At 41.9% G+C, this 72089-nt stretch overlaps 3 protein-coding genes across 3 annotated transcripts in view; all 3 read left to right on the top strand.

Moving 5' to 3' along the window:
• Positions 1-2796: 2796 nt before the first annotated feature.
• On the top strand, positions 2797-42070 carry LOC117370788 (mucin-2-like). Its single transcript, XM_055221774.1, has 11 exons — positions 2797-2816; positions 3601-3691; positions 22009-22145; positions 24739-24830; positions 31462-33575; positions 33774-33866; positions 35012-35357; positions 36292-37689; positions 37765-37859; positions 39968-40128; positions 41863-42070. The coding sequence occupies exons 1-11, from the start codon at positions 2797-2799 to the stop codon at positions 42068-42070; spliced, it is 4755 nt and encodes a 1584-aa protein (XP_055077749.1).
• Positions 42071-44132: 2062 nt separating this feature from the next.
• Positions 44133-56230, top strand: LOC117370790 (mucin-2-like; the record flags this gene model as incomplete). Its single annotated transcript, XM_055221775.1, has 18 exons — positions 44133-44732; positions 44771-44892; positions 44936-45095; positions 45545-45813; positions 46360-46545; positions 46631-47258; positions 47310-48776; positions 48966-49097; positions 49992-50049; positions 51112-51176; positions 51392-51513; positions 51980-52217; positions 52337-52412; positions 52462-52559; positions 54440-54564; positions 55042-55152; positions 55717-55929; positions 56221-56230. Coding segments are annotated over 18 exons (4680 nt in total), but the record flags the coding sequence as incomplete, so codon positions are not given.
• Positions 56231-64552: 8322 nt separating this feature from the next.
• Positions 64553-72089, top strand: part of LOC129456244 (integumentary mucin C.1-like) — a 14897-nt gene continuing 7360 nt past the window's right edge. The window contains exon 1 of the mRNA XM_055221776.1: positions 64553-64713. Coding sequence (XP_055077751.1) covers positions 64553-64713 — 161 coding nt within the window. The remainder of the gene's footprint in view (positions 64714-72089) is intronic.

Here is a 72089-nt window from a genome sequence, read left to right on the forward strand (position 1 = left end):
ACTGCCCCCATGATAAGTAGTACAGAGGTACAGATCAAGATAATTTGGAAATACTGTCCCATGATGACGAACAACTCCTAGTTAGGTTGACAGCATTAAAAACAAGGATCCAAAATAGATTCACTAGGAGAGCAACTTATATGGAAATAAACAGAACTAAACAAAAAGAGGATGAAGATTTTGAGGAGTTTAAACACAGATTTACAAAGGTGTTTAAAGTACATAGTGGACTTGAAGATGAAGCTGGCAATGAAAATTGTGCATACAGACAGCAATTAAGAATGCTTTGCACGCTAATTGTACCACAAGAATTCGTAATTGGATTGACAAGCATTATATAAATTTTGCTACAGGGGCACTAGACCAATATGTGGATCATGCAATGCAGATAAAGTGATAAAAAACCACAGGAAGGAAAAATACTAGTTGATTTACAAGCTGCATTAGGGTGCGGACGCACCTTACCAAAAGTTACTCTACTTTTTAGTTTGGTTTTACTTTAGTTTGTTTATTATTGTGTCTTGCATACAAAGAATGCCGAGCCCTTAAATTCCACAGCTTATAAGACACCATTAATAAAAATACAATAGTCCAGACGTGTGATACAACAAACAAAAACAAAAAGAAAACAAAACAAACAAAATCTACTAGTTAATGGGGTACAAATTTCTTTCTTGTGTGATACTGGTGTGTGCAAAACCACCATGAAAACTAAAGTCCCACATATGACACACAGTGGGGAGAGCAGCAAATGGGGAAATTACACATGTTTCACTGACAAAACCTGTCATGATACAAGATCCGAAGGGAAAAACAATAAAACTAGCTGTATTGTATTTCCCTGACAGCCCGTTAAATTTGTTGGGTCGTGATGAAGTTCAGACCAACAACTTATATGTTATTCACCCAGATGATGAGGAAGAACTGTTTCCCTGACATGCATTAGAACTTACACAAGAGGAAGACGCCATATTAAGTGACGTACCACAGTGTTTGTGGTGAAAAGGGCCATCTGATGTAGGTCTGATTAAAGGGGTAATACTGGTAACAATTAGACACAAATCTGAATACAGACCTTGTGTGAAACAGTATAAATTAAAACCTGATGCTATAGAGGGGATTAGACCAGAAATAGAAAGCTTAAAACAAGCAGGGGTAATAGTGGAGTGTGATGATTCACCTTGTAATAGTCCAATATTTCCTGTGAAGAAACAAGCACCATCTACAGGATGGAGAATGGTACAGGACCTACAAGCTGTAAATAATGCAGTAATTCAGTGAGCACCGTGTGCGCCAGATCCACACACACTACTGAATTCACTCAGATCAGATGCTGAGGTATTTACAGTTGTAGACATTAGTAATGCTTTCTTCTCTGTGCCTATACATAAAGATAGTCAATTCTGGTTTGCATTTACTTTTGAGGGACAATATACTCACAGGCAATGTCGGCTAACCTAGCAAAATTTAACCCACCTAAAGGAAGCCAAGTACTTCTGTACGTGGATGACATACTTTTGGCTTCCCCAGATAGAAAATCATGTGAAATAGATTCAATTGCTCTACTAAAATTCCTAGCAGAAAATGGCCATAAAGTGAGTAAAAATAAGCTTCAACTTTGAAAAAATACAGTGAAGTATTTAGGACATAGTTTAAGTGCTGGAGGCCGTACAATAATAGCAGGACGTAAAGAGGCTATACTTAAAGCACCAAAACCTCAAACAAAGAAACAAACAAACTAATTACTGTAGACAGTGGATAGCTAATTATGCTGAAATCACCCATCCATTGAGTAAAATGATGTATGATGTGACAATAAATATGCATGACAAACTACAATGGACAGAGGAGAGTGAAAAAGCATTTACAGAAGTAAAACAGGCCTTAGTTTCTAGTGCTGTGTTAGCACTTCCTGACTATGACAAACCTTTTGTGCAAATGGTAGACGTCATTTTATGACGTCAGTTTTAACACAAAAACATGGGGATAAGCTCAGACCAGTGGCATTTTACTCCTCCAAATTAGACACTAGTGATACTTTTACCTATTTTACCAAAAAATCTTTTAAAATATGCAGCAATTTTGACACATGGTGTCTCACATGTATCAACAGTGGGGATGGTAAAGCATATAGGTCAAATATATCGGCAGGTAGGCAGGCAGAGCTCCTAACCTTAGCCAAAACCGAATCCAATCTACTGGTAACAATAAATAACATAAAGAAAAATTTGACTAATAATGGTCAAGAATGTTGGATGTTTTTGCTGAGAGCTCATGTATCAGGGATAGATCCTATTTACAAATTAATTATATGTGAAATGTTACAAACCTCTGAACCGGTTCTGAGTCCCAGGCTGCAAGGTAGCGGAATAAAAATTAAAGCAACAGTAACTTTTACTAAAGAACAAGTGTTCAATATGGCAACTGGTGTAACTGATTTTGGAAACAATTGGCTAAGAATGATAGAACAGGCATCAAAGTACTTTAATACGTTAAGACTGTATTGCTTGTACGGGACCCAGACCGCTTTTGAGAATGGTACCAACACCTCCTGAGTTAACAGTGCAATGTGTGGAGGATATCTTAACTAAAACAGCACCAGAGGCAGAGTGCGCAGAGTGGGATTAGTTTACCCACTAACTAAACCTGAAAAACACAAACCAATATTTGAGGCCAAATTGCCAAAAGGAAATTACACCTGTATCCAACGCTCAAATTCGGTAACGAATGTTTTAGGTAATATTGATGGAAATCTATGTGAAAAAAAATCTGACTACAAATAAAGCACTACCCAGAATGCACAGTGACATCTACTGGTACTGTGGAGGGAAAATACTTATACTTACTTAAAATAGAGCAAATATGCCAAATGAATTTACTGGAGTATGCGCTCTAGTTAATCTGATAATACCTATAGAAGTAATGTCAATAGAACAAGAACAATTAGTAGCATTGACTAAGCAAAAACCAATTGAAATTGAAAACCATACCAAAAGACCTAGAAGAGAATACAAGGGACGTTGGGGAGAAAATGACCTGACGTATATTGATGCAATTGGAGTGCCCAGAGGGGTCCTGACGAATATAAAAAAATAAATAAATAATATTAGTTAATCAAATTGCCACAGGATTTGAAAATATTCCTTTAATAGCCGCTATAATTCCAATCACTCCCAATAAAAACGTAGACAGAATCAACTACATCCACTACAAAAATTGGGAAACTACACACAGGAGGGGTTTGAAGCAGTGCACGAGCAATTAAGCGCCACCTCACTTATGCCGCATAGCTGTTGACACGCTCCTGGCAGAACGGGGTGGAGTTTGTTCTGTTATTGGGGCCAGCTGTTGCGTGGTCATCCCTAACAATACAGCTGCAGACGGAAGCCTGACTAGAGCTATAGGCAGCCTGCGTGCGATGAATAGACGCTTAAAGGAGCAGTCTGGGTTGAGTACCCCCTTCTGGGATGACTGGCTAAGGGGGTTTGGGCGCTGCAGAGCACTGGTCTCATCGGTTCTAGTATCAATCGCTGTGTTTGTAGCTATTTTAACCTTGTGTGGATGCTGTTGTATTCCTTGTCTTCGTTCCCTGATCAATAGGTTAATAACCGCTGCCATCTCACCCGCACCTGAGGACAAAGGGGTGCAGATGTACCTATTGGAGGGCAGTGATGACGAGGACCCTGAAGGAGTACTTCCAAATCACAGTTCGATAAACAGGAGGGAATGATGGATTCAAAATATATATTCAAGTTATATGATGTTATCTCACTGTTCATTTTAAAGGTGAACCTATCAATTTTTTTTCTCATTTTACTATTTGAAAGCAGTGATTGGTCGGATCACAGAGCAGCACAAAAATGCATTTTCAGTTTATAATGCATGCAATTTCATGTATGCATTTATCTTGATATTAAGGAACATATTTTCTTTACATTTACATTTTACATTTACTTTTTTGCTGTTTCCCTTGAGGTTACTGACAGAGCCATAAAATAATATTGCTTTATTCATTTAATCATTAAATAATACACACTGTGTTAGGTCTTGGTTCAATAGGCTCTGTGCAATCATTTCAATATGTTTTAATAAACATTGAACCAGTCCGGCCCTCGGCTGCTACATCTACAACCCCAGCCCCAACTGCCCGATGGTCTTTCTGTACAAACAGTGTCTCCAGTTGTAAAAGTGATGGCTGATTCTTTTGAATCTAAATGATCAGACAATAATCTTCTCTAAACAGCAGCTCTTTGAATAAAGTCATTTTTGTGATATTTTGTGCGTTGTATCGTTTGAGCAGATGCAGTTGAGCATCACCTTCAGAGAGTCAGTGAAAATTATGTTGCAGTTTTCAGTTTTCCAGATTTAAACGGCAACTCGCTACTTTTTATTAAATTAGAAGTTAAATGTAATTTTGTTTTAACTTTCATCACAATCAAATTCTCTTAATCAACATACATTAAATACTTTTTTTCCCTTACATCTTTATTATGTCTACACGGTTTAAAGGATCCTACATTACGCAAAATTAACTCTGAGCTTTACGATGTTGTTATCTCATTAAAAACAGACCTGGAGCTGTGTTTTTTTTCATTCACACATGTTTGAGTAACGCTGCATATCTACATCATCAAAGCTCAAAATGCTCTGTTCCACCTTTTGATGTCATCAAGAAGTAGTTTTAAAGTCTCCACCTGAATTTAACTGAGCATACAGGTCTGAGTCTATAGGTACGAGTCAGGTCTAGGTTCAGCTGACACCTGAATAGACTGAATGACCAGGTTATTCCATCAGTGGATTTTTGGGCATATTCCAAGACGACAATGTCAGGATTCATCGAGCTCAAACTGTGACAGAGGATCAGGAGCAGAGACGTCATTTTCACACATGGATCGTCCACCACAGAGTCCAGACCTTAACCCCAGTGAGAATCTTTGTGCTGGAGAAGCTTTGAGCAGCGTCAGACTCCACCATCATCAATGAAACAGGTGAAACATTAATGCAACAACTGGATGGAAATAAATCTGTGACGCTGAAGAAGCGAAATCGAAACAATGACACAGAGAATGTGACGTGATAAAAGATAAAGGAACAACCAAATATTAGAGTGGGACCTTTCATTTTTGATGGTGACTTTTTTGTATCTTAGCCTCAGTTGAACTTGAACAAGTTATTCTAAAATACCAGAATCAGAATAAGTATAGTTTGTTTCCTATATTAAAAATATATTTTTATTTTGCCTTTTGTTCAGTTGAGGTTGCCACAGAAAGTATCTTCAGGAGAACTTTCAGTGAGGGGAAAACAATAGATGCACCGTCGCTTCAAAACACACAGGAGCACTTCCTGTATCTCACTCTTCTCAGCCTAAATATGCAATGTGTTAAACATTTGTGAATGAAACAAAACACAACTCCAGGTCCGTTTGTGATGAGAAAACAACATTTTACCATGGATTAAAAATGTTCATAACATAAGACATAAGACAGCAGCCTCTTTGGTGTTTGTTCTGACTTTTTATGATTGTCTCCACTCTACAGTCACTTTTGCTTCTCCATTCAATACAAATCCATTGAGTTAACAGCAAAACTATTTGAAAAGTGTTTTTATTTGTGCATGATGCAGCCTTGATCGCTCACGCCTTTGTTTGTTAAGTCCCTATACCTTTGTACAGGTAGAATGACGCTAATGCTCCCTTTGTAGATGACGTAACAAAGAACACCCAGACAATGTGAAAACGATGATAAAAGATTTAAACCTAGAATAAGAAATACACACCCAAATATTTAAAAGATAAAACCTGCTCTTTTTGTCAACCCTCAGTGACGACAGGATCCTGAGTCTGCAGGATCATGTGACCTGTACCACAGCGTTTGGCTTTAGTCGTGCCGTTGACCTTCACATGTTGTGATCTGTTTATTATGAGGGAGTAAAACTATTTCACAAGTGCAGGGCTTACCTTCAATCAAATAGTTTTTGGCCAATAAAATTGGGATCCGCAGAACTATAATCTGCAAATAAAACCCTTGCATAAGTCCTGGGAGATTCCAAATGTTTACAGACTGTACACAAACTGCAATGGGTCAAAATAAGGAGACACTTCTGATTTTTGTCTGTTGAACATCTTTTCAAAACATTTCATAACACGTGTTAGGGCGACAGGTCTATAGTTTTCATCTGAGGCTGGGCATGTCTTTGGAATTGGTACAATTATAGTACAATCTTCAACAGAAGACTGAAAGAACGCTAGACGCTGTGCTAAAAGTAGAATGTATGCATCGCAAATCAATATTAAAACCTCAGTGTTCAAAATGATCACAATCAAATGTTAAAACAGCATCACAATCATTTTGCTCATGAATCTAAAAAGTCATTAAGATCATTAGTGCATTTGATTCTTATCAACTGTAACATCATGGAGGAGTCACCTGAGTGAACGAGCAGCTCATGAAGAACAAATGGAACAATGTGTCTCTTTTCCAGAGTATTTAGTTAAATGTCTCAATACTGGTAAGGTTAATAATTACCCCCACCCGGGTTACACCTGCATGATTCACTGAAAATAAAAAGTTAAAACCATACTTTATGAGCACATCATACTTTATGAGCACATCATACTTTATGAGCACATCATACTTTATGAGCATATCATACTTTATGAGCACATCATACTTTATGAGCACATCATACTTTATGAGCACATCATACTTTATGAGCACATCATACTTTATGAGCACATCATACTTTATGAGCATATCATACTTTATGAGCACATCATACTTTATGAGCACATCATACTTTATGAGCACATCATACTTTATGAGCACATCATACTTTACTTCATGAGCAGGAGGAGGCCCCTGCTCCAGGTCCAGTAAGAGTCAGATTTAAGTCAGAGTAAGAATGTGTGTTTATATTCCAGTGCATTAAAGAAAAAAACAAAACAAAAAAAGCATTAATTGTAGTCTATTTATTGGCAAAAAATGTACATGTTGTGGCTTTAAAGAGCCGTAGAAAAGAGCCGAGTTGGTCGTGAGTCACATCACTGACTCGAGCTCCACTGACCATGGGTCTGGGTGACGTCCACACGGGACAGTGGGTCACATTTTAAGTCCAGAAAAAATATACATGTCATTTACTCTTCACATTCAACTAAATAAAAAAATAGTAATTTGGTGCACACATTTGGTTTGTTTTATGGGTCCAGGTTACAGAGGACGGGTAAATAAAACTGTCCACTGTTCACTCTGAAGTTCTTTTACATTTGAGACGTGTTTATGGACTGACACAGAGCGTCCGAAACAGCATCAAGTATAAAAAAACAACTTTACGATGAAAGTATTGGCATTAAATCTGATATTAAATTTACAATAAATTATGACTGAAATGAATTAAAAGTATAAACACTACTTTTGACTTAATAATATATGACTTAGTACCATTGTCTGCCTCTTGAGAGCTGAGTTCTTCTCTCGCCTCCGTCTGCAGCTGTTTCCCACAGTGGCTGTGGTTTGGGTCTTTTGAGTTGAGTATGTTTGAGTATTGTATGTTTGAGTGTTGTATGTTTGAGTATTGTATGTTTGAGTATTGTTACGTGATGTGGCTCTCGCGCGTCACACGGGCGTGTCCAGTGTCTTCATCTGTGCGTGAGCAGGTTCTGTTTCATCACTTCATGCTTTTCATTTGTGACACCAGAGATATAAATGAAAACAAACAAAACAACAAAACATTACAGCAACACAAGGCATTTATTTTAACTAAGGATTAGGTCGATTTCAGACGACAGAGATGAAACACGCCCTGAGACACAACCAGCAGCTACGGAGTTAATCCTACAGAAACAGCATGAAAAAACAAAAAATATAAAAATAGCTTTGCTTGGAAATTTTTCCTGTTTTTCAAGATTGTGTTTGACTCATCGTTAAATCAGGGTAACCTCAACAAATGTGTCAAAGTCAGAAAGGATTGATGCAAATCAATCAAATCATCACGTTTGGTCGACTGACACAGAAAAGGTTCAAGATAGGAGCTTACATACGTGTGTGTGTGTGTGTGTGTGTATATATATACATATATATATATATATACATACATACACACACATACAGTATATAAACAAATGAAGCAGTTCCTCACCACATTTAAGGCAGGACTCAATATGATTTTGGAATTGGCATTTCAATCATGACCTCGCCCAACAAGAAAATGCATCAAATGTTTTTATTTATTTATTCATTTTATATAAATTCAAATATAAAAATCCCACATCAAAATGTAACGTGATCAAAAACCTCTTACCTGACCTGGAGCGGGGCCTCCTCCTGCTGGTAAAGGATGACATGTGACTTTTGTGTTGTTATTTTTGTGTTGCAGTTGTTTGTATGATTTGCTGTGCTGTTATAATTTGTGCTTCATTTGGGTTTTGTATTATTTTCAGCTGGTTTAATTGTTTAATTTGTCCTGCATTTTGCAAAAGATTTTTAATGCTATTTAACTTTTCCTATTCATTCCTACAGACCTGTAGTATTTTAAGGATTGTGATTAAATAAATCAAATACATTCTGTTTATTTGTAAAACTCTCTCTAATGTCCTCGGCTTGTGCCTCGGGTGATGTCATTGTAAAACCTACGCCACGTTTCCTAAAATCACGTCACAAATACTCAGGGGTTTTTGAGCATTATAAAAAATACATTTAAAAGGTTTTACTTTGCTACGGAGCTTAGACGACTGAGAGTTTATCTCACATTTATGCAGTTTGAATGTGACTTTTACATTTGTCATTTTCAGCTGTGGTAAGTCCAGAATGTCAAGAGAGGTCAGAGGTCAAGACTGAAGCTGAAGGTGAAGCTGAAACTGCTGCAGAGTAAATGTCACTGAAAAGGCATTTTCAGAAACAAAGTGGTGTCTGAGCCCAGTTTGTAAAATGAACCAATGTGAGGGTCGATATTAACGACACATAGTTTTGCTGTTGCTTTATTGTAGTTAAAATAAATAAATAAATAGTTTGTTGTATTGTGTAAAATAACATATTATTGATAAGTTTTATTTCTGTCTGTGTGGGTTTTACCTTCCTCCGAGAATGCCACAGGTGAACATAAAAATCTGTAAGAAATATTTTATCTGGATCATGTTCATGTCATCTGAGATTTTTGTGTTTGGTTTTTTTAATCATCTGCCAAAAGTCTAATTAATAAAAGTAATGTCTCCCTCTGTTGGTCAGAAGCAGCAGAAAACAGAGGCCAGAAGGTCAAATCTGAGCTTCTGTTGATGATGGAATGTTAACCACTCTGCTATTCACTTTTATCAGTCAAAAAGAACAAAACGTGATCAAACATTTGAAGGTAAAATCATGTTTGTGACATTCGAGTCAGAGTCAGAGACGATGCTTTTGTTTATCATGAATATCCAAATGTTTAGTGGAATAATACTGTGGTAAAAAGTAAAAGTCAAATCTGTAAAATGGACAAAACGTTACTGACAGATTTAACTTTAGCTTTTACTCTGGATCAGACGCTGTGGTAAATCAAAATCACAACAAGAAGGTCTAAAAAAGAGAGGAGAAGAAAAAAGAAATCTAAAAGACACTTCACTTTAAGGAACATTTTACTCTTCTTTTTTTTAACACAGACTGATGTTTTTCATATATTAATTTCACAAATATTAAATATTGTGTAGAACTGTTGTGTTTGTACTGTATTTGATTCTGTAATGACATTCTGATGTAACATGTGCAGAACCAAAGAATCAAACGAGGAAATGTATTTAAGATAAACTCTAAACGTTTCAGTCATAGTTATTTTAAAGGCCCAGTCTGGCACTTTTTCTGGTCTGTTCTAATGTTTCCTCGTCACACACAGACCTGGAGTTGTGTTTTGTTTCATTCTCACGTTTAACACACAAACCTGCAGATTTAGGCTGAGTTCTTCTCTCAAACTGAAAACACTCTGTTCCACCTTGTGATGTCATCATGTGGTGATACAGGAAGTGCTCCACTCTGTTTTTAAACTCCACCTTCACTAGAATCATTTGGATCATTTCAGTCCTGGATTTACCTGGATTTGAAGTTACAGCTATTGTTTTAGCCTCATTTAAACGTGACTCGTCGATGCCTCCGCAGACACACGCTCTGTTCAATTGAAGAAAAGATAAAACCAAGACATAAAAAATAAAAGCAACAACTTAAGGCTATTCTATTGTGTTTGAGAGTAAATCAGTTCAGGCCACAAGTAGCTGCGAACTATTAATGACATCACAAGGTGGAACAGAGCATTTTGAGCTTTGGAGATGTAAACAGGCTAATAATAAAGTGTTAAACATGTGAATGAAACAAAACACAACTCCAGGAGGACACAGTGTTAGAACATGGATTAAACCTCACGTGAGTCAATTTGGCGAAACATAGGACCTTTAAAAAGCAGAACATGATCCTTCTAATCCCGGAGCTCGGAGCCGTGAGCCTCTGAGTGAGACTCGTGTGTTTAATTTGGCATCGCTCCAGAGGAGTGGAGCTCCGGAAAATTTACAAAAGAAAAGCGCTTAGTAATGTTTTCATACACTGCAAAATAAATATCCCAACCAGTTAAAGTTATTTCGATCTTTTGGATGTGAAACCTGTTCATCTTCTCACTTGGCCTTTGTTCGCCTGTGATTGACAGATACTTTTATTCCTCAGGGAAATTACAGTTCAGCCTGTTAGTCACATTCAATATCATACGAACATAAAAGAATCAGAATTAAAGGAGTGATGAGGAGGAAGAGGCGCTGGTCCTGCTCCTCCTCCTCCGGTGTTCAGCCTGATGGAGCGTGGCCTCAGAGAGAACAACAGTTTGACCAATGACAAACTTAAAGAGTCTAAATCTGAATTGTTTTGGCTATTTTAGATTTACTTATTCATGGTCAGCGTCACACAAACTGGTTTCCTAGTTTAAGATTTGTTTTGTCATCTCTAAGTCCATTAAGTAAATAAAAGTAAATTACTCAGAAGTACTCAGATCAAGATTCATATTTGGAATGGAAAGTCATATTTCAATTCAACACTGCTCAACACCGCGTTATCCGCCTGAACGTGTCTGATAATGTGGAAAAATGTGTCTAAAATAAGACGAGGTTCTGAGCGGTTTTAAAACAGATGTTTTTCACATTTTTTATCGTCTGAGCCAAACTTTTTTACACAAAGTCATTTAGGCTCAGTCTCATGTTAAACCTGAAAACTCCTCCGCCCAGGCGCCTCCTCTTATTTTATTTATTTTATTTGATTATTTTATTTTATTTATTTTTTTATTTTTTTTTTAAAGAAAAGTCTATTTGGAAAATGAATGAGAGTTTCCTTTTGTTTTCAGCTCTGTTGTCATAGAACAGGACTTTGTGAGCTCAAGGTGTGTTTCATGTTTGTCACCATGAAGAAGCAGGAAAAGTGTTTGACGTGAAGTGAAGTGACGTGGTTAAAGAAGAGTGAGATGGTTAAAGAAGAGTGAGATGGTTAAAGATGAGTGACGTGGTATAAGAGGAGTGACATAGTTAAAGGGGTGACATGGTTAAAGAAGAGTGAGTTGGGTAAAACCCCTTATCATTCCGCGTGATTTTGGTGAAATTGCCTTTGTTCTGACCTCTCCAAATTAAAATAATCACCACTATTGAACTCTCAGTAGTAAATGCACAAGTTTGGGTCTTTGTAAAGGAAACACCCTATAGTTTTACCCACAGGTGTCAGAATCACTGTGAGTTTGTCTGCTGAGCATTTATACTCATCCTCGCCTAAATTTTGTTGTGAAAATGAAGGTGTATAAAGCTGCAGTAGGAGCTGGGGACAAAAATACACCATACCTCAACTGACAAGACTGTTGACCACTTACATTTCAAATTTGAGGTCAATACCTATAAAAATGAGAGTTTTACAATCATTTTATCATCAGTAAGTTCAGGCCTTTCCACACCTATCGAATGAAGACATTTGGAGAACGTTTGGAAAAAGTGCAATAACTTTTGAATGTTTCAACCACAGAGTGAGGCTCAACTGAAAACTCACAGAGAGGAATCTGTATCTGCAGCTGCTCTATTACTGTACATTTATATATCAAAACACAATATAAAATGTATATTTGTATATAAAATACAGTCAAAACAAGTGCTATGGGTCAAAATAAATATATATTTAGAAACCACACACTGCAAACAGTGAACAAACACACACACACTTCAAAATGTAAACACACACACTGGAAACTAAGAACACACTGTACATGATTGTACAGTGTCCCGCTCGGACCAACTTCTGCCATTGTGTCTTTAGGCAAGACACTTCACCCAAGTGGTGTGTGTGTGATGATTGGTGGTGGTCGGGGGGCGCAGATTGGCATTAGCTAATGCTAATGATTACACATGGTACACATTTGACCCACAATTAATAAACCACACTTACCGATCAGGAACAGCATCCAGTCCATCAGCACATCAGGTCCTCTGCTCCTCAGTCCATCATGAGATCTTCACTCTGTTCTACGAACCGCTCCAGGTCCGAGATGCCTCTGGTTTAACTTGTACAAACATCCACAGTGTCCCACTGTCCTTCCTTTATTTTGTCCGTTTCCTCATGTTTAAAACGCAAAACTGCTGCGTAAAATTACGCAACACGCGCGCGTAATTTTACGCACGGATCTTTGTATCCAGTCTCCTCCTTTTACACGCGCAGCAAACTCCGTCTGTTTACAGTAAACCACTGCATGTCACACATCAGCGTGTTCCGCTGCTCATGGGCTTTAAGAGGAAAACATCACTAAACGTGTGTAATTTAACAGCCTGATTCTACAAGGGGGAGAGTGGGGCGTATTCTTCCAGTCATCTGTAGCTCTCACTCACTGTCCACCTTATTGGCCAACTTTGGTGTCAATCACAAGATAACAAGTTTGTTTTGCACGGAGAAACAAAGTTAACACTGTCAGAAGTTTATTATGCTTGAAATCGACAAAAGAAATGCAAAGAAGTGACAGAACAGATTTCACTTTCCTGCAGCAGATTGGACATGGAGGATCTAACTTCCTTTGTGGACATAATTTCTTGACTGGATTATATTCTCTGGACGTTTACGGAACGAATGAGACCAACTTTGTGTGAATATGTTGATGTTTGACAGAACCAGAGCGCTCAATGGTAAGTGAAGTCCAAATCCACATTTCTGACTTCTCTGTTAAAACGTCTTTCCTGTCAGCACGGTGGTGATTCGAGGTGTAAATGGTTTACATATTCAGAAAGATGAATGTCGTAGCTTTCATTTGATGTGTAGATTGTTTGTGTGGGTGACGCAGAAATACACGTATTTCTGTAAAGTTGTAACGTAAAGGCGCGGGCCGTCGGAACGCTAAGTGATTAAAGAGGAGTGATGTGATATAAGAGGAGTGACGTGGTTAAAGAGGTGACATGTTTAAAAAGGAGTGAGTTGGTTAAAGTGGAGTGTTGTGTTAAAGAGGAGTGATGTGGTTCAAAATGAGTGACATGGTTGAAGAGTTACGTGGTTAGAGTGACATGGTTAAAGAGGAGTGACACAGTTAAAGAGGAGTGACACAGTTAAAGAGGAGTGACACAGTTAAAGAGGAGTGACACGGTTAGTGTGTCCAGAGACTTAACCTGCAGATAGAGACAAAGACAGGTGTGTCCAGTCTCAGTTTATGGACAGACCTCATGTGAAAGAACCTCCAGAATTCACCTACTGAGCTGCAGAGGCTGCACTAGCTCTGAGTCTTGACTGCTGAGTGTTAAGATCAGAGAAAGTCCTTTTGGGTTTCAGTCTTATGTTTAAATAATCTGAAACTTCTGTACATCTCACACTGCCCCACACTGCTAATGAGTCTCTTATCCCCTCGAACATTAGCTGTGACTTTCTTCACTTCTTCGATTACAAAATCACAACCATTAGAGACAAAATCAACAAAGCTACTCCTAAAATCAGCTCTGAGCTAATCCAGTCTGTGCCAATATCCCACATGGATCCTCTAATAATATTAGATAAATTTACTCCTGTTGATGAGGTGGAGATTACCTCAGTCACCATGTTGTCAAAACCATCAGCCTGTTTGCTCGACCCTATTCCAATCAGACTCCTCAAAGAAGCCCTCCCCCTAATAATAGATTCCATCCATAACATAATAAATATGTCGTTAGAAAATGGCTACGTTCCTCAGTCCTTTAAGTATGCTGTGATTAAACCCCTTTTGAAAAAACCTAACCTAAATCCTGATGAACTAGTCAACTATAGACCTATCTCTAATCTTCCCTTCCTCTCAAAAATTCTAGAACGAGTTGTGGTGAAACAGCTCTGCCGCCACCTGCAGGACAATAATATATTTGAAAAATGTCAATCTGGATTCAGAGCTCACCACAGCACAGAGACTGCACTGCTTACAGTAACAAATGACTTACTACTAGCTGCTGATAACGGGCTGGCTTCAGTCCTGGTCCTACTGGACCTCAGTGCAGCGTTTGACACCATTGATCACAACATTCTACTGCAGAGGTTAGAATGTGACATTGGAATCAGAGGGACCGCCCTCAAATGGTTTAAATCCTATCTATCAGATAGGTACCAGTTTGTTAGTATAAACCAGAGCACCTCTCCCTGTTCTAAAGTAGCCTGTGGTGTTCCACAAGGATCTGTGCTTGGTCCAATCCTATTTACTCTGTATATGTTGCCATTGGGTAACATTATCAGAAAACATGGCATTAATTTTCACTGCTACGCTGATGACACTCAGCTGTACTTATCAATGAAACCAAATCAGACTGATCAAATAGATAAACTCAGTGCCTGTGTGAAGGACATCAAAACCTGGATGACCTTGAATTACCTGCTCTTAAATCCTGAAAAAACAGAGGTCATTGTCGTTGGTCCCAAAGGTCAAAGAGATTCTCTGTCGGACCAGATAATCTCACTCGACAATGTGAGTTTAGCTTCTAGCCCTACTGTAAAAAATCTTGGAGTCCTATTTGATCAAAATCTCTCATTCACAGCCCATATAAACCTAGCTTGTAAAACCGCATACTTTCACCTGCGAAATATAACTAAAATTAGAAATATTTTACCTAAAAACGATGCTGAAAAACTCATCCATGCATTTGTTACTTCCAGACTTGATTACTGTAATTCTCTGCTCGCCGCCTGCCCCAAAAGTACTATAAAGTACTATAAAGTACTATAAAGTACTATAAAGTACTATAAAGTACTATAAGGAGCCTCCAGTTGGTCCAAAATGCAGCGGCCAGAGTCCTAACAGGAACTAAAAGAAGAGACCACATCAGTTCTGTACTAAAATATCTGCACTGGCTTCCTGTCGAGCTTAGAATCAAATTCAAAGTCCTCCTCCTGACATACAAAGCCCTAAACGGTATGGCCCCATCCTATCTGCAAGATGCTATTGTCCCGTACCAGCCAAACAGAGCACTCCGCTCTCAGAATGCAGGACTATTAGTGGTTCCTAGAGTGTCCAAAAGTACAGTGGGAGGGAGAGCATTCAGTTACCAAGCTCCTGTGCTATGGAATCAACTCCCTGCTGATGTTAAACAGGCCCCCACAGTCTCTGTATTTAAGACCAGGCTTAAAACCTTCCTCTTCGGTATAGACCAGGTTACATAGTGAGGGAGTTAGGGTTATTAAAACCCGGGATAAGACAGGCTGCAGTAGGAGTAACTAGCTGGGGGAAGTATGGCAACCTGAGCACTATCCTCTACTTTGTCCTATTTTCTCATCAGCAATGCTATTCACATGTTGTCCCCTGTCCCACTCCCCCTGTGGAGTGTAACTCTGTCAGATGCCCCGATGACAGTGGACCCTCTCCTCCTCCTCGTCTGGCCGATTTTTCTTGTTTTGTCTGATTTTTCCTGTTGTTTTGTTTTTGTGTGTTGTTTGTTTTTGTGTGTTGTTTGTTTTTGTGTGTTGTGTGTTTTTGTGTGTTGTTTGTTTTTGTGTGTTGTTTTGTTTTTGTGTGTTGTTTTGTTTTTGTGTGTTGTGTGTTTTTGTGTGTTGTTTTGTTTTTGTGTGTTGTTTGTTTTTGTGTGTTGTTGTGTTTTTGTGTGTTGTTTGTTTTTGTGTGTTGTTTGTTTTTGTGTGTTGTTTGTTTTTGTGTGTTGTGTGTTTTTGTGTGTTGTTTTGTTTGTGTGTGTCGTTGTGTTTTTGTGTGTTGTGTGTTTTTGTGTGTTGTTGTGTTTTTGTGTGTTGTTTTGTTTTTGTGCATTGTTTTTGTGTGTTTTGTTTTTGTGTGTTGTTTTGTTTTTGTGTGTTGTGTTTTTGTGTGTTGTTTGTTTTTGTGTGTTGTTTTGTTTTTGTGTGTTGTGTGTTTTTGTGTGTTGTGTGTTTTTGTGTGTTGTTTGTTTTTGTGTGTTGTTTGTTTTTGTGTGTTGTGTGTTTTTGTGTGTTGTTTTGTTTGTGTGTGTCGTTGTGTTTTTGTGTGTTGTTTGTTTTTGTGTGTTGTTGTGTTTTTGTGTGTTGTGTGTTTTTGTGTGTTGTTGTGTTTTTGTGTGTTGTTTGTTTTTGTGTGTTGTTGTGTTTTTGTGTGTTGTTGTGTTTTTGTGTGTTGTTGTGTTTTTGTGTGTTGTGTGTTTTTGTGTGTTGTTTTGTTTTTGTGTGTTGTGTGTTTTTGTGTGTTGTTGTGTTTTTGTGTGTTGTGTGTTTTTGTGTGTTGTTTTGTTTTTGTGTGTTGTTGTGTTTTTGTGTGTTGTTTGTTTTTGTGTGTTGTTGTGTTTTTGTGTGTTGTGTTTTTGTGTGTTGTTTTGTTTTTGTGTGTTGTTTGTTTTTGTGTGTTGTTGTGTTTTTGTGTGTTGTTGTGTTTTTGTGTGTTGTGTGTTTTTGTGTGTTGTTTTGTTTTTGTGTGTTGTTTTGTTTTTGTGTGTTGTTGTGTTTTTGTGTGTTGTTTGTTTTTGTGTGTTGTTGTGTTTTTGTGTGTTGTTTGTTTTTGTGTGTTGTTGTGTTTTTGTGTGTTGTGTGTTTTTGTGTGTTGTGTGTTTTTGTGTGTTGTGTGTTTTTGTGTGTTGTGTGTTTTTGTGTGTTGTTGTGTTTTTGTGTGTTGTGTGTTTTTGTGTGTTGTTTGTTTTTGTGTGTTGTTTGTTTTTGTGTGTTGTTGTGTTTTTGTGTGTTGTTGTGTTTTTGTGTGTTGTTGTGTTTTTGTGTGTTGTTGTGTTTTTGTGTGTTGTGTGTTTTTGTGTGTTTGGTTGATCCCCGGGTCACCAGGCCTTTCTGTGTGGAGTTTTTCATGTTTCTCCTCGTGTCTGGATGGGTTTCCTCCGGGTACTCCGGTTTCCCCCATCAACCAAAACATGAACGCCCTTCGAGAGACTGTTGTTGTGATTTTGGGCGTTACAAAAATAAATGAATTGAATTGAATCTAAAATGCTGTATCTAAAATGTGAAACCCAAAAGGGAAAGTGCATTGACAGATGACATTGCTGTAAGATTGTTTATTTATTTTTTACCTGTAGATGCATCTGAGTTTTTGCTAATTCAGACACAGCTGGACGCCTCGAGACATCGTGTCTTGAAAAACTTACTCCAACTTCTTCTTGAGTTTAATGGTGGGCGGAGTATTAATGCCACCTTCAGCATTGTTTTATTATTTGTGCTCTGTACGTAATATATAATAATATATAATAAAAATAATGAAAATAGGCTGAAAAATAGTTTTGATACTACAATCATAACTATACTAAATAAACATACCCGCACTTACTAAATATATGTATATTTTTTATATATTTATTATTTGTATGTGATTGTGAAATAGGTGTGATGTATGTGTGTGATGTATGTGTGTGTGATGTATGTGTGTGTGATGTATGTGTGTGTGATGTATGTGTGTGTGATGTATGTGTGTGTGATGTATGTGTGTGTGATGTATGTGTGTGTGATGTATGTGTGTGTGATGTATGTGTGTGTGATGTATGTGTGTGTGATGTATGTGTGTGTGATGTATGTGTGTGTGATGTATGTGTGTGTGATGTATGTGTGTGTGATGTATGTGTGTGTGATGTATGTGTGTGTGATGTATGTGTGTGTGATGTATGTGTGAGGGGGGTTTGTTTTCTTAGCACCTTAAACTGCTCGATGCTTTAAAATTTTCATTGTACATGTGGCATGTTGCAATGACAATAAAGATCTATTCTATTCTATTCTATTCTATTCTATTCTATTCTATTCTATTCTATTCTATTCTATTCTATTCTATTCTATTAATGGCAGTGAATATTCACAGATATTCCCAGTGCCTTCCAAATCTTCACCAGATACATGTTAGATGGCACAGATTGGCAGCCTTACTTTGGTCTTTCTGTCCCAGGGCAGCTGAGGCTAGTTTCCCCTGAGTGTGGAGTAAATGTAATGTCAAACACTCTGTCTTAAATACATTATTATACATTATATACATACATTATATACATTAAAGCCTGTACATTATTGTTGTTAGTGTTTAACACGTCACAATGTGATGGATGTGATTAATGAGCAGAGCACAGGGATGTGACGTGTGTCGCAGAGGTTCACCTACAGGGGGCAGTAGACGTTTTCAAATGTAACTGAGATTTTTGGACAAAGGTGAGTACTTTTCAAAGTACTTTTCCATCAGCATGCTTTTACTCCTCCTTGAGTAATATTGGTATTAAAGTAACAGTACTCTCACTGATGATGATGATAGTACATTTTATTTATAATGCACTTTACATTTTGAAGACAATTCTCAAAGTGCATTTTCTGCATTTTTTCACGTTTTGTCCTTCACATTCACTTCAAATTATAAATTGACTTTACAGTTACTCTTACTTGAGTAATACTTTTTCCAAATACTTTTTTACTCTTTGATTTCTTCGACCACTAATTTGTACTGCTTAAGTAATATTATTTTGAAGTAACAGTACTCTTACTTGAGTATAATTTTTGGCTACTCTACACATTTCTGGTGTTGATCTGACTTTAGATTGTAGGACATTTAAGAAATAGTTGGACCAGGTGAGATTTTCATGATTTGTTTAAATCCTGTTCAGAAAACACATCAGCTCCTCGACTTTCTCAGGTGCCTCAAAAAAGCAGGTGTGGCCCCTCGGCCTTTTACAGGTGAGGACAGACAAGAAAGGCCTACAGAGAGGAAAGGCCTACAGAGAGGAAAGGCCTACAGAGAGGAAAGGCCTACAGAGAGGAAAGGCGTTTGAGAGGAAAGGCCTACAGAGAGGAAAGGTCTGCAGAGAGGAAAGGCCTGCTGAGGGCAGTGAGGCCTGCTGAGGACAGTGAGGCCTGCTGAGGACAGTGAGGCCTGCTGAGGACAGTGAGGCCTGCTGAGGACAGTGAGGCCTGCTGAGGGCAGTGAGGCCTGCTGAGGACAGTGAGGCCTGCTGAGGACAGTGAGGCCTGCTGAGGACATCTGTGACTGTAGTCTGCCCATAGACTATCATACATACAGTCTATCCCCATAGACTATTACACACAGTCTGTAGGTTTGCCTACGTCAGTAGGTGCAGGACACAAGCCGACAGCCTCATGGACGACTCTACCCATCCAGCACACAGATGTTTTATAGCTCTCCCATCAGGCAGAAGGCAGTGCCCCCTACAGGCCAGGACCACCAGACCCCAGTACAGTTTTTACCTTGAATCTGTTAAAACAGATCAACTCTGTCATAAAGCCCTGACACTAACACGTCACAAAAAGCTCTAACTTAAAGCATTTTAGAAAATGGAAGTGGCAGGGGGTTGTCTGCCCTAATTGTGATAAATTATATATATTATATTTATATATATATATATATATATATATATATATATATATATATATATATATATATATATATATATATATATATATATATATATATATATATATATATATATATATATATATATATATATATATATATATATATATATATATATATTTTTATGCTGCTGATAACCTGGACATTTGGACAGAGTTTTGATTCTGATTCTGAAGATATGCCATGACGTTCTTAAAAAGTGGAATGATGTAGAGACACAGTCAGTGCCTTGTTTATCCTGACTGACCCATCAGACCCGGAGTCACTCCAGACACGGCCCTTTCACTCCAGAGAGTGGTGCATTCTGGTCTCATTATTAATCATTTAAAGACACCATTTTCTACAAAACATCACATTTAAATCACAACTAACTAAATAAGAACAAATAAGAATTTACAAAGACTGTATCACAGGATTTGAACACTATTAGCTTCATCTGCCCCCAATCTGTATTAAACATTATTGGCGTATAGAAGGTGATGTCGTCTGAAACCCAGCAGTGCATGAGTGTGATGATGTAACGATCTGTGTGCGACTTTTCTGCAGCTTAAACCTGGAACATTCTTCCTGAAGATGTGAGACAGACCTCGACTTTGACAATGTTTAAATCCAGACTCAGACGGTTCTGTTCATCTGCTGTGAGTGAAAGGGGTTTATTCTGCCTCTTCTTTTATAATGTTCATTTTATGATGATTTATAATTATTTAGTTTTTGATTCGTTGTATTGTGATCTAAATGTCTTTTTTTGTAAAGCACTTTCAATAACTTTGTGTATAAATTGTTGTACAAATAAACTTGCCTTGTGCGTGTGTGAGTATTTTTTAGACCTGCTGAAAAGGCTGTTTGTTTTTAACACATTCATTATTTGAGCACAAAAAAATATACAATAAATAAATAATTCAAAATCACCACATTTGCAGTTTTATTAAAACCACAAATCTGCACAAAATACTTTTACTTTTTACTCTTAAAGTATGTTTTTGTTTTTCTGTTTTGTTTTTTTATTGGTTACTTACTAATACTTTTACTTCAATAGATTTTTTTTTTTCATGTGATACTAGTATTATTTTTTGCTCCGATATTTGTACAATATTCAGCACTTCTTCCCTCACTCCTCCAGACCAACAAACCTCATGAAACATGTCACTCTGAAGGGGATAAAACACACAAGCCCAAGACACACAAGACACATGAGCGTGTTGTTTAGTATGAACCTGCGTCAAAGGCACGAAACTGATTATTCATTTGATGAGATGTTAACAGGAGGATTATCTGGGTTTAGTTTGCACACAGGCTCATGCACACACATTTATTCATTTATAACACAAACATTATAAAAACACATTTTTTCAGTGCAGTAAAAACAGCCAAGATGAAAATGTTTTCTCTTTGGATAAAACATATGTTCTGTGACTTTTAATGACTTTTGCTAATTGTGAAGTCTGTTTGTTGTATTTTATAAAGAGAAAATCCCTCTTTCTAAAGTGACTGACACGGTGTATTTTGGGGTGTGTCCTCTTGTTGCACAGACTCGAGGAGTTCAGTGCTTTGTGCTGAGGATCAGCTGAGAATAGCACACAGCTATGTGAGGTGTGTCGTTCTCCAATGGTGGGAACACAAAGATGCGAGTGCTGATTACGTAGAGAGGCTAAAGGACGAACCCTAACAACCTGTCACCAAGTTATGTAAAAGAGTGAATTAAATATCTGTATTCAGTCAATCATCATTTACAATCTGCATCAACCCTCGTACTATCGACTCGCGGGGTCCGTGATCGTCGTAAATGGTATAATTTAGTCTATTTGCACATAATATTTTCTAGTAAAGATTGCATTCTTTATAATAAAAACAAGACGCCCGTGCAGCGGCTTCAGTCTTGAACCAAAACCATACAGTATGTTTTTAAAGCATATACTACCACTTTCACAGAACATCTAGATGTTGGAGCTCTTGATTTCAAGTTGGTTTCTCCGATAACCCGATCAGTTAAACTTGTGTCAGCTGCGAAGAACTCTGGGTAATAAAACACAGTCAAGGGCAGGCTTCAAACTTGATTCAAATCCTTGTCTTCAATTTGCAAGTCCAATGCTTTAACCAGCTACGCCATCAAAGTTACGAGAAAGGTCATCATTGACCATTGACCAAAATAAAGCAGCAGATTAACTAGTGACCATCAGCCAACTCAAACTGCTCTTATTTGGTCAAGTGTGTTAAGGTGCAGTATTTTTTTAGGGGGGTTGCTATGACTGCCATCATGCAGATGATGAGAGAGCCACCGTTCAGGATGAAACATCCAAGATCCATAAGTACATCAAGGACAAGAACCCAACAGGTGACATGCTCAGCGAATGTGGAGCGCAGAGGAAGAGGTGCTGGAAAAACCTTCATGGGAGGAAAAGCCTCTGCGTGGGATTTACCAACAGAACATAACTGAAGTGGCTGATATCAAGAAAACCTTCCAATGGTGTGAGAGATCTGGTCTGAAGACAGAGGCTCATCCTGGCTGCACAGGAGCAGGCCTTGAGCACTAGAGCGATAAAATTACTACTTGCCTAACCATAATCTAAGCATGCAGATCTTAGTCCCCACAATATGATGAATATCTGCCAGCACCCACTTACCCTAATGCACCGATCCAGGCCCTCCGCTCACAGCCGGCCCTGCCACCGTGTTATAGTTTTGACAAACCCAATTGAGAGCGTGAAAGTTTTGTGTTTTCTTCAACTCAAAGACTACACATACCTGTCACTCACCTGTCACAGAGAAAACTTTCATTCACACAAAGGAATTCGTATTTGCAAAATAAACTTTTTAAGGAGAACTGTTTGAGGACTGGCATTCTCTGAATTTCTCTGAAATGGTTCATCTGTTTAAAGCAAAATACAAGAGTTAGCGGCAGCCTTTATGAATTATTTATAGAACTATTTAGAACACAGTGACAGGCTCCTGACAGTCTTAGTGTACACAAACACAGTCATGCCTGTCCCTGTTAGAGTCTGGTAGATTACAACCAGCTCATAATTCAATTTAGAATAGAATAGAATAGAATAGAATAGAATGCATTTATTGTCACTATACACATGTACAACACCACACACATGCACAGTGAGATTAAAAACAACTCACCCTCCAATACAGACACATGGGACACTACAACACAATATAACTAAGATAGTGCCCGACATTAAGACATTTAAAACATTTAAAACACCCCAGACTACACCTCTCAACAAAGTTTACAAGTAAATACTGCAGAGTCACATACTGCACTGACCAAGTATTGCACTATATTAGCTATTGCACTAATAAATATTGCACTGTGTTAAATATTGCACTACATTAAATATTGCACTGTATTAGATATTGCACTCAGACATATTGCACTGTATTAAATATTGCACTATATTAAATATTGCACAAGTCGGAGGTCAGACAATATCGTGCTGAGTCTTCTGGACCCTCTGGAGATGAACCAAAGCAAACAGAACGCATCTTTCCTGAGCGATATATAAGGGCTGGATATTCACATGTTTTTTATACTGGTGTATAATTGTTTGAACAAATGAATGTGGCACCTTCAGGCATCTGGAAATTGCACTCAAAGAACTAGATATGAGCAAGTCCACAATTCTCTTCCTGGTATCTTGGCTGATTTTGTTTGATTTGGGAGCTTGAGGGTTCTACAGAGGTATCTTGGCTCGAACATTCTCCACTACCTTTGGAGGTGTTTCCCACCTTGACTTTGGGGTTTCTAGTCCGTTCTCTGCACAGATGTTTGTGTACACTATGGCTCCTCTTGGTTATGTCGCTCCATGTTTGCTTTCCCTGCAGCGTCTTGCACCCTGCAGTTATGTACTGGTCTCAGGGGCCTTTTAACACAGCCTACACTTGTCTGGTGTGGTAGATCTGAGCCTCCATTGCTCTAGTGCTGAAGGCCTGCTCCTGTGCAGCCAGGATGAGCCTCTGTCTCAAGTCTTTGGTAGGATTTCTTGATATCAGCCACTTCAGTTATGTCTTACTAGTTGGAGGTATTTGGCCGTGGCTGTTTCCTTTTGTTGCAATTTGCTTGTGGAATATCAAGGTAACTGTCCTCAGTGTCCTTCTGGGAGTGAGACCCCTTCTGTGTGGACGACCTTCCCTCTCATTTTCACCATTCGGCTGCACTTATCCCGATTGACATTCCAATGTCTGTGCTGTAGATCCTGGTGGTGTGGATCAGTGAGTCGATGTCTCATTCTGAACGTACAGGTTGATTGAGGAGGTGACTGATGGTAGCCCCGTTCCTGAGTTGCCAGTGTTGCTGATGATTTGGCTGAGGGGGTTCAGACCTCTATAGAACAGCAGTGAGGACAGTCTCCTTGGTATATGTCACATTTGATGGTCACTTGTGCAAGTGTCTTGCCATTGGCCTCAAAGGTGGTTTTCCACAACCTCATCGAGTGTGAAATGAAGGCTCTTAAAGTTCTGTTGATGTTGTTGATGTGTGGCATTGAGTCATAGGCTTTCTTGTAATCAATCCAGGCAGTGTACAGTTTAGTCTTACGGGTTCTGCAGTCTCGGGCGACTGTTCGGTCTGCCAGGAGTCAATGCCCTTCTGTGCTGTGCTCATGTATTTATCCATGTGTCACTTATCTGAGCCGTGATGACGCCTGACATGAGCTTCCATGTTGTGGAGAGACAAGTTATTGGCTGATAGTTGGATGGGACTGTCCCCTTTGAGGGATCCTTCTGGATCAGGATCGTACGCCTTTGTGTTAGCCATTCAAGGTGAGTCTCATCCATTAGCAGCTGGTTCATTTGTGCTGCCAGACGCTCATGGAGAGCAGTGAGCTTCTTTAGGCGTGGATCATGTCAGGGCCTGTTGTGGTCCAGCTTTTTATATCTGAGACTCTTTCTTGGACGTCTGCCACTGTGATGGTGACTGGATTCTGTTTATGGTCTTCTTCTGTGGTCTTTTCTCAGAACCACCAGCCTCATGTGCATTGCTGTTGCCTGTATGCCTTTCCAGTACTGTGTAGTTTTCAGCCTTTCTGCTCTGGTGTTATTACCCTGCCGTGAGTGTACCATGATGTTTAAAGGTGCACTGTGTAACATTTCTGGTGAATGGTCTATCATCTGCTTGTCACCATGGAGATGGCATTGCTTTAGCTCAAATATTCCACAGTATGGTGGTTATTGGCACTCTGGCCATTATTTAATTATGAGTGTTTTTATTGCCCAAAAATACCTTGAAAAACATGTATACTGTGAGTAGAGTCACCTCTCCACAGATCTGAGCTGTAACTTGATTTGGTGGTGTCGCTTGGTTGTCATCACGGAGATGGCAATGTTCAATGCCGTACTGTACAACATCCAGACAAAGCAATAACATTTCCATGGAGACAGGCTGGTAGACGTTTTACAGACGCCTTCATCCTGCAGATCACAGGCTTTATGTTTTTTACAATTATAGGGAGAGTTCATATTTATCATAGTTTTATTTCAGTTATGTGCCAATTTGAGAAAAAAAATGCAAAAGTATATAAATACCAGGAGTGCTGCGTTCTAAAGTGGAACACCTTTACCCATGTCTCACTCTCAAAGTTCCATCCAAAAGGCAGAAATAATTTATGTGTAAAGAAGCATTTTTCTGACAGATTAAATTTTCTAAATCTTCTGTATTAAGCAAAACTGACTCTGTGAGGTTTAATCCATGTTCTAATGTTGTTTCCTCCTCAAAAACAGACCTGGAGTTGTGTTTTGTTTCATTCACACATGTTTGAGTCACACTTTATTATTAGTCTGTTACATCTCCAAAGCTCAAAACGCTCTGCTCCACCTTGTGATGTCATCAAGTGGTAGTTTTCAACAGCTCCTTTTACCTTTAGTTCAGTCGAGATTGGCAATTCCTGAGCTGAAATGATCCAAATGATTCTAGCGGAGGTAAAAAACAAAGTGGATTACCTGTGTTACCTCACGATGACATCACAAGGTGGAACAGAGTGTTTTCAGTTTGAGAGAAGAACTCAGCCTAAATCTGCAGAGTTTGTGTTAAACATGTGAAAATGAAACAAAACTCCAGGTTTGTTGTTTGTGATGAGGAAAAAGCTTTAGAACATAGATCAGAAAATAGTGCAATATGAGCCCTTTAACTACATAAAGTGTTTATTTTTATTTGTCTTGTAACTATTGTGCAATTTAGAAAAGGCCCTGTGGTTTCTAGGCAACAGGAATGACCTCTGTGTATGTCTCATGTGCTGCCCAAGTCCAACCAGGAAGTCAAATTATAAACTCCAAAAAAATGTAAATAAAAATACAAAAAAGGCCAGAATTTTAGTAAAACCTTAAATATAATTATGTTAACTCTGGAACACCCTCCCTCTCGACCTCCTCCTCACAAATCTGAACTCAAAACCCAAACCCCCCCTGGACCGGTCACTGCACCACCAGAGTAGAGCTGTTCTTCTGTAACTGTATGTTTTTACCGTATATTTAACGCTTTTGTGCTTGTTTATTGTTGTAAAGTGACTTTGAGTGTCCAGAAAGGCGCCTGATAAAGAAAATGTATTATTAATAACTTGTCATACATAAATAAATAAATTCTATTGGCCTTTGATTTCATGGGTCATAAATCCCGTCTCATGTGACCATCAATCATGTCATTCTTGTAAAATCTATTGTTGTATTTGAATACTGGGCGGTTCACTGAGCACATAATCCGAGCTGTACATCCAGTTGGACCAGTCCGATGCAGAAATCCTGAACCAATTTCAACATAATTATTGTATTTGGTATCAACAACAATTAAAAAACTAAATAAACGGAAACAGGCCTTGGCATTTGCTAATTTTGATGGAAATTTTGTATTAGGTAAATGACCAAGCTAATGTACCATTAATGTACCGCAAAGCCATGGACAAATGAACCAAATACACCACACGTCTCAGAACTCAGTGGTTTTGGGCACTTTTTTTAACAAATCAGAATTTTGTGTCTAGGTTATAAAATGCTCTACAATACATGTCAATACATGATTTGAAAGTACAAGAACTGCAGCCACAAAAATGAGAAAAACTACATTATATCTGAAGGAGCGCTGCGAGAAACACACGTTCAAATCATTTCATTTTGATAACAAAGATTTTGTCACTTGTAGATTTACTTTCAGTGGGAAGTACCCACAACTTTTACTCAAGTACTGTTACTTCAATAAAAATATTACTCAAGTATGAGTAGAAATTGGCTGAAATGCTCTGAAAAATATGATTTCTTTAAAAAGTGACTCAAGTAAATGTAACAGTCAACAGAGTACTTTCAGTTGAGTACTACCCACCTCTGACTTTCTAAAAAAGATCATTTATGAAGTAATTTGAGTGAGACATGATAATAGTCCAGTACGTGACAGAAGGTCATTACATCATAAATGAAACCTGCCCTTCACAGACGCTCACAGATCCCATTTCATGTTAATGTAAAACCACAACTGCACATTTAAACAGTTAACTGACATGTATTACTATAAATCAGTAAACAATTAAACTGGCACATCCTCCAAATAAATCTATTCATGGTCCAAGGTCTTTGACTTTTGGATGGAGCTGAAACATCTTGATCTGTCCTGCGTCCAGATGACCACCTAATGTCTTTTCTACCTTTGTACATATAAAGTGGCCTATGAAAAGAACAATGCACTTACAAACTGACAAAGACTCACTTTTTCACACCTTCCTTACTATTTTTACAAGTACTGTGTAATCTACTTATTTACTATATAATTACTACAATTACTGGGTAGTTATACTTGAGCATGATGCCACTTTATCATTCTCAGAATAGTGAAATGAGTCTAAGCACTAAACATGTAGGCACAGACTAAAACAAATGTGTGCTTCAAAAACAAAGCACATGTCCACATTTGACCCTCTGAAGGCTTCAGAAGGATCTTTAAGTCGTGCTTTAAGTCTGTGGCAGACATACTGTGTTAATGTTTATTCTCTGGCTTTTAACACCGCGTGAGTTGTGTGGTCGTCTGTGTTTTTTTAATTTATTTTTATGTGTTTTATTGATTTTATCAAACTTTAATCAAATCAAATCAAATCAAACTTTATTTATAGAGCACTTTTCATACAAAAAAAAGTAACACAAAGTGCTTTACAAAGCATTAAAATCAGTCCCACCCACCAAACCCACCCAACCACCCCACAGCCCAACAACCCAACCCCAACACATCAATAAACACAACCAGACAACCCCCCACCCCAACGCACACTCCCACCCCCCACCTCAACACACACTCCCACCCCCCACCTCAACGCACACTCCCACCCCCCACCTCAACGCACACTCCCACCCCCCACCTCAACGCACACTCCCACCCCCCACCTCAACGCACACTCCCACCCCCCACCCCAACGCACACTCCCACCCCCCACCTCAACACACACTCCCACCCCCCACCTCAACACACACTCCCACCCCCCACCTCAACACACACTCCCACCCCCCACCCCAACACACACTCCCACCCCCCACCTCAACACATGTTAAAATACCTCGGTTTCATTTAAAATATGTTTAATGCAATAGGCTGGATAAAGATGAACCAGATGAGAGAGAGAACCACCAGAGGAACCATCTGCACCAGGAGCAGGGATTTTATGTACAGTTAGTTATTAGTCAAATTAAATGAGCACCTATTTATTTTTGATTGTTGTTCCTTTTTATTTTATGTCACTTTGTCTCTGTGCAGCACTTTGGAAACAATTTGTTTATGAAATGTGCTTTATAAATAAAGTGGATTGGATTGGGAATGTTAAAATGTGAATGTGAAAGATTCAACAAAAGACCTTTTCTTATAGCCTGGTTCATAATAAAGACAATGCAAACTGCTTTTACATAACTGCTGCACTCTGTCCTGCTGGGGATGCCTCAGAGTCATCGAGTATTAATCAGAGGTTAGCTGTTAATATTCTGAGATGAAAAATGATCACAATCTTTTGTATGCAAAATCTACTTGGGCGGACCATTTCAAAGTACTTAGGAGTGCCGTGACACTGAGCCAAGAATGATAGATGCTGGAGTTTTTCTCTAGTAGTCTCAACATAGCTGATGTGTGTATCACACTGTGCGTCATTTACACTTTATCTAATAATACGTAAAGATGACAAAGGCTTGGAATTGAACCACTTCCATTTGCACCGGGGCCATATTTGGATTTCTCCTGCAGCATTTACAACAATTCAATCTTTCATCTGATCTTGGTACGTAAAGTCAGTGATCATTTTTAGTCTTTTGCTGTTTTTGTTAGCTTTTTTGTCTTTCTTTTTTATGATTTAATAATTGTATTTCAAATTTGACACATGGGAGTTTGGATTGGATTTACTAAAATAAGTTTAGTTTTTATGTTATGCTAAAATTAAGATACAAACAACTGCTACAAAGTCATTTTAAGAAATAGGAATTTGTGGAGTCAGTTCCAAAGAGTTAATGAGAAATGTATTTATTTATTTATTTATTTATTTATTTATAGTATTATATTCATCACAAACTTGCCATATTAATATGGCTTGAAGTCCATTCATCTGACAACAGTCATGTCTTGGGTGTTGAATAATAGCACCATTTTCTGAGGCTGTTGTGAAGAAAAATAAAAAATAAAAAAACTAAACAGAAAATACATTGAACTTTGTGCCAGTTTTTGTTTCGTGTGGATAGGCCATAAACCAGATCAACACACCTGCATCTGACAGTAAATCCCAAGGTTTCTCTGCCAGGATAAAATAATACGAAGGGAAAGTTCTTTTTTTTTTTTCACAACAGCTTCAAACTGTGGTGGCATTAAAGGGCTTTACTTTGCTAAATAGAAAAAAAAAAAGTTTTTATATTTATCAAAATAACAAAGATTATGCATATTTGTGGTCATTTTGAGCCTAATTTGGATTGGATCTTGATTTATGCAGGATGGGTTTGTCATGTATTTTAAACAGGTGACTTGTAGACTGCCTGTTTCACCAACTATGGCTGTTGTACTGTGATGCGTAGTTCACCAAATCAGCAAGGGTTCATGTGGATTCATGCAATAACAAGTCTAATGACCTGAAAACTGCTCCAGACCATGTCTAGGTTTGGACATATTTTAACGTCATATTGTAGATTTTCTTGAGTTTTCAGACCTTATAAGGACTTACTTTAACTTTTGAGTTGATTTGGCTGAGGGGGTTCAGTGAGGACAATGCGTCTCCTTGGTATATGCTGCATTAATTGCAGTGTATATATAGTGTATTCATATATATATATATATATATATATATATATATATATATATATATATGCACAGTTAATGCAGAAGTTTACATGCACTATATAAAAAGACACGTACACTTTTTTTACCCTCACTGTCTGACCTGGATTACCAAAATTATTTCTGCCTTTCTTCAAAGTCAGAAGTTTACATACATTTATTCAGTATTTGGTTCCATTGCTTTTAAAGTGTGTGATTTGTGTTAAATGTTTTGAATATCTTTTCACAAACTTCTCACAATAGTTGGCTGGAGTTTTGTCCCATTTGTCCAAACTGGTGTAACTGTAGTTTGTGTCTGTCTAACTTGCACAGGCCTTTTCAGGTCTGTTCAAACACTTTCAATAAGACTGAGATCAGGGCTTTGTGATGGACATTCCAAAACATTGACTTTGTTATCCTTGAGCCTCTTTGTTATCCTTAAGCCTCTTTGTTATCAGTGTGGCCGTATGCTTCAGGTCATTGGCCATTTGAAGACCCATTGATGTGTTGAGATGTTGCTTCAGTTTTTCCACATAATGTTCTTTCCTCCTGATGCATCTGTTTTGTGAAGTGCACCAGTCCCTCCTGCAGCAAAACATCCCCACGACACGATGCAGACACCCCCGTGTTTCACAGTTTTGTTAGACCACAGGACATGTCTCCAGAAATTAATGTCTTTGTCCCTGTGCATTTACAAACTGTCCTCTGTGTTTTTTCTGTTTCTTTTGGAGTCATGTCTTCTTCCTGCAGAGTGTCCTTTCAGTCCATGTCCTCAGTCCTCGTTTCACTGTGGATAATGACAGGCAGGTCTCAGTTCTCTTCCTGATATTTTGGCTGATTCTTTTGACTTTCCCATGATGTTATACATAGAAGCAGTGTGTTTCAGATAAGCTTCAGATACATACACAGGTGTTCCTCTAATTAACTCAAATGTTGTGAATAGACCAATCAGAAACTTCCAAGGACATGACATCATCATCTGGCTTTTCCCAAACTGTTTAAAGTTACAGTAATCGTACTGTATGTAAACTTCTGACTTTGAAGAAAGTAACGAAAAATTGTCTAAAAAAATCCGTCTCTCATTATTCTGGCATTTATAAAGTAGAAATCATTTTGATAATCCTAACTGATCTAAAACAGGAAACGTTCAGTCTAGTTGCACGACAGACTCAGAACAAAAGCAAGTCTTTTAATACAATGGATGTAAATATCTGATTTCAACTGTGCATATATGACAAGAAGAATGAATGGCATAAAATTGATTTCACTCTGTATTGGCTGTAAAGTGGTATTATTTGAGGTAATGTATGAAATCAATATGTCTCTGGAAAGAGAACACCTTTAGAGGAAAAATATAAAATAATAATTGATTGATAAATAATTAACAAATCATTTGTTGTTAGTAATATTGGTGTTTGTCATTTTAGGTGACGAATTGGGCAACATGGGGAAACAAGCCACGACAGTGAAATTATTACTAATATTAATGATTATTACAACAGCATCTTCAATAACACCTGCACAAACTACGACAACTGCAGTAGTACCAACTACAGGTACAAAAACTACAGCAGCAACGACAGCCACTACAACTGTAGCCGCAACTACTACAATTGTACCAACAACTATAACAACTACAGCTGCAACTGCTACAACTGCAGCTTCAACTACTACAACTGTAGCAACAACTACTGCAACTATACCAACAACTATTAGAACTGCAGCCCCAACTACTACAACTGTACCCACAACTACTACATCTGTACCAACAACTACAACTGTGCCAACAACCACTACAACTGCAGCCTCAACTACAACAACTGTAACTCCAATAACTACAACTCTACAAACGACTGCAACTGTACCAAAAACAACTACAACAACAGCCCCAACTACTACAAATGTACTTACAACTACGACAACTGTAGCCCCAACTGCTGCAACTGTACAGACAACTCCAACGGTAGCCCTAACAACTACAACTGTACCAACAACAACTACAACTGCAGCCCCAACTACTACAAATGTACCTACAACTACGACAACTGTAGCCACAACTACTACAAATGTACCAACAACTACTAAAACTGTGGCCCCAACTACTACAACTGTACCAACAACTACTACAACTGTACCAACAACTATTACAACTGTAGCCCTAACTACTACAATTGTACCAACAACTACTACAAATGTACCAACAACAACTACAATTGTAGCCCTGTCTAGTACAACTGTACCAACAACTACAACTGCAGCCCCAACTACTACAACTGTACCAACTACTACTACAACTGTAGCCCCAACTACAACTGTACCAACAACAACTACAACTGTAGCCCCGTCTAGTACAACTGTACCAACATCTACTACAACTATAGCTCCAACTACTACAAATGTACCAACAACCACTACTACTGCAACCGAAACTACTACAACTGAATGTACAACTATGACAAATAAAGCCTTAACGACTACAACTATACCAACAACAACTACAACTGCAGCCACAACTACAACAACTGTACCTACAACAACTTCAACTCCAGCCGCAACTACTACAACTGTACCAACAACTACTACAACTGTAGCCCTAACTACTACAATTGGACCAACAACTACTACAACTGTACCAACAGCAACGACAATTGTAGCCCGGTCTAGTACAACTGTACCAACAACTACAACTGCAGCCCCAACTACTACAACTGTACCTACAACTATGACAACTGTAGCCCAAACTATTATAACTGTATCCCCATCTAATACAACTGTACCAACAACAACTACAACTGCAGCCCCAACTACTACAACTGCAGCCTCAACTACAACAAACATACCTACAACAACTTCAACTCCAGCCCCAACTACTACAACTGTACCAACTACTACTACAACTGTAGCCCCAACTACAACTGTACCAACAACTACAACTGTAGCCCCGTCTAGTACAACTGTACCAACGACTGCAACTGTAGCCCCATCTACTACAACTGCAGCCTCAACTACAACAAATATACCTACAACAACTTCAACTCCAGCCCCAACTACTACAACTGTACCAACTACTACTACAACTGTAGCCCCAACTACAACTGTACCAACAACAACTACAACTGTAGCCCCATCTAGTACAACTGTACCAACAACAACTACAACTGCAACCAGTACAACTGTACCAACAACTACTACAACTTCAGCCCCAACTACAACAACTGTACCTGCAACAACTTCAACTGCAGCTCCAACTACTACATCTGAACCAACAACTACTACAATTATAGCACCAACTACTACAACTGCAGCCCCAACTATTACAACTGTACCTACAACTACGACAATTGTAGCCCCAACTGTACCAACATCTACTACAACTATAGCTCCACCTACTACAAATGTACCAACATTTACTACAACTGTGGCCCCAACTACAACTGTACCAACAACTACTACAACTGTAGCCCTAACTACTACAATTGTACCAACAACTACTACAACTGTACCAACAACAACTACAATTGTAGCCCCGTCTAGTACAACTGTACCAACAACTACAACTGCAGCCTCAACTACTAAAACTGTACCTACAACTATGACAACTGTAGACCCATCTACTACAACTGCAGCCCCAACTACAACAAATATACCTACAACAACTTCAACTCCAGCCCCAACTACTACAACTGTACCAACAACTACTAAAACTGTGGCCCCAACTACTACAACTGTACCTACAAAGACAACTGTAACCCCCACTACAAAAACTGTATCAACAACAACCACAACGGTAGCCCCATCTACTACAACTGCACCTACAACAACTACAACTGCAGCTCCAACTACTACAACTGTACCTACAACTACTACAACTGCAGCCACAACTACAACAACTGTACCTACAACAACTTCAACTCCAGCCCCACCTACTACAACTGTACCAACAACTACTACAACTGTAGCCCTAACTACTACAATTGTACCAACAACTACTACAACTGTACCAACAACAACTACAATTGTAGCCCTGTCTAGTACAACTGTACCAACAACTACAACTGCAGCCCCAACTACTACAACTGTACCAACGACTACAATTGTGGCCCCATCTACTACAACTGCAGCCCCAACTACAACAAATATACCTACAACAACTTCAACTCCAGCCCCAACTACTACAACTGTATCAACTACTACTACAACTGTAGCCCCAACTACAACTGTACCAACAACAACTACAACTGTAGCCCCAACTACTACAATGGCACCAAAGACTACAACTACAGCCCAAACCAGTACAACTGTACCTGCAACAACTTCAACTGCAGCCCCAACTACAACATCTGTACCAACAACTACTCCAATTATAGCACCAACTACTACAACTGCAGCCCCAACTACTACAACTGTACCAACAACTACAACAACTGTAGCCCCAACTGCTACAAATGTACCAACAACCACTACTATTGCAACCGAAACTACTACAACTGAACGTACAACTATGACAAATAAAGCCTCAACGACTACAACTGTACCTACAACTACTACAACTGCAGCCACAACTACAACAACTGTACCTACAACAACTTCAACTCCAGCCCCAACTACTACAACTGTACCAACAACTACTACAACTGTAGCTCTAACTACTACAATTGGACCAACAACTACTACAACTGTACCAACAACAACGACAATTGTAGCCCCGTCTACTACAACAGTACCAACAACTACAACTGCAGCCCCAACTACTACAACTGTATCAACTACTACTACAACTGTAGCCCCAACTACAACTGTACCAACAACAACTACAACTGTAGCCCCATCTACTACAACTGCAGCCTCAACTACAACAAATATACCTACAACAGCTTCAACTCCAGCCCCAACTACTACAACTGTACCAACTACTACTACAACTGTAGCCCCAACTACAACTGTACCAACAACAACTACAACTGTAGCCCCATCTAGTACAACTGTACCAACAACAACTACAACTGCAACTACTACAACTGTACCTACAACTATGACAACTGTAGCCCCAACTACTACAATGGCACCAAAGACTACAACTATAGCCACAACCAGTACAACTGTACCAACAACTACTACAACTTCAGCCCCAACTACAACAACTGTACCTGCAACAACTTCAACTGCAGCCCCAACTACTACATCTGTACCAACGACTACTACAATTATAGCACCAACTACTACAACTGCAGCCCCAACTATTACAACTGTACCTACAACTACGACAACTGTAGCCCCAACTGTACCAACATCTACTACAACTATAGCTCCAACTACTACAAATGTACCAACAACCACTACTACTGTGGCCCCAACTACAACTGTACCAATAACTACTACAACTGTAGCCCTAACTACTACAATTGTACCAACAACTACTACAACTGTACCAACAACAACTACAATTGTAGCCCCGTCTAGTACAACTGTACCAACAACTACAACTGCAGCCTCAACTACTAAAACTGTACCTACAACAATGACAACTGTAGCCCCGTCTACTACAACTGCAGCCCCAACTACAACAAATATACCTACAACAACTTCAACTCCAGCCCCAACTACTACAACTGTACCAACTACTACTACAACTGTAGCCCCTACTACAACTGTACCAACAACAACTACAACTGCAACTACTACAACTGTACCTACAACTATGACAACTGTAGCCCCAACTACTACAATGGCACCAAAGACTACAACTATAGCCCCAACCAGTACAACTGTACCAACAACTACTACAATTGTAGCATCAACTACTACAACTGCACCCCCAACTACTACAACTGTTCCTCCAACTACTACAACTGTAGCTCCCACTACAACAACTGTACAAACAACTGCACAAACAACTACAACTGCATCCCCAACTACAACAACTTTACCTTCAACAACTTTAACTGCAGCCTCAACTACTACAACTCAACCAACGACAACAAATATAGCCCTAACTACTACGACTATACCAAAAACTACTACAACTGCAGCCCCAACTACAACAACTTTACCTGCAACAACTTTAACTGCAGCCCCAACTACTACAACTCCACCAACAACTACTACAATTGTAGCACCAACTACTACAACTGTTCCTCCAATTACTAAAAATTTAACTCCCACTACTACAACTGTACAAACGACTACAACTGTACAAACAACAACTACAACTGCAGCTCCAACTACTACAACTGTACCAACAACCATTACTATTGCAGCCGAAACTACTGCAACTGAACCTACAACTACGACAAATAAAGCCCAAACGACTACAACTATACCAACAACTACAACGGTAGCCCCATATACTACAACTGCACCTACAACAACTACAACTGCAGCTCCAACTACTACAAATGTACCTACAACTATTACAACTGCAGCCACAACTACAACAACTGTACCTACAACAACTTCAACTCCAGCCCCAACTACTACAACTGTACCAACAACTACTACAACTGTACCAACAACAACTACAATTGTAGCCCCGTCTAGTACAACTGTACCAACTACAACTACAACTGCAGCCCCAACTACTACAACTGTACCTACAACTATGAAAACTGTAGCAACGACTACAACTGTCGCCCCATCTACTACAACTGTACCAACAACAACTACAACTGCAGCCCCAACTACAACAAATATACCTACAACAACTTCAACTCCAGCCCCAAGTACTACAACTATACCAACTACTACTACAACTGTAGCCCCAACTACAACTGTACCAACAACAACTACAAATGTAGCCCCGTCTAGTACAACTGTACCAACAACAACTACAAGCGCAACTACTACAACTGTACCTACAACAACTTCAACAGCAGCCCCAACTACTACAACTGTACCAACAACTACTACAATTTTAGCACCAACTACTACAACTGTACCAGCAACTACTACAACTACAGTCCCAACTACTACAACTGTAACTCCAACAACAACTCCAACAACAACAACAACTGTACAAACAACTACAACTGCACAAACAACTACAACTGCAGCCCCAACTACTACAGCTCAACCAACAACTACTACAATTGCAGCACCAACTACCACAACTGTACCAGCAGCTACTACAACTGCAGACCCAACTACAACAACTGTTCCTCCAACTACTACAACTGTAACTCCCACTACAACTGTACAAACAACTACAATGGTAGCCCAAACAACAACAACTGCACAAACAACTACTACAACTGCACAACCAACTAGTACAACTGTAGCCCCTACTACTACAACTGTAGCAACAACTACAACGGTAGCCCCAACTACTTCAACTGTACCAACAATTACTACAACTGCATTCCCAACTACTACAACTGTACCTACAACTACAACATATGTAGCTCCGACTACTACAAATGCCCTAACAACTACTACAACCGTGGCCCCAACAACTACAACTGTACCAACAACCACTACTATTGCAGCCGAAACTACTACAAATGAACCTACAACTACGACAAATAAAACCCCAACGACTACAACTGCACCTACAACAACTACAACTGTAGCCCCATCTACTACAACTGTACCTACAACAACTACAAATGCAGCTCCAATTACTACAACAGTACCTACAACAACTTCAACTCCAGCCCCAAGTACTACAACTATACCAACTACTACTACAACTGTAGCCCCAACTACAACTGTACCAACAACAACTACAAATGTAGCCCCGTCTAGTACAACTGTACCAACAACAACTACAAGCGCAACTACTACAACTGTACCTACAACAACTTCAACAGCAGCCCCAACTACTACAACTGTACCAACAACTACTACAATTTTAGCACCAACTACTACAACTGTACCAGCAACTACTACAACTACAGTCCCAACTACTACAACTGTAACTCCAACAACAACTCCAACAACAACAACAACTGTACAAACAACTACAACTGCACAAACAACTACAACTGCAGCCCCAACTACTACAGCTCAACAAACAACTACTACAATTGCAGCACCAACTACCACAACTGTACCAGCAGCTACTACAACTGCAGACCCAACTACAACAACTGTTCCTCCAACTACTACAACTGTAACTCCCACTACAACTGTACAAACAACTACAATGGTAGCCCAAACAACAACAACTGCACAAACAACTACTACAACTGCACAACCAACTAGTACAACTGTAGCCCCTACTACTACAACTGTAGCAACAACTACAACGGTAGCCCCAACTACTTCAACTGTACCAACAATTACTACAACTGCATTCCCAACTACTACAAATGTACCTACAACTACAACATATGTAGCTCCGACTACTACAAATGTACTAACAACTACTACAACCGTGGCCCCAACAACTACAACTGTACCAACAACCACTACTATTGTAGCTGAAACTACTACAAATGAACCTACAACTACGACAAATAAAACCCCAACGACTACAACTGCACCTACAACAACTACAACTGTAGCCCCATCTACTACAACTGTACCTACAACAACTACAAATGCAGCTCCAATTACTACAACAGTACCTACAACAATTTCAACTCCAGCCTCAACAACTACAATTGTACCAACAACTACTACAACTGTACCAATAACAACTACAACTGTAACCCCATCTAGTACAACTGGACAAACAACAACTACAACTGCAGCCCCAACTACTACTAATGTACTTACAACTACGACAACTGTAGCCCCAACTGCTACAACTGTACCAACATCTACTACAACTATAGCTCCAACTACTACAAATGTACCAAAAACTACTACAACTGTGGCCCCAACTACTACAACTGTACAAACAACTACTACAATTGTACCAACAACTACTACAACTGTAACAACAACTACAACTGTAGCCCCGTCTAGTACAAATGTACCTACAACTACGACAACTGTAACCCCAACTACTACAAATGTACCAACAACTACTACAACTGTACAAACAACTACAACAGTGGCCCCAACAACTACAACTGTACCAACAACCACTACTATTGCAGCCGAAACTACTACAACTGAACCTACAACTACAACAAATAAAGCCCCAACGACTACAACTGTACCTACAACAACTACAACTGCAGCTCGAACTACTACAATTGTACCAACAACTACTACAACTGTACCAACAACAACTACAACTGTAGCCCCGTCTAGTACAACTGGACAAACAACAACTACAACTGCAGCCCCAACTACTACTAATGTACCTACAACTACGACAACTGTAGCCCCAACTGCTACAACTGTACCAACATCTACTACAACTATAGCTCCAACTACTACAAATGTACCAACAACTACTACAACGGTGGCCCCAACAACTACAACTGTACCAACAACCACTACTATTGCAGCCAAAACTACTACAACTGAAGCTACAACTACGACAAATAAAGCCCCAACTACTACAACTGTACCAGCAATGACTACAACTGTACCAACAACATCTACAACTGTAGCCCCATCTACTACAATTGTACCTACAACAACTACAACTGCAGCGCCAACTACTACAACTGTACCTACAACTGCAACCCCAACTACAACAACTGTACCTAGAACAACTTCAACTCCAGCCTCAACTACTACAACTGCACCAACAACTACAACTGCAGCCCCAACTACTACAACTGTACCTACAACTATGACAACTGTAGCCCCAACTACTACAACTGTAGCCCCAACTACTACAATTATACCAACAACTACTACAACTGTAGCCCCAACTACAACAACTGTACCTACAACAACTTCAGCTCCAGCCCCAACTACTACAACTGTACCAACAACAACTACAACTGTAGCCCCATCTAGTACAACTGTTCCAACAACTACAACTGCAACTACTACAACTGTACCTACAACTATGACAACTATAGCCCCAACTAGTACAACTGCACCAAAGACTACAACTATAGCCCCAACCAGTACGACTGTATCAACAGCTACTACAACTTCAGCCCCAACTACAACAACTTTACCTGCAACAACTTCAACAGCAGCCCCAACTACTACAACTGTACCAACAACTACTACAATTGTAGCACCAAGTACTACAACTGCAGCCCCAACTACTACAACTGTTCTTCCAACTACTCCAACTGTAACTCCAACTACTACAACTGTACAAACAACTACTACAACTGAACCAACAACTACTACAACTGCATTCCCAACTACTACAACTGTACCTACAACTACAGCATATGTAGCTCCGACTACTACAACTGTACCAACAACTACTACAAGTGTAGCACCAAGTACTACAACTGTACAAACAACTACTACAACTGTAGTCCCATCTACTGCAACTGTACCAACAACGACTACCATTTTAGCCCCAACTACTACAATTGTACCATCAACTATTACAACTGCAGCCCCAACTTCTACAACTGTACCAACAACTACTACAACTGCAGCCCCGACTACTACAACTGTACAAACGACTGCAACTGTACCAACAACAACTACAACTGCAGTACCAACTACTACTAATGTACCTACAACTACGACAACTGTAGCCCCAACTACTACAACTGTACAAACATCTACTACTACTGTGGCCCCAACTACTACAACTGTACAAACAACTACAACGGAGGCCCCAACAACTACAACCGTGGTCCCAACAACTACAACTGTCGCAACTACAACTGTACCAACACCCACTACTATTGCAGCCCAAACTACTACAACTGTACCTACAACTATGACAACTGTAGCCCCAACTACTACAACTGTACCTACAACTACTTCAGCTCCAGCCCCAACTACTACAACTGTACCAACTACTACTACAACTGTAGCCCCAACTACAACTGTACCAACAACAACTACAACTGTAGCCCCGTCTAGTACAACTGTACCAACAACTACAACTGTAACTACTACAACTGTACCTACAACTATGACAATTGTCACCCCAACTACTACAACTGCACCAAAGACTACAACTATAGCCCCAACCAGTACGACTGCACCAACAACTACTACAACTTCAGCCCCAACTACAACAACTGTACCAACAACTTCTACAATTGCAGCACCAACTACTACAACTGAACCTACAACTACTCCAACTGTAACTCCAACCACTACAACTATACAAACAACTACAACGGTAGCCCAAACAACTACAACTGCACAAACAACTACAATAACTGAACCAACAACTACTACAACTGTCCCCCCTACTACTACAACTGTGGCAAGTACTACAATGGTAGCCCCAACTGCTACAACTGTACCAATGACTACTACTACTGCATTCCCAACTACTGCAACTGTACCTACAACTACAGCATCTGTTGCTCCGACTACTACAACTGTACCAACAACTACTACAACTACAGCTCAAACTCCTACAACTGTACCAACAATGACCACAACTCTAATAACAACAACTGTACCAACAACTACTACAACTGCAGCCCCTACTACTACAACTGTCCCTCCAACTACTACAACTGTACAAACGACTACAACTGTACCAACAACAACTACAACTGCAGCCCCAACTAATACTAATGTACCTACAACTACGACAACTGTAGCCCCAACTACTACAACTCTACAAACATCTACTACTACTGTGGCCCCAACTACTACAACTGTACAAACAACTACAACGGAGGCCCCAACAACTACAACTGTGGCCCCAACAACTTCAACTGTACCAACACACACTACTATTGCAGCCCAAACTACTACAACTGGACCAACAACTACGACAAATAAAGTCCCAACTGCTACAATTGTACCAACAATGACTACAACTGCAGCCCCAACTACAACAACTGTACCAACAACAACTTCAACTCCATCCTCAACTACTACAACTATACCAACAACTACTACAACAGTAGCCCCAACTACTACAATTGTACCAACAACTTCTACAACTGTACCAACACCAACTACAACTGTAACCCCAACTACTACAACTGTACCTACAACGATGACAACTGTAGCCCCAACTACTACAACTGAGCAAACGACAACAACTGCAGCCCAAACTACAACAACTGTACCTGCAACAACTTCAACTGCATCCCCAATTACTACAACTGTACCAACAACTACTACAATTTTAGCACCAACTACTACAACTGTTTCTCCAACTACTACAACTGTACAAACAGCTACTACAACTGTACCAACAACAACTCCAAATGTAGCCCCTACTACTACAGCTGTAACAACAACTACAACGGTAGCCCCAACAGCACCAAGCACCACCACAGCAGCACCAAGCACCACCACAGCAGCACCAACTACCACCACAACAGCACCAAGTACCTCCACAACAGCAGAAGGTAACACCAAAACAGCACCAAGTACCACCACAACAGCACCAAGCACCACAACAGCCCTAAGCACCACCACTGCAGCATCAAGTACCACAACAGCAGCGCCAAGTACCACCACAAAAGCACCAAGCACCACCACAGCAGCACCAAGCACCACCACAACAGCACCAAGCACCACCACAACAGCACCAAGTACCGCCACAACAGCACCAAGCACCACCACAACAGCATCAAGTACCGCCACAACAGCACCAAGTACCACCACAACAGCACCAAGCACCACCACAACAGCATCAAATACCACCACAACAGCACCAGGTACCACCACAACAGCATCAAGTACCACCACAACAGCACCAAGTACCACCACAACAGCATCAAGTACCACCACAACAGCACCAGGTACCACCACTGCAGCATCAAGTACCACTACAACAGCACCAGGCACCACCACTGCAGCATCAAGTACCACCACGACATCACCAAATACCACCACAACAGCACCAAGCACCACCACTGCAGCATCAAGTACCACCACAACACCAGCACAAGGTACCACCACAACATCACCAAGTACCACCACAACAGCACCAAGTACCACCACAACAGCAGCACAAGGCACCACGACAGCACCAAGCACCACCACTGCAGGAACAAGAACCACCACAACAGCACCAAGTACCACCACAACAGAACCAAGTACCACCACAACAGCCCCAAGTACCACCAGAACAGCACCAAGTACCACCACAACAGCACCAAGTACCACCACAACAGCACCAGGTACCACCACAACAGCATTAAGTACCACCACAACAGCACCAAGCACCACCACAACAGCATCAAGTACCACCACAACAGCACCAAGTACCACCACAACAGCACCAAGCACCACCACAACAGCATCAAGTACCGCCACAACAGCACCAAGTACCACCATAACAGCACCAAGCACCACCACAACAGCACCAGGTACCACCACAACAGCACCAGGTACCACCACAACAGCATCAAGTACCACCACAACAGCACCAGGTACCACCACAACAGCACCAGGTACCACCACAACAGCATCAAGTACCACCACAACAGCACCAAGCACCACTACAACAGCATCAAGTACCACCACAACAGGATCAAGCACCACCACTGCAGCACCAAGCACCACCACAACAGCATCAAGTACCACCACAACAGCACCAGGTACCACCACAACAGCATCAAGTACCACCACAACAGCACCAGGTACCACCACAACAGCATCAAGTACCACCACAACAGCACCAAGCACCACCACAACAGCACCAAGCACCACCACAACAGCACCAAGCACCACCAAAACAGCACCAAGCACCACCACAACAGCATCAAGTACCACCACAACAGCACCAGGTACCACCACTGCAGCACCACGGACCGCCACAACAGCACCAAGTACCACCACAACAGCACCAAGCACCACCACAACAGCACCAAGCACCACCACAACAGCACCAAGCACCACCACAACAGCATCAAGTACCACCACAACAGCACCAGGTACCACCACTGCAGCACCAGGTACCGCCACAAAAGCACCAGGTACCACCAAATCAGCACCAAGTACCACCACAACAGCAGCACAAGGCACCACAACAGCACGAAGCACCACCACAACAGCACCAAGCACCACCACTGCAGGAACAAGAACCACCACAACAGCACCAAGTACCACCACAACAGAACCAAGTACCACCACAACAGCACCAAGTACCACCAGAACAGCACCAAGTACCACCACAACAGCACCAAGTACCACCACAACAGCACCAAGCACCACCACAACAGCATCAAATACCACCACAACAGCACCAGGTACCACCACAACAGCATTAAGTACCACCACAACAGCACCAAGCACCACCACAACAGCATCAAGTACCACCACAACAGCACCAAGTACCACCACAACAGCACCAAGCACCACCACAACAGCATCAAGTACCACCACAACAGCACCAAGTACCACCACAACAGCACCAAGCACCACCACAACAGCACCAAGTACCACCACAACAGAACCAGGTACCACCACAACAGCATCAAGTACCACCACAACAGCACCAGGTACCACCACAACAGCACCAGGTACCACCACAACAGCATCAAGTACCACCACAACAGCACCAAGCACCACTACAACAGCATCAAGTACCACCACAACAGGATCAAGCACCACCACTGCAGCACCAAGCACCACCACAACAGCACCAGGTACCACGACAACAGCATCAAGTACCACCACAACAGCACCAGGTACCACCACAACAGCATCAAGTACCACCACAACAGCACCAAGCACCACCACAACAGCACCAAGCACCACCACAACAGCATCAAGTACCACCACAACAGCACCAGGTACCACCACTGCAGCACCACGTACCGCCACAACAGCACCAAGTACCACCACAACAGCACCAATCACCACAACAGCCCTAAGCACCACCACTGCAGCATCAAGTACCACAACAGCAGCGCCAAGTACCACCACAAAATCACCAAGCACCACCACAGCAGCACCAGGTACCGCCACAAAAGCACCAGGTACCACCAAATCAGCACCAAGTACCACCACAACAGCACCAAGCACCACCACAGCAGCATCAAGTACCACCACAACAACACCAAGCACCACCACTGCAGGAACAAGAACCACCACAACAGCACCAAGTACCACCACAACAGAACCAAGTACCACCACAACAGCACCAAGTACCACCAGAACAGCACCAAGTACCACCACAACAGCACCAAGTACCACCACAACAGCACCAAGCACCACCACAACAGCATCAAGTACCACCACAACAGCACCAGTTACCACCACAACAGCATTAAGTACCACCACAACAGCGCCAAGCACCACCACAACAGCATCAAGTACCACCACAACAGCACCAAGTACCACCACAACAGCACCAAGCACCACCACAACAGCATCAAGTACCGCCACAACAGCACCAAGTACCACCACAACAGCACCAAGCACCACCACAACAGCACCAAGTACCACCACAACAGCACCAGGTACCACCACAACAGCATCAAGTACCACCACAACAGCACCAAGCACCACCACAACAGCACCAAGCACCACCACAACAGCATCAAGTACCACCACAACAGCACCAGGTACCACCACTGCAGCACCACGTACCGCCACAACAGCACCAAGTACCACCACAACAGCACCAAGCACCACAACAGCCCTAAGCACCACCACTGCAGCATCAAGTACCACAACAGCAGTGCCAAGTACCAACACAAAAGCACCAAGCACCACCACAGCAGCGCCAGGTACCGCCACAAAAGCACCAGGTACCACCAAATCAGCACCAAGTACCACCACAACTGCAGCACAAGGCACCACAACAGCATCAAGTACCACCACAACAGCACCAGGTACCACCACAACAGCATTAAGTACCACCACAACAGCACCAAGCACCACCACAACAGCATCAAGTACCACCACAACAGCACCAAGTACCACCACAACAGCACCAAGCACCACCACAACAGCATCAAGTACCGCCACAACAGCACCAAGTACCACCACAACAGCACCAAGCACCACCACAACAGCACCAAGTACCACCACAACAGAACCAGGTACCACCACAACAGCATCAAGTACCACCACAACAGCACCAGGTACCACCACAACAGCACCAGGTACCACCACAACAGCACCAGGTACCACCACAACAGCATCAAGTACCACCACAACAGCACCAAGCACAACTACAACAGCATCAAGTACCACCACAACAGCACCAGGTACCACGACAACAGCATCAAGTACCACCACAAAAGCACCAGGTACCACCACAACAGCATCAAGTACCACCACAACAGCACCAAGCACCACCACAACAGCACCAAGCACCACCACAACAGCATCAAGTACCACCACAACAGCACCAGGTACCACCACTGCAGCACCACGTACCGCCACAACAGCACCAAGTACCACCACAACAGCACCAATCACCACAACAGCCCTAAGCACCACCACTGCAGCATCAAGTACCACAACAGCAGCGCCAAGTACCACCACAAAAGCACCAAGCACCACCACAGCAGCACCAGGTACCGCCACAAAAGCACCAGGTACCACCAAATCAGCACCAAGTACCACCACAACAGCACCAAGCACCACCACAGCAGCATCAAGTACCACCACAACAGCACCAAGCACCACCACTGCAGGAACAAGAACCACCACAACAGCACCAAGTACCACCACAACAGAACCAAGTACCACCACAACAGCACCAAGTACCACCACAACAGCACCAAGTACCACCACAACAGCACCAAGCACCACCACAACAGCATCAAGTACCACCACAACAGCACCAGGTACCACCACAACAGCATTAAGTACCACCACAACAGCGCCAAGCACCACCACAACAGCATCAAGTACCACCACAACAGCACCAAGTACCACCACAACAGCACCAAGCACCACCACAACAGCATCAAGTACCGCCACAACAGCACCAAGTACCACCACAACAGCACCAAGCACCACCACAACAGCACCAAGTACCACCACAACAGCACCAGGTACCACCACAACAGCACCAGGTACCACCACAACAGCATCAAGTACCACCACAAAAGCACCAAGCACCACTACAACAGCATCAAGTACCACCACAACAGGATCAAGCACCACCACTGCAGCACCAAGCACCACCACAACAGCATCAAGTACCACCACAACAGCACCAAGCACCACCACTGCAGGAACAAGAACCACCACAACAGCACCAAGTACCACCACAACAGAACCAAGTACCACCACAACAGCACCAAGTACCACCAGAACAGCACCAAGTACCACCACAACAGCACCAAGTACCACCACAACAGCACCAAGCACCACCACAACAGCATCAAGTACAACCACAACAGCACCAGGTACCACCACAACAGCATTAAGTACCACCACAACAGCACCAAGTACCACCACAACAGAACCAGGTACCACCACAACAGCATCAAGTACCACCACAACAGCACCAGGTACCACCACAACAGCACCAGGTACCACCACAACAGCACCAGGTACCACCACAACAGCATCAAGTACCACCACAACAGCACCAAGCACAACTACAACAGCATCAAGTACCACCACAACAGCACCAGGTACCACGACAACAGCATCAAGTACCACCACAAAAGCACCAGGTACCACCACAACAGCATCAAGTACCACCACAACAGCACCAAGCACCACCACAACAGCACCAAGCACCACCACAACAGCATCAAGTACCACCACAACAGCACCAGGTACCACCACTGCAGCACCACGTACCGCCACAACAGCACCAAGTACCACCACAACAGCACCAATCACCACAACAGCCCTAAGCACCACCACTGCAGCATCAAGTACCACAACAGCAGCGCCAAGTACCACCACAAAAGCACCAAGCACCACCACAGCAGCACCAGGTACCGCCACAAAAGCACCAGGTACCACCAAATCAGCACCAAGTACCACCACAACAGCACCAAGCACCACCACAGCAGCATCAAGTACCACCACAACAGCACCAAGCACCACCACTGCAGGAACAAGAACCACCACAACAGCACCAAGTACCACCACAACAGAACCAAGTACCACCACAACAGCACCAAGTACCACCAGAACAGCACCAAGTACCACCACAACAGCACCAAGCACCACCACAACAGCATCAAGTACCACCACAACAGCACCAGGTACCACCACAACAGCATTAAGTACCACCACAACAGCGCCAAGCACCACCACAACAGCATCAAGTACCACCACAACAGCACCAAGTACCACCACAACAGCACCAAGCACCACCACAACAGCATCAAGTACCGCCACAACAGCACCAAGTACCACCACAACAGCACCAAGCACCACCACAACAGCACCAAGTACCACCACAACAGCACCAGGTACCACCACAACAGCACCAGGTACCACCACAACAGCATCAAGTACCACCACAAAAGCACCAAGCACCACTACAACAGCATCAAGTACCACCACAACAGGATCAAGCACCACCACTGCAGCACCAAGCACCACCACAACAGCATCAAGTACCACCACAACAGCACCAAGCACCACCACTGCAGGAACAAGAACCACCACAACAGCACCAAGTACCACCACAACAGAACCAAGTACCACCACAACAGCACCAAGTACCACCAGAACAGCACCAAGTACCACCACAACAGCACCAAGTACCACCACAACAGCACCAAGCACCACCACAACAGCATCAAGTACAACCACAACAGCACCAGGTACCACCACAACAGCATTAAGTACCACCACAACAGCGCCAAGCACCACCACAACAGCATCAAGTACCACCACAACAGCACCAAGTACCACCACAACAGCACCAAGCACCACCACAACGGCATCAAATACCGCCACAACAGCACCAAGTACCACCACAACAGCACCAAGCACCACCACAACAGCACCAAGTACCACCACAACAGCACCAGGTACCACCACAACAGCACCAGGTACCACCACAACAGCATCAAGTACCACCACAACAGCACCAAGCACCACTACAACAGCATCAAGTACCACCAGAACAGGATCAAGCACCACCACTGCAGCACCAAGCACCACCACAACAGCATCAAGTACCACCACAACAGCACCAGGTACCACGACAACAGCATCAAGTACCACCACAACAGCACCAAGCACCACAACAGCCCTAAGCACCACCACTGCAGCATCAAGTACCACAACAGCTGTGCCAAGTACCACCACAAAAGCACCAAGCACCACCACAGCAGCGCCAGGTACCGCCACAAAAGCACCAGGTACCACCAAATCAGCACCAAGTACCACCACAACTGCAGCACAAGGCACCACAACAGCACCAAGCACCACCACAACAGCAGCACAAGGCACCACAACAGCACCAAGCACCACCACTGCAGCATCAAGTACCACCACAACGGCACCAAGCACCACCACAACAGCATCAAGTACCACCACAACAGCACCAAGCACCGCTACAACAGCAACAAGTACCACCACAACAGCAACAGGTACCACCACAACAGCACCAGGTACCACCACAACAGCATCAAGTACCACCACAACAGCACCAAGCACCACCACAACAGCACCAAGCACCACCACAACAGCACCAAGCACCACCACAACAGCACAAAGTACCACCACAACACCAGCACAAGGTACAATCACAACAGCACCAAGTACCACCACAACAGCAGCACAAGGCACCACAACAGCACCAAGCACCACCACATTAGCATCAAGTACCACCACAACAGCACCACGCACCACCACTGCAGGAACAAGAACCACCACAACAGCACCAAGTACCACCACAACAGAACCAAGTACCACCACAACAGCACCAAGTACCACCACAACAGCACCAAGTACCACCACAACAGCACCAAGCACCACCACAACAGCATCAAGTACCGCCACAACAGCACCAAGCACTGCTACAACAGCATCAAGTACCACCACAACAGCACCAGGTACCACCACAACAGCATCAAGTACCACCACAACAGGATCAAGCACCACCACTGCAGCATCAAGTACCACCACAACAGCACCAAGCACCAAAACAACAGCACCAAGCACCACCACAACAGCACCAAGCTCCACCATGACAGCATCAAGTACCACAACAGCAGTGTCAAGGACCTCTACAACAGCAACAAGCACCACCACAAAAGCACCAAGCACCACCACAACAGCATCAGGTACCACCACAAAAGCACAAAGCACCACCAGTGCAGCATCAAGTACCACCATAACAGCACCAAGTACCACCACAACAGAACCAATTACCACCACAACAGCAGCAGGTAACACCAAAATAGTATCAAGTACCACCACAAAAGCACCAAGCACCACCACAAAAGCATCAAGTACCACCACAAAAGCACAAAGCACCACCAGTGCAGCATCAAGTACCACCATAACATCACCAAGTACCACCACAACAGAATCAAGTACCACCACAACAGCATCAAGTACCACCACAACAGCACCAAGTACCACCACGACAGCACAAAGTACCACCACAACAGCACCAAGCACCACAACAGCCCTAAGCACCACCACTGCAGCATCAAGTACCACAACAGCAGTGCCAAGTACCACCGCAAAAGCACCAAGCACCACCACAGCAGCGCCAGGTACCGCCACAAAAGCACCAGGTACCACCAAATCAGCACCAAGTACCACCACAACTGCAGCACAAGGCACCACAACAGCACCAAGCACCACCACAACAGCAGCACAAGGCACCACAACAGCACCAAGCACCACCACTGCAGCATCAAGTACCACCACAACGGCACCAAGCACCACCACAACAGCATCAAGTACCACCACAACAGCACCAAGCACCGCTACAACAGCACCAAGCACCACCACAACAGCACCAAGTACCACCACAACAGCACCAAGCACCACCACAACAGCATCAAGTACCGCCACAACAGCACCAAGTACCACCACAACAGCACCAAGCACCACCACAACAGCACCAAGTACCACCACAACAGCACCAGGTACCACCACAACAGCACCAGGTACCACCACAACAGCATCAAGTACCACCACAACAGCACCAAGCACCACTACAACAGCATCAAGTACCACCACAACAGGATCAAGCACCACCACTGCAGCACCAAGCACCACCACAACAGCATCAAGTACCACCACAACAGCACCAGGTACCACGACAACAGCATCAAGTACCACCACAACAGCATCAAGTACCACCACAACAGCACCAAGCACCACCACAACAGCACCAAGCACCACCACAACAGCATCAAGTACCACCACAACAGCACCAAGCACCACCACAACAGCACCAAGCACCACCACAACAGCATCAAGTACCACCACAACAGCACCAAGCACCACAACAGCCCTAAGCACCACCACTGCAGCATCAAGTACCACAACAGCAGTGCCAAGTACAACCACAAAAGCACCAAGCACCACCACAGCAGCGCCAGGTACCGCCACAAAAGCACCAGGTACCACCAAATCAGCACCAAGTACCACCACAACTGCAGCACAAGGCACCACAACAGCACCAAGCACCACCACAACAGCAGCACAAGGCACCACAACAGCACCAAGCACCACCACTGCAGCATCAAGTACCACCACAACGGCACCAAGCACCACCACAACAGCATCAAGTACCACCACAACAGCACCAAGCACCGCTACAACAGCAACAAGTACCACCACAACAGCAACAGGTACCACCACAACAGCACCAGGTACCACCACAACAGCATCAAGTACCACCACAACAGCACCAAGCACCACCACAACAGCACCAAGCACCACCACAACAGCACCAAGCACCACCACAACAGCACAAAGTACCACCACAACACCAGCACAAGGTACAATCACAACAGCACCAAGTACCACCACAACAGCAGCACAAGGCACCACAACAGCACCAAGCACCACCACATTAGCATCAAGTACCACCACAACAGCACCACGCACCACCACTGCAGGAACAAGAACCACCACAACAGCACCAAGTACCACCACAACAGAACCAAGTACCACCACAACAGCACCAAGTACCACCACAACAGCACCAAGTACCACCACAACAGCACCAAGTACCACCACAACAGCACCAAGCACCACCACAACAGCATCAAGTACCGCCACAACAGCACCAAGCACTGCTACAACAGCATCAAGTACCACCACAACAGCACCAGGTACCACCACAACAGCATCAAGTACCACCACAACAGGATCAAGCACCACCACTGCAGCATCAAGTACCACCACAACAGCACCAAGCACCACCACAAAAGCACCAAGCACCACCACAACAGCACCAAGCTCCACCATGACAGCATCAAGTACCACAACAGCAGTGTCAAGGACCTCTACAACAGCAACAAGCACCACCACAAAAGCACCAAGCACCACCACAACAGCATCAGGTACCACCACAAAAGCACAAAGCACCACCAGTGCAGCATCAAGTACCACCATAACAGCACCAAGTACCACCACAACAGAACCAAGCACCACCACAACAGCATCAAGTACCGCCACAACAGCACCAAGTACCACCACAACAGCACCAAGCACCACCACAACAGCACCAAGTACCACCACAACAGCACCAGGTACCACCACAACAGCACCAGGTACCACCACAACAGCATCAAGTACCACCACAACAGCACCAAGCACCACTACAACAGCATCAAGTACCACCACAACAGGATCAAGCACCACCACTGCAGCACCAAGCACCACCACAACAGCATCAAGTACCACCACAACAGCACCAGGTACCACGACAACAGCATCAAGTACCACCACAACAGCATCAAGTACCACCACAACAGCACCAAGCACCACCACAACAGCACCAAGCACCACCACAACAGCATCAAGTACCACCACAACAGCACCAAGCACCACCACAACAGCACCAAGCACCACCACAACAGCATCAAGTACCACCACAACAGCACCAAGCACCACAACAGCCCTAAGCACCACCACTGCAGCATCAAGTACCACAACAGCAGTGCCAAGTACCACCACAAAAGCACCAAGCACCACCACATCAGCGCCAGGTACCGCCACAAAAGCACCAGGTACCACCAAATCAGCACCAAGTACCACCACAACTGCAGCACAAGGCACCACAACAGCACCAAGCACCACCACAACAGCAGCACAAGGCACCACAACAGCACCAAGCACCACCACTGCAGCATCAAGTACCACCACAACGGCACCAAGCACCACCACAACAGCATCAAGTACCACCACAACAGCACCAAGCACCGCTACAACAGCAACAAGTACCACCACAACAGCAACAGGTACCACCACAACAGCACCAGGTACCACCACAACAGCATCAAGTACCACCACAACAGCACCAAGCACCACCACAACAGCACCAAGCACCACCACAACAGCACCAAGCACCACCACAACAGCACAAAGTACCACCACAACACCAGCACAAGGTACAATCACAACAGCACCAAGTACCACCACAACAGCAGCACAAGGCACCACAACAGCACCAAGCACCACCACATTAGCATCAAGTACCACCACAACAGCGCCAGGTACCGCCACAAAAGCACCAGGTACCACCAAATCAGCACCAAGTACCACCACAACTGCAGCACAAGGCACCACAACAGCACCAAGCACCACCACAACAGCAGCACAAGGCACCACAACAGCACCAAGCACCACCACTGCAGCATCAAGTACCACCACAACGGCACCAAGCACCACCACAACAGCATCAAGTACCAGCACAACAGCACCAAGCACCGCTACAACAGCAACAAGTACCACCACAACAGCAACAGGTACCACCACAACAGCACCAGGTACAACCACAACAGCATCAAGTACCACCACAACAGCACCAAGCACCACCACAACAGCACCAAGCACCACCACAACAGCACCAAGCACCACCACAACAGCACAAAGTACCACCACAACACCAGCACAAGGTACAATCACAACAGCACCAAGTACCACCACAACAGCAGCACAAGGCACCACAACAGCACCAAGCACCACCACATTAGCATCAAGTACCACCACAACAGCACCACGCACCACCACTGCAGGAACAAGAACCACCACAACAGCACCAAGTACCACCACAACAGAACCAAGTACCACCACAACAGCACCAAGTACCACCACAACAGCACCAAGTACCACCACAACAGCACCAAGCACCACCACAACAGCATCAAGTACCGCCACAACAGCACCAAGCACTGCTACAACAGCATCAAGTACCACCACAACAGCACCAGGTACCACCACAACAGCATCAAGTACCACCACAACAGGATCAAGCACCACCACTGCAGCATCAAGTACCACCACAACAGCACCAAGCACCACCACAAAAGCACCAAGCACCACCACAACAGCACCAAGCTCCACCATGACAGCATCAAGTACCACAACAGCAGTGTCAAGGACCTCTACAACAGCAACAAGCACCACCACAAAAGCACCAAGCACCACCACAACAGCATCAGGTACCACCACAAAAGCACAAAGCACCACCAGTGCAGCATCAAGTACCACCATAACAGCACCAAGTACCACCACAACAGAACCAATTACCACCACAACAGCAGCAGGTAACACCAAAATAGTATCAAGTACCACCACAAAAGCACCAAGCACCACCACAAAAGCATCAAGTACCACCACAAAAGCACAAAGCACCACCAGTGCAGCATCAAGTACCACCATAACATCACCAAGTACCACCACAACAGCATCAAGTACCACCACAACAGGATCAAGCACCACCACTGCAGCATCAAGTACCGCCACAACAGCACCAAGCACTGCTACAACAGCATCAAGTACCACCACAACAGCACCAGGTACCACCACAACAGCATCAAGTACCACCACAACAGGATCAAGCACCACCACTGCAGCATCAAGTACCACCACAACAGCACCAAGCACCACCACAAAAGCACCAAGCACCACCACAACAGCACCAAGCTCCACCATGACAGCATCAAGTACCACAACAGCAGTGTCAAGGACCTCTACAACAGCAACAAGCACCACCACAAAAGCACCAAGCACCACCACAACAGCATCAGGTACCACCACAAAAGCACAAAGCACCACCAGTGCAGCATCAAGTACCACCATAACAGCACCAAGTACCACCACAACAGAACCAATTACCACCACAACAGCAGCAGGTAACACCAAAATAGTATCAAGTACCACCACAAAAGCACCAAGCACCACCACAAAAGCATCAAGTACCACCACAAAAGCACAAAGCACCACCAGTGCAGCATCAAGTACCACCATAACATCACCAAGTACCACCACAACAGAACCAAGTACCACCACAACAGCATCAAGTACCACCACAACAGCACCAAGTACCACCACGACAGCACAAAGTACCACCACAACACCAGCACAAAGTACCACCACAACAGCACCAAGTACGACCACAACAGCATCAAGTACCACAACAGCAGCATCAAGTACCTCCACAACAGCACCAAGCACCACCACATTAGCACCAAGTACCACCACAACAGCATCAAGTACCACAACAACATCAAGTACCACCACAATATCACCAAGTACCACCACAACAGCAGAACAAGGTACGACCACAACAGCACCAAGTACCACCACAACAGCACAAAGTACCACCACAGCAGCACCAAGTACCACCACAACAGCAGCACAAGGCACCACAACAGCAGCAAGTATGATCACAACAGCACCAAGTACCACCACAACAGCACCAAGCACCACAACAGCCCTAAGCACCACCACTGCAGCATCAAGTACCACAACAGCAGCGCCAAGTACCACCACAAAAGCACCAAGCACCACCACAGCAGCACCAGGTACCGCCACAACAGCAGCACAAGGCACCACAACAGCACCAAGCACCACCACAACAGCAGCACAAGGCACCACAACAGCACCAAGCACCACCACTGCAGCATCAAGTACCACCACAACAGCACCAAGTACCACCACAACGGCACCAAGCACCACCACAACAGCATCAAGTACCACCACAACAGCACCAAGCACCACCACAACAGCATCAAGTACCACCACAACAGCACCATCCGATCTGTCATACACTACTAATGTCGGATTAAATGAACCTTTTGTACCTGAACTTGAAGACAAAAATAGTACAAGATTCAAAGATCTGGAGCAGAGATTCATACAAACTGTAAGTGTGATCTGTCCGTACATGTGTGTCTATGTTTTGTCTGTGTGTGTGTGTGTGTAGGGGTGTGTGTGTATGTGTAAGTGTCTGTGTTTCTGTGTGTTCATTCTTATTCATGAAACATTTGTCCTTGCAGTGTCGTCTCATTTTCAGCAAATACTCATGGTTTGCCATTTGTCGGGTTAAAAGATTCAAGTGAGTCTGACAGATGAAATCATAGTGACATATGTTTACTGTAGTTGTGTAGCGCAGATTCATCCTCTTCTCTTTTCTTTTTTATAGGGAAAAGAAGCCAAAGAATAAAGCAAGTACCGTTGAAGCCGAAATAGTCGTTCAGGCCAAACCGAAAATTCCAGCATCAGAACTTCCTCCAGATCAATTTGTGGTCAAGGCTTTTACCGATGCATCCAACAGCACAGCAACCAGTGTGACTATAAGCTCAGCCACAGTCGTGGGTATGTGGACACCCAAAATCATTTTCATTTTTGTCATTTTTATTAAACAAATATTGTAGAAAATGTATTTTAAAAGTTCAAGGTTTAAACTGATGATACAAATTGCAATTCTACATTTATATTCAAATTTTGTACCATTTACAGAAAGTCCACATTCAACTTCCGTAACGACTCCAAAACCAACCACAACTACTACCAGTCCAACTACTACTACTACAACTACTACAATGACTACTACTACAACCTCCCCACCAACTACTTCAACCACAGTTGGAACAACGTGTAAGTAAAACAATCACTCTGATCCATCTCAACATTCTATTCCAAATTTGAATATTTCATTGTGATTTCATTATTTCTTTCATGTACAGCGTCGAGTGGGGCAAATAACGAGGTCAGTTTGGTCACTGCAACTTTCCTGATGCTGTTATCTTGGGTCCTGTCCAGCCAACTATAAACTTTACATAGATTTTAAAGTCAGAGTGATCAGTGCAACATAATTTGTTGGTAGATAACATATTACTTTTTTATTTATAACATTGGCTATTGACAATCCTGCACTTTTGAGCAAGTCATGTTTATGTTCTTTGTATTTTATTGTCTATTTGATCATCTTGAGCACTTTTTTCATTCATGAAGGAAATTTCTTTTCAATAAATGGTTCTTGTCTGTAAAGTTTAAACAAATGCTCACAATGTGAAATTATTTAACAAGTCTTTATAAAGATCTATATCTTTATTTCACGTCTATTACAATTAATGAGTAAAAAATTGATTTTCTTAGAACAAGAAAATGTTGTAATAAGTTATTGTAGCGCCAACAGGTGGTGCAGAAAAGTTACAAGAATTAAAGAAAATATCAACACAGTGTGGTGGTGTGATTTATTTAAGACTTTATTGATACACAAGGGAAATGACTCAGTAGCTCACATATCACAATATAGTAGCAAAGATTTAAACAAAAAAAAATTGTAATAAAATTCAAATAGTGTGAATAGGGACTTTCAGTCATTACAGAACCTCAGGTGGGATATAATCAGAGGAAGCACCTCTTGCTCGCGTTCACACAACAGTGTCTGACATGTGCATTGGGTATTTCCATGTACCTCACGATACTTACCCTCACAGAGTCCACAGTACTATATCTATCCCAAATACTTTCATATGATACGTGTCCTGATACATGGCTATCTCATGTTAAAGGTCACAAAATCTATGTTTTGATCGTGTAGATTAACAAAATGAGCACTGGAATTTTATCTTCAACATGAATTTAAAATCAGAGCACAACTGATTTAAGAATGACTCCAATGGTCCAAATTATTTAAAAAATAATACAATGTGATTTCCAGATTTTTTTTTAGATTATGTCTCTCACAGTGGACATGCACCTAAGAACATTTCAGACCCTCCATGATTTCTAAGTGGGAGAACTTGCAAAATCACCGGGTGTTCAAATACTTACTTGCCTCACTGTGTGTGTGTGTGTGTGTATATATATATATATATATATATATATATATATATATATATATATATATATATATATATATATATATGCAGTAAATATATATTTTCAAGGACTTTCCCGATGGCCAAAATCTAGACCTCGTACTTTAGCGAACTTGTCCTGGGGTTTTTATCTGACTCCAAACTGAGCATCAGGACTTATCTGGCACATATCTGACACAAGTTGTTGAGTTTGGATAAGTCTCAGGTCGTGATCATGACGAGCTCTTAATGAAGTAGCCATTTTTAAAGTAAAAAAAAATCCTTGAAACTTTACAAACATTTCCAAATTCAAACTGTCGAATGTGGTGTTTGTGTATTTTAATGACATGGACATAACGATATGCTCCTTAAACTTGTGACCCTGAGTAAAAAAGTCTCAATAGTCCTGCCTCTATTTACAATTGTGTTGCCATGGCAACGTCCAACATTTCTCATAGAAATACATGGGTTTTGGTTCACTGGGATGAAGAAACATTTTTTTGTCATAGACCATTGAAATCTAGTACACATATTCCACTCATCAAACGGAACAAAAAAGTCAACGAACACGCACCTCGATTTCCAACCGTGCAGGCGTGAAAATGTCATAAATGTTCTCATTGGGCTGAATGGAGGTGTTTTACTTCGACGCTGGTTTTCGGGGAGGGGCGATGTGGGAACAAAAGGCCAGATCTTCACGGTGGCATCTGCCCCGCGGCCGCAAGGGGCAGCGAGGGGCTGCTTGCAGTTTTAAATATTCTTATTATTGCAATAATAAATTCTAATGATAATAATGTATTATTTTTATTTTTATTATTGTCTGGAAATAACTGCACATTCTTTATTCAACTTTTTTCCCCCCAAACCAGCCCAGAAGAATGTTGTGTAAAATAAACCTGAGTGTGTCAGAGCTGCACAGACACTGTGCTGATCTTTATTCAGATTTAACAGTTTCATGTCGCGCTGCTGTAGGTGACGTAAACCAGTATGAACATTTGATGGTGTTTTCATAGTAGTTTTGTGTGACATGAAGTCCATCATTTTAGTTAGTGTTTCGTTATACTCCATCTTTAGTTTTGTTTTTTCAATCCATTTTGAGACAGTTTTAATGTGGTTTCTTCTTTCTCTGCTGTTCCCAGGCTCCACCTGTAGATGGTGCTGTTTCAAAGTCAACTTGACAGAACATTATTTCAGCTCTCAGTATTTCCTTAAAGTCTTGTTCTGGGAGCAGGTTTTTATTAAATCATCTTCTGTTCTTTCTGATGCATGTGCACAGTCAGAGATCATGAAATCCCCGTGTGGAGCTGAAAAATATGTTTATATCTCGAGTCCTTCCTTCCACATCTGTCAATTCTTTTATAAGAGTGAACTGTTAGAGCAGAGTCATTGTGTTGTTGTTGTTTTTTTTTGTTTTGTTTTTGTTGTTGTGTTTTATGCCTTCTTGTCTAAATGAGGTTCTTTAATGTTGAAGCTTGTTACAGGGTCGATAGCCTTAATTTAGTTTGATTAGGTGCCATCCATTTGTTTATGTTGTATAATTCTTCAGGGTAATGTTGCACTGAAAATAATTAACATGAGAAAAAAGAAAATAAAAAAATAAAAGTGAGGAGAAAAAGTGCAAATTAAAAAATAAAAAAAAAAGTACAAAAGTTTAAGTTTTGTGTTGTACTCCAAATTATACCCCACATAACCTTGGAAAAGAAAGAAAATAAATCATAATAGAGTCCAGTTTCTGCAGTGCCAGAAGGGGGCAGCAGTGTGTTATAAATACTTCTGCTCCTCATGTTCGATGTGTGAAGTAAATGAAGTACTGATTGATGCTTCCATCTTTTTTTCATCAATTCAGGATCAGACTAGAACTAAACCAGGATTAAACCAGGACTAAACCGGGACTAAACCAGGACTAAACCAGGACTAAACCAGGACTAAACCAGGACTAACGTAAGCTCAGACTAAATTACATCATTAATCAAGAGTTAATAACTATGGTTAGTTATTTAAATATTTCTTAAATACTTTTAAACTGGCTCATTTCTTGAATATATCTTCTATTTGAGTAATGTAGTGATAATAATACATAAATAAAGTTGATGTCTCCACATTTCTACAGTGAGTCAAACCTCAGTCAGGACTCGCTGAGCTGCAGGATCTGACCTTTGTGCAGGTTTGGTTTGATGGAGAAAACTGGAGACACCGGCAGAACATTCAAACTCCACACAGAGATGCAGATGAAGGTCAGGGGTGTCACAGTGAGCGTGTTCAGACTCACTGCTGCAGGGTTTGGTGTTCAGCTGTTTCCTGTTTGTCAGTCTGTGTAGTCTGTATAAACTGAACACCCAAAAGGTCAGTTTGGTTGTAAAATTGTTCACTCAAGACAAGTCTTTCAGGTGCCAGGCTCTTATAGACCTATATGCCTGGCACCTGCTGCTGCTGCTCGGGTCCTGACTAGAACCAGGAAGTACTTCACACATGTGTCCTGTGGCTCAGGTCTCTGGCTCCTGTGGCTCAGAGACTTTAAAGCAGCTCTGCTTGTGTACAAGTCTCTCCATGGCCTTGGTCCAAAGTTCATCTCCCACATGTTAGAGCCACATGAACCATCTCACACTGAGGACTTCAGGGACCGGCCTCCTGCTGGTCCAGAGTCAGGACTAAACATGAGGAATCAGCGTTTAAGTTTTATGCAGCTAAAACCTGGAACAGTCGTCCTGAAGATGTGAGACAGACTCGACTTTGACAATGTTTAAATCCAGACTCTGTTCTGTTTATCTGTGCAGACGACTGAAAGCTTTTTATTCTTTTATTTGTTTCTTTTATTTTATAATTTAATGATGATTATTTGTGATTGTTTATGTTTTGATTTGTGTGATTTTAATGTCTCTCTTATTCTGTAAAGCACTTTGAATTACTTTGTGTACGAATAGTGCTGTACAAATAAACTTGCCTTGCCTGACCAAAAAAAGGTCCCACACTCTAATATTTGTTTGTTCCTTTATCTTTGATCACGTCACATATTCACTGTGTCATTGTTTCGATTTCACTTCTGCAACGTCACAAGATTTATTTCTATCCAGTGTTGCATTCATTTTTCAGCTCTTGCACTGATGAGTCTGACGCTGCACAGCAACAGGTAAAAAAAAAGTCTGTTTTTGTCATGATCCGCACTGTCCGCTCCTGGTTTTCCTCCTGTCCTGCTCTTTCCCTTCCTCACCTGCCGGATCTGGGCTGGGCTCCTGGCTCCTCCTGCGAGCACCTGCAGCCCATCAGCGCAATCACCTCCACCTGCTGTGTATAAGAGGAGCCAGGACTAGACTCTCGGTGCCTGATCGTCGTCGTTCCTTGTTCTGTCATTCCTGTCGTTGTCTGCGGGATCCTACGTGTGTCTTCGCTTCCTGTCCTGTCTTGGTCTCCGGCTTGTTTTCCGTCACCTGCCCTGGCTCCCGCTTGTTGGATTACTCCTGCTCGGTCCTTCTTGTTCCCGCGCCTTGTCCTGTCGTGCTCCGGCCCTGGATGTCTCCTGCCCGCTCTGGACTACGCCCGTCTGACCTGCCTCCCGCTCCCTGTCCCCGTGTGTGATAAATGAACTGTGTGAACTGTCTTCTGCACCATTGTAAATAAGCACCGTAAATCTGAGTCTGCACTCTTTGGTCCGCTACACCCACCGTTACGACAGTTTTCCTCAGTCGTCCAGGTCTGATCCACAGAAAAACCCAAAAGTAAAATCTGTCACTGGACAAAAAGTTGTCAGTTCAGATCTGAGAGAAGCAGCCGGACGTCTTCAGTCCCACAACTTTTTCTACAGTGACAGATTTTATTTTGGCCTTTTCTAAGGAAAACAAATGCTCAAATAACTCATATGAGACATTTACAGACGGTGAACAGGGTTTTCACATCAGAGGTGACACATTTCCTTTTGTAGCCGTGGTAACAGCTTTAAACCACAAGGAGCGTGTGTCATGCAGCTTTAAAGCACTTTGTGGAAGAACATCACTCCACTGCATGTTCTACGACGATGTTAAAACGGCATAACTCACGGCTCCTCGTGGTTTAATACTTATTCTGTTTTGGCCATTGAAAAACTCTATGTGGCCAAATGTAAATGTTGTATGAACACGTGTGCGTCTTTGTCCTGATATAACAATGTGAACTGTCCATTTTAACTGAAATGAGGCCAGAGTTTCCCTTTGAACTGCCCAAATGCAGATGTTATGACTGTATCAAACCTGTAACATGAGACAGATTTTTTATTTAGTTATGTTTTAATCTTATTTGTGTCAAAGTCAAAACCCTTCAGCTTTATTAGAAAGTTTTATCAAGAGAGAGAGACTTCAAATTCAGGTTTAGCAACATTTCCTCTGTGCTTCTGCGTCGCCTTTGTGCCTCTGTTAAACGTCTCAGTGCAGCTTCACAGGACGACTGGTCAGGACGGGTCAGCACATCCTGTGTTAGAGCAGTTTGAGGAGAGGAACAGCCCTCAGGACAAAAGTGTCCCTCCTCTGTGTCCTCCAGGGGGAGCCAGATGAACACTACAGCCTCTAAACGTCTCACTTCGCTCTGGTGTTTCTGTCGGTGATGAGACGGGACATTCCCTTTGTGCATTTCCTCTGGAAGCTCTTCTGCCACATTTGGAGTAAAAGTCTGTATCATCTCAGAGGTCCATCGCTCGGTGATTATCTCGCCTCGTGCAGGGTCTCCATGGAAACAAGAAAAACAAACTAATGTCACAGAATCCAACAGTCACTTCTGTGGTTTGAGCTGCACGTGCTGTGAAAATCCCATGATATGATGTTAAAAACAAAAGTGTTCAAAGCTGCTGAGTCAGTTTATTCCAGTTGAAAGTGTGTGATGGACAGGTGAGTGGTTCTTTCAGTAAATCTTGTTCTGTTTGTGTAGAATAATCATCCTCCTTTGTTACTTTATTGTGTATAATTACTCTGGTACATGCACAGTCACACTGGTTTGACCAACTGCCTGGAATAACTGTGTAAGCTGTGGAACTGTGACTCATATTCACCTTTCAGCTGCTCCTTCATTGTACGTGGATAGTCCCTACACCAGATGCCCTTCCTGATATATTTATGTTTCAGTTTATTTATTAGGACATGAACAATCCCCATAACACCACATAATTATGATTAGACGACACTTTTATCTTGTGAAAATGAGGATTTAAAGCATCAGTGTCATTTTTGTGCTGAAACTGTCTCTACGTTTCGGTTTTCCGTGTTGGTGACACGTGGATTCTGTTTTATAACAAAAGTTTTATGTCGGCCAAATTAAATGATTTAAACATTTGTAAAAGACAAAGTTAAATCTGTAACTGGACAAAACATTTTGTCCAGTTACAGATTTAACTTCAGCTTTTACTCCGGATCAGACCTGGACGTCTGAGGGACACAGACGTCTTTGAACATTTGTGTCTCTGCCTTTAGTTTGGCTCATTTTTGTGTCTGTTTGAAAATACCACATTTTGTGCTTTAGTTCATGTTTTGTCCTTCACATTCATTACACATTTCCCAAATACTTTTCTACTCTTACTTGAGTACCTTCTTGGACCACTGCTTTGTACTTCTACTTGAGCGATATATTATTTTGAAGTAACGTTATTCTTACTTGAGAACATTTTCTCATAACATCATTGAAGGAGTTAAACAGCTGGTGGTGGACGTGGCTCGTGCAGGTGGTAGATGTGGGGAGTGAGGTTGAACTGGACGGACACCAGCTCTTTATTATTTAGTGTTTTTTAGAGTCACGTGAACCATCTCACACTCTGAGAACTTCAGGGACCGACCTCCTGCTGGTCCCAGAGTCAGGACTAAACCTGGAGAATTTGAGTTTTCTGCAGCTAAAACCTGGAACATTCTCCCTGAAGATGTGAGACAGACTCGACTGTGACAATGTTTAAATCCAGACTCAAAACGGTTCTGTTTATCTGTGCAGACGACTGAAAGGTTTTTATTCTGTACTCTTCTGTTTGAATGATAATTTTATGATGATTATTTGTGATTATTTATGTTTGGATTTTCATGTGTTTCACTTTGAATTACCTTGTGTATGAATCGTGCTGTACAAATAAACTTGTCTTTATTCTCACTCACATTCTGTCATAATGGCTGGTGAAAGGTGGACCAAAGAGGTGCAGAAGATTTGCAGTGTTTATTTACAGTTAATGCAAAATCAAACAAGAGTTCATTAATCCGACAAAGAGCGAGGAGCGGGGGCGAGCCAGAGCCCGGGGAACAGGTAACATCCAGGACCGGAGCGAGGACAGGACCGGGGACGGAGCCAGATGAGACCGAGCAGAAGCAGTCCGAAGAACAGGAGCCAGAGCGGGAGACGTGACATGAGCCGGAGGCCAGGACGAGACCAGGAGGCAAAGACAGAGCAGACTGTACCGGAGCAGGAGCGCGGGGTCAGGAGCAGAGCCGGAGACCAGGAGCTGGAACAGACGGCAGAACCAGAACCTGGGAGGCAGCAAGAATCCAATGAGCATCAAAAGGGCAAGTAACAAAGAGTACAACAACAGAGCTGGAATAGTCACGTTTGACACGCGGACAGAGGAGAGCACACAGGGAGACAATGCACCCTTTGAAGGGTCCCTTCGAAGTACTCTTCAAAGTGTAGTTTGAAGGTTCCGGTCGAGAATCTGCCCTCCTCAGTGTAGCCTCCATCTTGCTGAAGTGGGACAGGCCCACACCACGGACCGCACTTCCACCTCTGTCTTTGAGCGTACGATACATTACGTACGTTATTTTTAATGATTTATTATTTAATAGAAGAAAAGTCAAGATGTCGTCCTCACAGCCGTTTCTTTTTTTTAGATTGAATATCAATAGGCAAATATAACGTTCGAGGTGATTTTTTTCTCATTTGTAGCTACTTCATAACTTTAAAGGGTTAATAAAATATACCTTGTGAAAACGTAATAACAGAGACAGTATTCAGCATTCAGCATTCAGTCGGTGCGTTGAAATGGGACAGCCCTTGTCGCGCCGGAAATTACGTAACTGCCCTTCGATGCACACTTCGAATAGTGATTCTAAGGTCATTTTGGCGAATTGGGATACGGCCAACAACAACAACAACAACAACAGGAGCAGAAATACGTGCCTCATGACACATTCATAAAACGCTGGTACTGTGGCAGATGTGACACTAACCTGAGTTATAAACTTGTCTGTAAAACACTGCAGAGGCCGTTCTAGACCGTAAAACTGTTGAGGTTTTTATAGTTCATTATTTGTAGGACGCCAGGATGTTTTGTTAAAAAGGACAATTGTTTTAGTAACATCCATAAAGTACAACACGTGGTGATTTCAAAATAAATCTAACAATACAAAAACAATATAGAACTCTGCACAGTAATACTCTCACATACTCTCAGTAATACTCTCACATACTCTCAGTAATACTCTCACATACTCACAGTAATACTCTCACATACTCACAGTAATACTCTCACATACTCACAGTAATACTCTCACATACTCTCAGTAATACTCTCACATACTCACAGTAATACTCTCACATACTCTCAGTAATACTCTCACATACTCTCAGTAATACTCTCACATACTCACAGTAATACTCTCACATACTCACAGTAATACTCTCACATACTCTCAGTAATACTCTCACATACTCACAGTAATACTCTCACATACTCTCGCATACTCTCAGTAATACTCTCACATACTCTCAGTAATACTCTCACATACTCACAGTAATACTCTCACATACTCTCAGTAATACTCTCACATACTCTCAGTAATACTCTCACATACTCACAGTAATACTCTCACATACTCTCAGTAATACTCTCACATACTCTCAGTAATACTCTCACATACTCTCAGTAATACTCTCACATACTCTCAGTAATACTCTCACATACTCACAGTAATACTCTCACATACTCACAGTAATACTCTCACATACTCTCAGTAATACTCTCACATACTCACAGTAATACTCTCACATACTCTCGCATACTCTCAGTAATACTCTCACATACTCTCAGTAATACTCTCACATACTCACAGTAATACTCTCACATACTCACAGTAATACTCTCACATACTCACAGTAATACTCTCACATACTCACAGTAATACTCTCACATACTCACAGTAATACTCTCACATACTCACAGTAATACTCTCACATACTCACAGTAATACTCTCACATACTCTCAGTAATACTCTCACATACTCACAGTAATACTCTCACATACTCTCGCATACTCTCAGTAATACTCTCACATACTCTCAGTAATACTCTCACATACTCACAGTAATACTCTCACATACTCTCAGTAATACTCTCACATACTCTCAGTAATACTCTCACATACTCACAGTAATACTCTCACATACTCTCAGTAATACTCTCACATACTCTCAGTAATACTCTCACATACTCTCAGTAATACTCTCACATACTCTCAGTAATACTCTCACATACTCACAGTAATACTCTCACATACTCACAGTAATACTCTCACATACTCTCAGTAATACTCTCACATACTCACAGTAATACTCTCACATACTCTCGCATACTCTCAGTAATACTCTCACATACTCTCAGTAATACTCTCACATACTCACAGTAATACTCTCACATACTCACAGTAATACTCTCACATACTCACAGTAATACTCTCACATACTCACAGTAATACTCTCACATACTCACAGTAATACTCTCACATACTCACAGTAATACTCTCACATACTCACAGTAATACTCTCACATACTCACAGTAATACTCTCACATACTCTCAGTAATACTCTCACATACTCACAGTAATACTCTCACATGAGAATCACAGTCACATTGACACGTCACATATTCATTAACTCACTTAATTATTGCTGGATTCATAAATCAGTGACCATCTTTCTGTTTTTAGTATTTTCCATCAGCTCTTACAGATATTCAAAATGGACAAGTGTAAAATGATAAAACAGAACCCCTGAGGTCCTGGCTGCCTTAAAGACAGATTTATATGATCAGATGTGGGACCCTGGTCTTTTTCTCTGCACTAACTTCTATGAAAAACTCTGTCCTCTAAAAATAACATTCTCCCACCTGGATGATGAAAGGCAACAAGAGCTGCAAAAAGAAAAAAAACATGTGTATAAACCATTCAAAAAAACAGATCCAAGCAAACAGAAGAAAGATATAAAACCTATAACAACAAGTTATTAAACATAATACAGTCCAGTCGAAGATATTTGTATCATTATCATAAATTATTGGAACGGCAGAAAAATAATATCCAAGGTACTAAATTTGAAAGAGTAAAAGGCACTGCTGATATTTATTCAAACTCTTATGTGAAGGATGGTCTATTTCCTGCTTGTGATGAGTGCAGACAGTTAATTCTTTGTTTACTTTTCTTTTAATTATTTTACCTCTTTCAATGCTGGAAAATGTATCGAGTTATAATTTTTGTAAATAAACGAGGACTTGTAAACCATTTTTAGTTCTGGCATCAACTATACTGAACTTTTCCCCATATCCACCTATCCTCCTCGTCTTTCACCCAAACCACCCACCTCCTCGGTAAACAAAACAGTAAACAAAAAGGGTGGAGGTGTGTGTGTGTGTGTGTGTGTGTGTGTTTTTTTAGAGATAATTTAGTTACTCACAGATTGTCATTTGGGGTGTTTTCATCTTTTGAGTATGTTTCATTCAAAATGGAGCTAAAACAATCCCCCTCCAGACTCTACTTAGTCAAATCCAAACCTCCCCCAGCTCTGTCTGAGTTTTATTGATGATTTTACTGAGATGCTTTCAGTCGTATGCACAGACTTTGATAGTTTAGTCATTACAGGTGATTTTAATGTACATGTGGATAATGTGTTTGACAGAAACACTAAAGAGCTCAGGTCTGTGAAACCTTTGGTCTGACTCATGTCAGCGAGCCACAACAGAGACACACTCTGGACCTGCTCATCACAACAGGAGTAAATATTTCAAATGTCAATGTGGTGGATGTTGCTCTGTCTGATCATTTCTGTGTCTTCTTTGACATGTCTGTTATTCCCAAACCAGCCGCTGGTCCTGCAGTTGTTCAAAGGAGACACATAAATGATAAAACCGGTGCACTGTTCATGGAAATGATACACTTTGAAAATGCCTCATGTTCTAATGTTGATGATTTGTTGAACTCTGTGACTCTGAGTGTTTTGAATGTTCTGGACACCATTGCCCCGATGAAGGTTAAAATGGTTAAAGATAAGCAGAAAGCACCATGGAGGAATGATGACTCAGGGCACAGAAAAGGGAGGAGGGCCGAGCGGGAATGGAGCAAGTCAAAGCTTCAGGTTCATTATGAGATTTACAGAGAAAAGATGCACATGTACAACCACAGTTTATGTTGAACAAGGCAAAGGTATTTTTCTGACATTATTGGAAGTTGTAGTAACAACTCTCGTGTCCTGTTTGCAACAGTAAACAGATTAACAAACCCCCCAGCTCCACCTCCATTAGAACTAATTTCCACATCTAAGTGCAATGAGTTTGCAGTTTTCTTTAATGACAAGGTTCAGGGCATTAAAAATGCCATACATTCCACAACACTAATAACACCTCAGCAACCACCGAGACACTTAGAGCTGACTCACTCTGCACCTGTAACTGACAAAACTGTCCTAGAGATCATTTCCAGTCTGAGTTCATCTACACCTCCATGTGTTACCCACTAAACTTCTAAAGTCTGTGCTCAGTTTGCTGTCACCACTCACTCTCATAGTTAATATGTCACTTCAATCTGGAACATTCCCAAGAGCTTTGAAAACTGTGGTGATCAAGCCTCTCCTAAAGAAGAGCAGTGTTGATGCCACAATATTGAACAATTACCGACCGATCTCAAATCTGCCTTTTTTTGGCAAAGTCCTTGAAAAAGTAGTTTACCAACAGTTTATTAACTTTCTCCAAATGAATAACTCCTTTGATGTTTTCAGGTTTTAGACCCACCACAGACTGAGATGCTCTGATCAAGGACAAATGACGTCCTCCTGACACTGATGCAAAGTCTCAGTGTTGATCCTGTTAGATCTGAGTGTTTCCTTTGACTCTGTGGATCATGGGATCCTCTTACAGAGACTAGAGGACTGGGAGGGCATCTGTGGTACTGCACTAAACTGGTTCAGGTCCTATCTAGAAAACAGGGAGTACTTTGTTGAAATTGGAAAATGTGTCTCAGATAAAATGTCCCTGACCTGTGGGGTACCCCAGGGGTCAGTCCTGGGACCCCTGTTGTTCAGTCTCTACATGCTGCTGTTAGGACAGTTAATACACAACAATAATGTGTCACACACAACTCTGCAGACGAGTCAGATCTATGTCTCACTGCAGCAGGTGAATATGGACCAGTGGATTCACTGCATCAACAGATCAGTGTGTGGAGGAAAAACAACTTTCTCCAGATAAACTCAGACAAGACTCAAGAGAAACAGAGAAAGTGTCAGCGTCACCTCCAGACTCTCTCTCTAAAACCTTCAGGCCAGAAATCTAGAGGTAATATTGGACTCAGACTTGAACTTTAACATCACATCAAATCAATAACATCTGCAGTTTTTTACATCTAAAAACATGTCAAAAATCAAAGGTAAACTGTCCAAACCAGACTCAGACTTATCCTGCATTTGTGTCCAGTAGGTTAGACGACTGTAACGTCCTGATCACTGGACTCTCCAAACGAACCACAGAACAGAACATCCAGAACATCCAGAACATCCAGAACATCCAGAACATCCAGAACACTGCTGCTCGGGTCAGGACTAGAACCAGGAAGTACTTCACACATGTGTCCTGTGGCTCAGGTCTGTGGCTCCTGTGGCTCAGAGACTTTAAAGCAGCTCTGTGTGAACAAGTCTCTCCATGGACCAGCACCAAAGAACATCTCCCACATGAGCCACATGAACCATCTCACACTCTGAGGACTTCAGGGACCGGCCTGCTGCTGGTCCAGAGTCAAGACTAAACCTGGAGAATCAGTGTTTCAGTTTCCTGCAGCTAAAACCTGGAACATTCTCCCTGAAGATGTGAGACAGACCTCGACTGTAACAATGTTTCTCATTTTTTAATGTTCATTTCATGATGATGTTCTGATAAGTTTTCAATGTGATTTTAATGTCCTTCTTATTCTGTAAAGCACTTTGAACTACTTTGTGTACAAATTGTAGTATATAAATAAACTTGCCTTGCCCTGGAATGATGGTCTAATTAAAAACTGAGATGAGGAAATAATGGATACATTTTGTAACTTCTGCAAATGTCAGACACACCCTTCCAGCAAAATGGCTCAACGGTCAGATATAAATAGACTTTAATAAATTTGGGGTTTTTCATCCTGACTAATGCACTGATACCAAATGTATTTATTTTATCTTTGGTCAGTAGGCCGTATTTTAGTAAAAAATGTGCACTTTTGGACCTCAAAATCTCCTGCGACTCTTAATTTCCATCACTGTCCTGTGTTTGTCAAGTAAAGTGGTGGAAATGAAGTCGATTAAGTTGAGTTATAAGAGAAACAAATTGGGGTCAATTTGAACTTTAACATTTTTAATTTTTTTTCAGACAATTCTTATTATACAGTCAACTTTTTTTTTATTTTTATAGAAATCATCAAAATGAACAAGTGGCCCACTTTTCAACCCATTTGATGAAGAAATGACCGAGTTCTGCTGTGACAGAGCTGCTTCTGGGTCATAAATGACCCGAGGACGACACAAGGGTTAAAGGGGCGTGTAAATATAAAACAGACTTCTTCATGCTCCAGTTCATGTGTTTGACTTAAACTGTGCTTTTGTCAAATAACATCAGTGTTATTGCATGACTGAATGAAATAATTATAATTGTGAAGTGTTTGCAGACATGAAAGAAGTTTTATCTGATCAGTGAAGTAAAGACGCAGCACGTTACATCACAAAGAAGCGTCCAGCGCCTGAGAAAGGTACAGTCTAAAGAAGAGTTTTATAAAGACTCAGTTTACACATCGTCTGTACAAGGTCACACACAGACTGTTAACTGTTAGAAGAAGGTAGAATTCATTTGGGGGAAACGACAAATCAACTTTTGAACCCATTGTTTCTTAAAATAAAAACCTTAAAGTGAAATGACCTGTTTGATCTACACAAAGCTGTAATTATGATTAAACGTCATAATCGTACGCTCCATTTTCAGGTGAGATTCAAACCCAGAGACTCATTTTAATCTCAGAGTAAAACCAGAGCCGTGTGTGACAGTTGGAGGAGTCGATCTGTGGAAAAGTCTGAGCGACAAGTTAAAAAGATCCACATGAGGAAAGTTAAAAAATGTTCAAATTAAATGTAAATGTAAATACAGAAGCAGGTGAGTGTACAGAGTAAATTAAGTTTAAGATCATATATGTGGATATAATACTGTAGACACAGGCAGTTCAGTTCATGACGAAAGAAAATAAACTTCTACTACAACTGTTTCAGATGCCCTCCCGCTGACCCCCCGCTGACTGGACTTTAGATGCCCCTCTCCTTTTCTCACCTGGCCAGAGGATCCCTATACACTATACACTATTTAGTCCTGGTTCAGTCCTGGTTTAGTCCTGGTTCAGTCCTGGTTCAGTCCTGGTTTAGTTCTGGTTTAGTCCATGTTTAGTCCTGGTTTAGTCCTGGTTCAGTCCTGGTTTAGTCCATGTTTAGTCCTGGTTTAGTCCTGGTTCAGTCCTGGTTTAGTCCTGGTTTAGTCCATGTTTAGTCCTGGTTTAGTCCTGTTTCAGTCCTGGTTTAGTCCTGGTTTAGTCCTGGTTTAGTCCTGGTTTAGTCCTGGTTTAGTCCTGTTTCAGTCCTGGTTCAGTCCTGGTTCAGTCCTGGTTTAGTTCTGGTT

This window comes from Periophthalmus magnuspinnatus, chromosome 5, assembly GCF_009829125.3.
Source record: "Periophthalmus magnuspinnatus isolate fPerMag1 chromosome 5, fPerMag1.2.pri, whole genome shotgun sequence".
NCBI classification, from domain to species: domain Eukaryota; kingdom Metazoa; phylum Chordata; class Actinopteri; order Gobiiformes; family Gobiidae; genus Periophthalmus; species Periophthalmus magnuspinnatus.

Coding starts and splice junctions, on each gene's coding strand:
- LOC117370788 (XM_055221774.1), top strand. CDS start 2,797: ATGCACAGTGACATCTACTG. Junction 33,576..33,773: donor TAGCCCCGTCTAGTACAACT/GTACCAACAACT, acceptor GTACCTACAAAG/ACAACTGTAACCCCCACTAC. Junction 33,867..35,011: donor CTACAACAACTACAACTGCA/GCTCCAACTACT, acceptor AGCCCCATCTAG/TACAACTGTACCAACAACAA.